Raw genomic sequence first — 72089 nt, 5'->3', positions numbered from 1 at the left:
TGTGATTGATACTGCACGCAAGTCTATTGGTGATCAGTAACCTGTGCCTTGTAATTCCTTTAATTTCATTTATATTCAGCTGGGAAAGGAGCCAGATTTCTCCTGGCTTCCACACACTCGCTGATGGTTAGACAATAAATAAGATTTTTATTTTCCTTCCTGTACTTGTAGGCTTGTCGGCTATAACACTTTCTTCTTTTTGCAGCATTTTCTGTCACTATCTTTATTTTTAAATTAAGTGTATTTTATTTTGTGCAAAGTACCCCTTCAGCTTCAACAGAGAAGTTTCACTCTGCAGTATTTTTGTTACTATTCAGTCATATGATTTTAAACTTTATTATTTCTTCTTTCATCTAAGGGTTACTTACAAGAGTAAGTTTATTTCTCCCTAACTTCAGATGTGGTTGTTCCTTAGTAATCCCTTTATATCAAATACCAGCTTAATTGCGTTCTGGTCAAGAATGTGTTCTTTAGGATACTGGTTCTGGGAATATAATAAAACTTGCTTTATTACCTTGTAGCTGATTAATTTTTATGGATATGCTATGTTTGCTTGAAAATGATATGCATTCTACATTTGTTAGGTGTCATGTTCTATCTATACTCATTATATCAAGATCTTGTTTAGTTTAAATCTTCTATATCTTTATCAATTCTTAACATCTTGTTAATATTCCTGGCTTGGATTTAAGTTTTTTTTTCTTCTTAGCATTTCTACATTGCTACATGTGTATATATGTGGTGCTATTATTAGATGCATACATATTTATAATTTATACTCAGTATGATTTTTATCATCCTGATGACTTTAATACTACTATTTAACGTATTGTTTGTTTGACATGAACACAAATACATCATTGATATTTTAAATATTTGGTTTGCTTATAAATTTATGCTCTTTTAATTTCAAATTCTAAGTTTTTTGGGTTTTTTTAAATTTACTTAGGGCCTAAAACTTATCCCCTTGCAAAAAAGCATATAACTTTATTTTTAAATTGACTTATTGATTTTTTTTAACCTGGATTATTTCTTTGGCACATTTAATTTCATATATATTGATTCATTCTTACAATCTTATTTTACTTATTTAATGTTTTCTATTTATCTGATTTTCAACATTTGTTTTGTTGGTTAGCATGTAGGTACATATACTTGGGTGTGTGTGTGTGTGTGTGTGTGTGTGTGTGTTTTAGTGTAACTTTTCAATTTTGGATTGATTTCACTTATATACTACTCTAATTGCATTTCACACAACTATTTTATTTTTTTTGATTGAAGTATAGTTGATTTATAATGTGTTATTTTCTGACAATGTGATTTGGTTATATATATATATATATATATATATATATATATATATATATATGTATATATTCTTTTTAATATTCTTTTCCATTATCGTTTATTACAAGATATTGAATACAGTTCCCTGTGGTACACAATGTGTCCTTGTTGATTATCTATTTTATATATAGTAGTGTGTATATGTTAATCTCAAATTCCTCATTTATCCCTCCACTCCTCTCCCTGTTATCCCTTATGGTAACCATAAGTTTGTTTTCTAGGTCTGTGGGTCTATTTGTTTTGTAGATAAGTTAGTTTGTATCATTTTTTTTTCAGACTTCACAAATAAGCGATATCATATGATATTTGTCTTTTTCTGTCTGGCTTACTTCACTTAGTATGATAATCTCTAGGTCCACCCATGTTGCTGCAAATGGAATTATTTCATTCTTTTTTGTGGCTGAGTAGTATTTTATTGTATATATGTACATCTTCTTTATCCATTCATCTGTCGATGGACATTTAGGTTGCTTCCATGTCTTGGCTATTGTGAATAGTGCTGCTATGAACACAGAAGTGCATGTATCTTTTCAAATAGAGTTTCCTCCAGCTACATGCCCAGGAGTGGGATTGCTGGTCATATGATAGTTCTATTGTTTATTTTTTTAAGGAAACTCCATACAAGTTTCCATAGTGGCTGCACCAATTTATATTCTCACCAACAGTGTAGGAGGGTGCCCTTTTCTTCATACCCTCTCTAACATTTATTATTTGTAGAATTTTTTGATGATGGCCATTCTGACTGGTGTGAGGTGATATCTCATTGTAGTTTTGATTTGCATTTCTCTGATAATTGGTGAAGCTGAGCATCTTTTCATGTGCCTTTTGGCTATCTGTATGTCTTCTTTGGAGAAATGTCTATTTAGGTCTTCTGCCCATTTTTGGATTTGTTGTTGTTGTTGTTGTTGTTATGCATTGTACGAGCTGTTTGTATATTTTGGAAAGTAATCCCTTGTCAGCCGAATTGTTGGCAAATATGTCCTCCCATTCCATAGGTTGTCTTTTCATTTTGTTTATGTTTTCCTTTGCTGAGCAAAACTTATAAGTTTGATTGTGTTCTGTTTGTTTGTTTGTGCTTTTATTTCTATTGCCTTGGGAGACTGACCTAAGAAAACATTGGTATAATTTATGTCAGAAAATATTTTGCCTAAGTTCTCTTCAAGGAGTTTTATTCTGTGATGTCTTATATTTAAGTCTTTAAACCATTTTGAATTTATTTTGGTGTAGGGTGTGAGGGTGTGTTCTAACTTTATTGATTTACATGCAGCTGTCAAACTTCCCCAACACCACTTGCAGAGAGACTGTCCTTTTCCCATTTTATATTCTCGCCTCCTTTGTCAGAGATTAATTGACTATAGGTGTGTGGGTTTATTTCTGGGCTCTCTATTCTGTTCCACTGACCCATATGTCTGTTTTTGTGCCAACACCACACCGTTTTGTTTACTGTAGCTTTGTAGTATTGTCTGAAGTCTGGGAGAGTTACGCCTCCCGCTTTGTTGTTTTTCCTTAGGATTGCTTTGGCAATTCTGGGTCTTTCATGGTTCCATATAAATTTTAGCATTATTTGTTCTGGTTCTGTGAAAAATGCCATTGGTAATTTGATAGGGGCTGCATCAAATCTGTAGATTGCTTTGGGCAGTATGGCCATTTTAACAATATTAGTTCTTCCAATCCAAGAACATGGCATATCTTTTCATTTCTTTGAATGATCTTCAAATTCCTTTACAGTTCTCAGAATATAGGTCTTTCACCTCCTTGGTCAGCTTTATTCCTAAGTATTTTTCTTTTTATATGATTTTCAAAGAGATTTTTTTTAACTTTCCCTTTCTGATATTTCATTATTAGTGTAAAGAAATGCAACAGATTTCTGTATGTTAATCCTGTATCATGCTACCTTGCTAAATTAATTTATCAGTTCTTGCAGTTTTGGTCACACTATTTTAGATATTATATACTGTTTTTATCTTACAATGGCTACTTTCTAAAATAGTACATGTTAAAATGTTAATTATTACTTTCCAAATTATATAATAAATCCAGAATTCTTTAATTCCAATATTTTATCCTGACATAGTTTTTACTTTACTTCTGCAATACAGTAAGCCCCCTACATATGAACCTTCAAGTTGCAAACTTTCAAAGATGCAAACGTGTGTTCACATGTCCAATCATGTAAGTTACTTCATGTGTCTGGCTTCCATTGTCACGTGCATGCGTCCTCTACAAGTGGTTGTGCTTTTGTGTATTTTACTGTACAGTACTGTATACAGTATAATAATACAGTATCTTTATTTCAAGCCCAGGATGTTTGGAAGCAAGTGTAAAAGCAATGGTATATAGCTGTTGTATTAGTTGGGTACCTAGGCTAACTTTGATGGACTTAACGAGCAAATTGGACTTATGAATGAGCTCTCAGAATGGAACTCATTCATATGTAGGGGACTTACTATAATTTATAAGTATAAGCATTAGATGTAAATGTTATATTTTCATATACTCACAAATAGCTTTGACCAACATGATTACATTTTCAATATTAATTCTTGTGTTAAAAAACATTATTTGATGGAGTAAATTTGAAGATGTAATTGGCTTTATTCAATGATTCATGAATTGGGCAGCATCCCATCTAGCAAGCAGAAAGGAGCTCTGAGGATCTGTACAAAATGGAAGGCTTTTATACACAGAAGGGGGCAAAAAGAAGTTTCTAACAAAGTATTATTTCAAGCAAGGTCACCTTTTTGGGGGGGATGTCACCTGTCTATGAGGCAGATTTTCTCACTGGAACTAACCAGGTAATTCCAGAGTAACTGGTTAAAGTCACATCCCTGGAAGAGGCTGCAACTGTTAGTTATTAAGTCTATGATTAAGACCTATGATTCTTTGGATCTTCTTGTGGGTAACCTACGTCTCTCCCATGCCTTCAAACACCTGTCCTCCCAAAAAGCCCAGATCTGTACCTTGGGTCCAGACCCGTCTACCAGGCCCCTCTAAAGCACTGAAGATGAAGTAAGATCCTCTCGCCACCCCCAATCCCTTTCTACTGTGCTCTGTATCTCTCAAAAAGATGCAGCTGTAAACTGTCACCCACGCTTGCTGCCCTCTCTTTTCTAACTGGTCACCAGGCCTCACCCATTCTCTCTCAGATCTGCAAAATCCAGTCCCACCTTTTATAACTTAAGTGGGACCCTCAGATTACAACTCAGCCTGCACCAAATCAACTGCCTTCCACATGGAGGTCCGAGTGAGCCTCTGAACCACAAGTCCATCTCAGTCTTCTTTGGTGTTTCCCACAGCCTTCAGGATAAACACCCAAACTTCTGACAGGACAAACAAGGCCCCCTTCTCTTGGGCCCCACTAACTTTCCAGTATCAACTCTCATTTCTTTCCCAAACCCTGAGTTCCAGTCCTGTACATTAGTTTTGCCATATTTTCTTATATTTCTCAAACATCAACACACACTGCTCTCTCCTGCCACCCCAGGAGCTTCTACATATCCTTAGAAAGGATGGCACCTCCTCCAAGAAGCCTACCCTGAACTTTCCCTTCCAAGATTCTGTGCTCTGCAAAGGGGAAAGATCGGGGGGAGGGATACATTAGGAGTTTGGCATTAACATAGACACACGACTCTATATAAAACAGATCATCAACAAGGACCTACTGCATAGCACAGGGAACTCTACTCTATATCCTGTAACAAACTTTACAGGAAAAGAATCTGAAAAAGAATGGATACATGAATAACTAAATCACTTTGCTGTACACCTGAAACTAACACAATATTGTACATCAACTAACCTCCAATATAAAATAATAATTAAATTTAAAAAAAGATTCTATGCTCTATAGCACCAGAACTCACTTCTTCCAGAGCACTGACTACTGTGCTTGTGTTTACCTGCCGCCCAGTAGAAGGGGAGATTACCTAGGGCAGAAGCATCGTCTCCAGCAGCCCTTGGTTCTGACAACTCATTCAAGTGCCAGGCTACTTTACACACATAACCTGCTTAATTCATTCTAAGAACCCACAGAAAGAGTGGTTATTAATGTCATTTTACAAGTGTGGGGATTGTAGTCCATAAGAAACCTGCCCAGGCCACAGACAGCATAAGCCCTGGAATTCAAACCCTAAGCTGCCTTCACACCAGTGAGCTTTGCACTATCTGATACGACTATTGAAAAAAAATTTTTTTCCTGAACCCTGTTTTAATGGAAAGGAAATGAAGCTGGGATATATCCATTTCCTAATCGCTTTGGTGTGTACCAGGCAAAGTCATTCAACAGACCAGGAAACATCTGTGCAACAATTAACGATGCTCCAAACTGTGCTAAGTGTTCTACTTTGTAGAGTCTAGAAGCATTAATACAGTGCATCCTTGTAACCACCACAGAGACTGGGACCTGTTAAGCCCACGCTACAGATGAGAACACTGAGACCAGGAAGCCTTAAGGCACTCGGCCGGGGTCACCGAGCTGGCAGGAGTCCTAGGCCACACGCCCCGTCTAGTGCACGCACACCCGGGCACTGGGCACTGGTTCTAGTGCCCACCCTCCACCTTGCACCATCAAAAACCCCGCTTCTCAGCGCCAACACGAGGGGCCCTGGAAGCGGGAAGTACAAACCTGTCTCGACAAGCCATGGATGGAAGAAGCTCTGGATACAAATCAGGGGCAGCGGGTGCTCAGGAGCAGCGCCAAGTGCACCCCGCGGAGGCGGTCGGCCTTAAGTCCGGCGGGGCATCCCGCAGGGAAGCGTGCACAGAGGGCAGAGGCACCAAGTCCTGCAGCGCGCACAGGTCCTCAGAGCGCGGAAAGAAGTCGGCCGCGCTGTCCCGGCACAGCTTCACCGAGTGATCATGGCCCAAGCACGGCCTCGGGAACGCTGGCTGCGGACACGATGGCCACACCCGCCTGGGGGCCCCGGCCCCTCGGGCGCCCACCGCCCGGCGGCTGCGGCCCCGCAGCCTGCGCAGGACCGGCGTCGCAGCCAGAAGACATAGGGCCACGGGCCCCAGCTACGCCGACTCCCCCATGCCGCGCTCCAGAGACCCCGCGCGGCCCGGTGTTGGCGCAGGCATCTAGGGCCTCCATGCCACGGAGCTGGGGTTTACGTCAGCGGGCGGGACCGTTGGGGCGGGGCTCGAGGACGTCAGCACGCTCGCCGTGCGCCCGCACGCAGCCCTGTCTCCCATGGTGACGCGGCCTGAAGAGTAGGGGCTTGAGCTCTGAGACTAAGGCAGCGCGAAACATACGAGGTGTGGAGACTTTGGGGTTTCCAAAAAGCGTTTGCTGACTCATCCAAACAAAACTGAGACCTGGTTGTATCAACGCATTTTAAAAGTAAACTCCCGTAAGTGTCTGTGCTCCCCCCACCCAGGAGAGAGCCTGCACTCCGTGAGGGACACACGAAAGGCTGAGTGAACGTCTGCCTGTGGTCCCTTACCTGGTGCACGGGTGTGTGAATTTATGCGGAGAGCTCTTAATTTCTGTAGTTTCTGCTAATTTGACACGGTAGTTGGCAAATGGTGACGTGTTCCATGCATTCAGGACATGATCGTGGTTACTAATAATCACTTTGTTTGGTACTGACAACTCCACAGAGAATTTACTACTGAATATCCACTTTCCAGAAGAGAAACTGAGGCGTAGGAAGTGAAGTGACTGAGTAAGAGTAAGGACTCAGACAACTGGTGTTAGTAAATTAACCCTGCAAGGAGGCCGTTAGCCTGCGGTGGCTCTAGTGATGCGGCCGCCTATGTAAACCAACAAAAATCTAAGTCTGTCAACGCCTCAGGGTGGCGAACACTGCTGAGGACAACGAGTCACAAATCACCAACTAGGCTTTAAAGTTATAACAAGTCAGTCATTACCTTGCTTTGCTTCTGCCCTTTTAAAATAAACATCTCTGCAGCTCCTGTGGCTGGAGTGCTCCTCACCATTTCCGCTTTGGTGGTGCCTGAATTGAATCTATTTTTGCTCACGTAAAGTCTTATTTTAAATATGCCTCAGTTTGTCTTTTAACATTGGTCGTAGAAGTTGGATTTCTGTCCAGTTTCTAGAACAGTGGTCGTTCTCTGGTCAGGCCTTAGGCGTTATGCATACAACGTTCCTCTTCTACCACCACCTTCTGGATGCCTCCACCCACTACCAGCTCCCGCGTATCAGATCCCCTAGATGTGGTCAGAAATGGCTTTCACATGCAGCATGCTCACATTATAATATCGCAGACACTCCTCCGTCCTCCAGCCAGCGTGTGAAGTGAAACATTACCATTCCTCTTGAAGAGCCTGCTGCGACCACTTTCCCAAACACAGCCACTCCCCAGCTGACCCTGGGTAACCACTCTTCTGAACTTGGTCTCCATCACTGCATGGATGTCTTTCTATTTAGGCTACATTTTTAAGTATTCTTAAACCTCATATAGTATTCTACTATGTTTTCTCTTCTTACTTGCTTTTTTTAGTGTTATCTTTGCTAGGTTCATCCATGCTGACACATAAAGATCTGTCTAGTTCATGTACTTTCCTCACAATGTAGGATTCCCATGTAGGGAAGTACAATAATTTATATGTGCATTTTCCTGTTGATGGACATTTAAATTGTTTCCAATTTTCAGTATGATTTCTGTTTTAAAATATTTTTATATACTTTCTAAAGGTCACTTTACATTTACTGTTATTACAAAATATTGCCTATATTCCCTGTGTTGTACAATACATCTTTGAGCCTATCGTACACCCAGTAGTTTACATCTCTCACTTCCCCACCCCGTATTGCCCCCTCCTCCCCCTCCACACTGGCAACCATTAGTTTGTTCTCTATATCTGTGTCTCCCCTTCTTTTTGTTATATTCGGTAGATTGCTGTATTTTTTAGATTCCATATATAGGTGATATCCTACAGTGTTTGTTTTTGTTTGACTTATTTCACTTACCACAATGTCCTCCAAGTCCATCTATGTTGCCGCAAATGACAACATTTCTTTCTTTTTTAAGGCTGAGTAGTATGCCATTGGTTATATGTACCGCATCTTCTTTATCCATTCATCAGTTGATGACACTTAGGTTGCTTCCTATCTTGGTAATTGTAAATACTGATGCTCCGTACATTGGGGTGCATGTATCTTTTCAAATACATGTCTTTGAAAACACGTGTTTTTGTTCTTTTTGGATTTATACCCAGGAGTGGAGTTGCGAGGTCATATGGTAGTTCTACTTTTAGTTTTTGAGGACCCTCCATACTGTTGTCCACAGTGGCTGCACCAGTTTACATTCCGACCAACAATGTACCAGGGTTCCCTTTTCTCTCAAAATTGTAAATTTTCTTCCTGGGGTAATTGAGATGATAGTTGAATAATAACATAAGATCAGGCGAAGTCTAAAGGAATTTTAGACAAGCTGGATCGAGTAGGAAAACTTCTGTTCGCTGGCGTCTGAGTGTTAGAGAGACACCAAGACATGTGGGCCAAGTTGTGGAGAGAAGGGAAACACAGACGCAAGCTTGACACTTGGTGCAGCTTTTCTCCTTGGGGCATTTGCTGATTCAAATGTTACAGCCTAGGAGCTGAAAAGCCAAAGAGTTCAAAAGACTCTAACGACAGAAGCCAAACGGCAAGAACCGTTTTACATTGATAAACAGCATTTTAACTATGGAGAAGCAGAAAATGAAAAGAAAGAACTTTGCATTACATTTAATAAAAGTTTAGGGAGATCTTTGTGGTATATTAGTGAACTTATTTGTGGAAATTTAGCCATGTACATTGTGTTGGAGAGGCACCAAGAGTTCAAGAATTCTCACAATTTGAGTACACAGTTGCCTTACATGTAGGCATGGTGGCATCCATTTACATAACAATGATTTGGAGGATGTTGTGTTAGTCAGCTCTTGCTGTGATAATGCTTTGGAACAAATCACACCAAAGTCAGTTACATAAACAAGAATTTATTTCTCTTGGACCTATGGGCTAGCTGCAGTGGCTCTCTTTTAGACCTCTAGATGGCTAGTTTTGCTCCGTGTTTTGGGTCAGTTTGAGGTCTGTCACACACCTCTTCGTCTGGAGCCCAACTGTGAGGCCGCAGCTCCCAGGCCCTGTCTTCTCTAAAAGTTCACTGAAACATAAGAGGTGAGCCCAACCGCACAAGCCCATTTAAGGCCTCTTCTGCTCATTTAAGGCCATCATGTCTGCTCATACTTCAGTGGCCAAAACATGTCACAGATCTAAGCTGTATTTAGAATATGTGTATTTGTTTAAAGTTGGGTGCTCTCACAGAAGAATATTGCATTTTGGACAGTGTTAGCTTAGCATTTCCCTTGGCATTTGCAAACGTGATAAACGTCGTGTGCACTTTTTCACCTTTGAGAACTTTTTGAAATTGTGGGACAATTTCTATGGGAAAAGAGGAAGGTACATTTTAGAACTCAACTCTAGTTATAGCAGTGTTGGGAGAAGAATTAATGAGATAGGGTCAATACAAATGAAAGATTTGGGATTCACATATTCATAATTAACATTAGCATTCTTCAGAACATTCCTGGAGAATTGTGATGCTTGCTTTACATGATTTTATCATAAATCATTATAATCTGACCAAGCCACTTCAATAAAACATACATCATACAGTACATCGCATTTTAGTTTTTCCTACCACTGCACAACTTATCATCAGGCAGGAAAGGCTACATATGATATGGTTCCATTTATGCGAAATGTCCAGCAGTGGCAGATCCATACACACGGCAAATATTATACATTAGTGGTTGCCAGGGGTTTGGAACAGAGGGAAATAGGGAATGTTTCCTTAAAATGGGTGTAGGTTTCCTCGTGGGGTGATGAAAATGTTTTTCAGCTGGACAGCGGTGATAGTTGCACAACATTGGGACAGTACTAAATTCCACTGAATGGTACAGTGAATTGTAAAATGATCAAAATGGTGAATTTTGTGTTCTGTTCATTTTACTACAATAAAAAGGAGAAAGAATTAGGGAAAGACTTAGAGTTTGGGAAAGTAAGGTGAACTGGTCAAGAAAAAGACAGCTCTACTGTTCAGTTTTCTCTCAGCTCTCCCAGTGCATTAATCCTCAGCAAAAAGTAGCCTGAACTTGTAGATGATAGTCATTCAACACAGTGCAGGGAAAAGTAAATAAAATAAAAGCCAACTCTTCTTCTTTAGCACATCTGTGAAAGGTTAACTTCCTGCTCAGCCACATGGACATTCATGAAGACATTTCACTTCAGGTGTCCTCTACTTCAGTACTTTACTCACAGCTCATTCACACATGTAGGCAACAGCGTTCCTTAATTCGATGGAATCTGCAGTGCTGGTTGTGACCAGTCTCATGAAAAGAAAAGGGAAAGAGGAAAAAGCCTCCACATTGACTTGGTGGTCTTGACAAAATGGATGCAGAAGACAGCTTGAGTGTCAAACTGGAAACTTATTTTCCTTTTCCTTTTCTTTTTATCTTTCCTATCAGGTCTTCTGCCCACTTCCCACCCCCTTCTTTCAAACAGGAGAGACACTAATTAGCTGCTTTTTCTTTGTTTGTGCTAAAACAACTATTGTTTTGGGTTTCTTGTTGTTCGGTGAACATTTTTGTTTTTACTGCCAAATGAGCTTCGGTGGTTGGTGTAGGGGGTCTCTTGGGAACTTAACTTTTTCCAGTTTAAGTGGGAAAGCTTTTTTGTTTGAATGGGCTTTTACTGGGTGCTTCAAGGTTTGCTCTTGGCTCTTTGATGGGGGACTGGATAGCACTGTGTTTCCTTTGAGGCTCCGATAAGTAAAGGATCCTATGTCCTCCTGGGCACTTTGTGTTGATTTTGCTGTGTGTCCTCTCTAATAGCCAGATGCAGATTCCAGGAAAATGACATATAAATGAATAGAAGTAATCTAATATTTTTAGAATTTGCTTTGGCCATACTCCTGGTCTTATTCTACTTGTAGCAGATGGCTTTAAAGAGCATTAGCTATGTATATATTAAATATAATATAAATATACCAATATTAAATATTATATTGATATATAAATTTAATATGCTAATATTTATATTAATGTATAACAATTATGTATTATATTAATATATATTTTTGCCTAGCGTATATTATATACAAAATATATGGGTAATGAAATGTATTTATATGGTTAATATGTTCATAATATTAATAAGATATATCCTGTAATATTGATTATAAAACAATTATATCATAATATATAAATTATAAATATATATTTATATATATTATAAATATATATTTATTATTATCTGATATAATACACTAGAGTTCATATATTCTATATAACACAATACGTAATGTATTAGTATAAGACAATTATATTATGTAATATAAATATAATACATCTATAAAACTATATACATTTTAATTGTACATTACACATACAAGTATGTATAGCTATTTATAATTTTATTTACATAGGAATCTGTTCATCCTAACAATTGATGTAAAAATATGCAATATTTTCAATCAAATGGGCCTTAAGCTCACTACCTACACATAACTACTTTTATAATCGTGAGCCCTGTCTAACTCATGCTTCCATATCTCTCAACCTGCTTTTCTACACATGCACATAGACGACACACATTGATACACGATATATATGTATACTACCAGTTTTCAGTTCAATGTATATAACTATATAATATATATAATTATATTCCTGTGTATGTATACAAATATAAATCAAAGGTATGTGTATAGGTATGTATTTCATACGTTTATATAACTATATCATACAAATAATGTATGTGTATATAAATACCTGACTATATACATACATACACAGAAATATACTTATTTAAACAAAAGGGACCTAAATAAACATAGTTCTCTAAGAATAAAACTAGTTATGTCTCACTGTTTCAATAAGAGTTTATAGTTTTCTACTGTATGTGCTTCTATAATTGTTATGAACAATTCCCATTTGTTGAATGTTAAGTTGTTTTAATTTTTTGCCATTATTAATGAAGCTCTAAAGAATACGGTGGGCAAGATGACTTGAAAAACTCTCCTGAAGGAAAAGGGTTAGGTATGCTAGGTTAAATGTACACAACTTATTTTTAAGTGCGTGGTTGATTTTTGAAGTATGCAGTAGAAATTTCCAGGACCCATGAAAGAAGGGTGGTACATGTGTGAGAGTTATAGCTATATTAGGAGTGGGTTGAAGATCTTGATAGCTTAGAACAGAAGCTGGAAATCCTGTTTTTATGGAGCCAAGTGGCAAATATTTTAGGCTTTGTAGACCAAAGAGCAAAATTGAGGATATTATTTAGGTACTTAGGTAACCATTTAAAATGTTACCAGTTAAAATGTGAAAATTATTCATAGCTCACAGGCCATAGCAATAGGCTTGTGTCTGGATTTGTAATACAGGCCATAGTTTAGTGACACACCTGACATAGAGACTTGTTTATAAATGGCCATAACCACGTGAGAGGCAGGAGGTAAGACTCCATCCCTACTAGATGGGAAGTTAGAACTAAACCTATCTATCCCTAGTTTCACCTTCAATGAAAGGGTGTGCCAGGAGAAAAAAATATCTGTTGGCAAAGGGAGACTAAGACCAAATTCTCTTGGCCTCTGCTCTGGGTAGGAAACAGGTAGGAAATCTTGAGAATTCTGAACCCCAGATCTGTGTTCCCAGTGTTTGGGTTGCAAATTTATGTGCGGTCTTGCAAACAGAAGCTAAGAAATTAACTTAAAATGCTCCCAAATCGGTGGTATTCCAAACACAAAACTAAACCCTTTCTGGAGAGGTAGACCTTCAACACAGGCCTATAGCATTCCCACAGATAAAGTTTAGCTAAACATGAGCTCATGATCTAAATTTACACAATAATGAAGAAATCAGCTAGAAGTGGAGAGAATCAGCAAAAAACAATCAATACCAGAATTATATTCCCAAGGCCATCCATCAGATGTTGGAATAATCAGGTGCAAGGCAGAAAATATACATAAAACTAGAACTGAAACAAGGAACAAGGATGTTTTAAAAGACTGGGTAGGATCTTTAAAACATTTTTCAAGTACATGTCATTGATAAAGCTAAAAACTCGAAGGTTGTGTAATACAGCAGATTAATCATGGAGAAGTGTGAATTTATGCTGTTTTTAAAAATATGGCAGGTCAGATTTTCTGCCTAATTATATAAGTAGATTTATCTTTAAAAAATACACATTACTTTAAAGACTTATTGGCTGTAAAATAAGTTAAGGTTATGTCAAAGGGCTTCTCTCCAAAGAAAAGTGAGAAGTAGCAAAACACAGAAAGTCGAGGGGAAAACATGTCAATATATACATTGCGGTAGGGTGAACTAAGCCTTAGGCTAGCAACAGTGTGGACGAGCTGACCCTTAGATACTTACAACTAATCTGGAATCTTCAAAAAGTTCAACTATTTATAACTAAAAAGATTTCTTAAAATTAATAACCAAGTGTTTTAATTGACATCAGAAGAGTAAAACAATAAACCCTGAGAACATAGAAAAATAGATAATAAATATATGAGCAGAACTTAATAAAACAGAAAAAAGTATAAAATTGAGGTGATTTAGTAAGTCAAAAGAATATTCTTTGAAAAGATTTAAAAAACACACTTTGATTAAGCAAAACAAAAACATAAGTAAATAATATACAGAAAGAATCAGGACAATGTTAGAGCAGAGAATATATGAAATGCCAGTAAATTTGAACATTTCTGTAAAGTGGACAATTTCCTAGCTCCTAAAGTTTACCAAAACTGACACAAGAGGAAATTTATAGCTGGAGTTCTTTCACCAGTAAAGGAATTATGTCAGTAGTTTACAATCTTTCACCAAGAAAATACCAGACCCAGCCAGATCATTTGGGAGGTGAATTCTATGAAACTTCTATTAAACAGATAACATCAATATGAACAAAGAAAAACTTCTAGAGATAGCGAAGGAAGAATTCTCCTTTATTCATCTTATGAAGTCTATAAAATCCTAATACTGAAACTAGATTAGGACTGTAAGGAAAAAGAAATTTACAGGTCAAATTTACTTGTAAATATAAAAGCAAAAATTTTAAACTATGATATTAGCTACCCAAGTTCACTAGAGTAAGAAAAAGCATGAGCAAGTTAGGTAATCCAATGAATGAAAAGGTAGTTTAATGTCAAGGATATATATCAATAGATTGAAAACACCACATTTTATTTCTTTCATCTGTCTCTTTAAAAAATGATAAGTACTTATATTGATCTCTCTTGTACTAGGCACTGTGCTAAGTCACTTACATATTTACTCCTTTAAACTTTCTATCATCCCTGCGGGAAAGTTCTATTTTGCTTCCATTTCTTAGCTAAGACTCTAACCCCCAGGAAAGTGAAGCAACATTTGTAAGTTTTTGTGGATGGTCAGTGATGGGACCAGTACAGGAACATCCAAAGTCTGTGCTTGGAAACAGTGCCCCATGTTGACACTCACATTACAGATGAAAGGAAAGGAACCATGCACTTACCATATAGATTAAGTCTCACATTACAGGTTAAAGGAAAGGAACCATGCACTTACATTATAGATTAATACCCCCATAACAGGTTAAAGGAAAAAGAAACATGTGCTTCCTCAAAAGTTGTAAAGAAAGCATATCCATTTCTTAATATATTTCCCAATTTCTTTTGCTTGTTTTCTGACCTTTGTAGTGCATTTTGCCATGAGGCAAATTTTATTTCTTATATCATTAAATGTATCCTTTTTTCTTTGTATCTGAGAAAGGTATTCCTCATGAATACTTTATTTCATGTCTCCCAGGTTTCTGATACTTTTACAGTTTCATTATTTTTTAACTTTTAACTACTTGCTGTATCTAGAATTTAGTAATGATAGCCATATTTTCCCACTTTTGTTGAATAATTTTTGCTACTGATCCAAAATGTGAATTTTATTTTAAACTCAATTCCCTTATGCTCTTGCATCTAATTTTAAGATGCTTCCTATTCCACTGGTTGTTTTGCCTATCTAAAACAAAATGCTACCTTAGTTATAATGTAATTATAATATAATAAATGTAATTAGTAAACATAATACGACATATAATAAATAGCATATATAAAATAACAAAATATAATTTACCATATAACAAGGTCCAAGGAGAGCAATACTATACAATCACTTGAAATATCCTGCAAAAGATAGTTTATAAAATTCAATATTCATTTGTAATTTAAAAGAAAGAGTAAAATAGGGATTGATGAATGCTTCCAAAATAAGAAGAAATTATATGTCTACAAGAGAAAGAGGTAAATGATAAACTTTAGTAACACTGGCAATAAATGCAGGACAAGATGAGGATGCCTGATATAATGTTAAAGAAAAAGTATTATGTAACATTGTTTTTGCAGCACTGATGAGTTCAGTGAAAAGAGAATCTCATAGAAAAGAGTATCTCGTTCTTCTTAATGTCTGTACACTTGTCCATTGCATGAACATAACAGCTTATTTAGCCACTATGTTACTGATCTGCATCTGGATTTCTAGGTTTTCATGGAGTATTTTATTATGCACAATTGTTTCAAACACTAGGACTTCCTCTTATGTTTATATCTTTTGAAAGAAACAATATCTCCACAGATGATTTATCTGTGCTGGCTGCTAGCTGACTTTGGGTACTTCTCAGTTCTTCCCTTTACCTTCCTTGTCAATATGAAAACGGAAGGCAAGAAGGTCTCCTGTTTAGAGGCTGTCAAGATAGATCTTGGTGATAAAGTCTTGGTGGTAAAGGCTAAAAGTATCAACCCAGAACAAACGTTTTTCCAGCTGTAACTATGTGTGATTCCCTTGGCTTGATTCCGTAGAGGATGTCAGACCAGACTGTAGAATCTGCCGTCAAAGTGCTTCCAGTAGGATGAGCTAAGTCAAGTATGGTGGCATATGTAATTCAAGATAAAATATAATGTCTCCTTTTCTCTCCTAGCAAAACTTGGTGGAGTGAATGTAGAAGTCACTGTATGCTTTGAATTAAAGGAACACAATAAATCTTGTTTTGGAAGGTAAGTATTCTGGTCTCTTTGTGGAGATGAATTGGAAATTGTCTAGAAGAAGGAAAATGAGGTTAACCAAAGTTAAACTCATAAATAATTGAGCATTAATTAGATATCTGTGGTCTATGTTTGTCTTTGATCATAATTTCTCCCAATTTATAGACCTCTTTGATACTTGATGAATCCTTGTCAAAGATGCACTTAACAATGGTTATCACTTGTGTATTAGGTTTTGCCTGGGCCCTGAAGAAACTATCCTAAATTACCAGCTATGATTGTCACTTGATTTCCTCACAGAGAACAATCAGAACTCCTTGTCTTAAGTGGCTTGGAATGTGAAACTAGTTAGTCTCTTAGATATTGTTAGAGGACCCTACAGAGCCCATTGGTGAAAGTTTGGAAAACATGGGGCTTCTTAAAATTGATTCTTGTAGTGCTATAGGAAAGATCACTGAACCAAAAGGATAACGGTGTTTCTGGTTCTGTTGTTAGCATTCTCCATGGAAACACTGCTGAAGCTTCTGGACTCAATTTCCTTCCCCATATGTGAATGTCACTGAAAATATCCAACTCCATTCTATCCCCATATAACTTCAGGAACTAAGCAAAATGAAGACTCAAAATTCATTTCAAATAATGAAATGAATATATAACGTAGAATGGAACTGGGAAAATACCTGGTTTAAATTCTGGAAAGTACCAACTATACAATTCTGGATAAGTTGCTTACTCTTGCTTAGTCTAATTTAATGCCCATCTCACAGGATGTTATGATTAATTTAATATCTTTGTATAACACAGAGTGTTATGTAATTTCTTCTTGTTTTTCTTGAGTAAATACATATCCTTAAGCAACTCACTGTAAACAATAGTTACTTACTTGCTTAAATTACTCTTATCTTCTATTATCACCTGAACTGTGTCCTGCTCAAGTTAATATGTGGAAGTCTTAACCCCCAATACCTCGTAATCTGACTGTATTTGGACATAAGGCCCTTAAATAAGTAACTGAGTTCAAATGAGGTCAAATGGGTGGGCTCTAATTCAATATGACTGGTGTCCTTATAAAAAGAAAATATTAGGACACAGACATGCACAGAGAGAAGACCATGTGAAGACCAAAGGAAAACATGGCATCTACAAACCAAGAAGAGATACCTCAGAAGAAATCAATCCTGTTGACACCTTATCTCAGATTTCTAGCCTCTACACCCGTGAGTGAGTAAATTTCTGTTGTTTAACCTCCTCAGTCTCTGGTACTTTGTCATGGCAGCTCTAGGAAACTAATACAACTTTTTATGGCCTCCTTGTCTCAAGTTGAAAGTTCAATATTTGGCATCATAGCTAAGAAACAAAAATATCATCTACATTCCTTGTTGTAGTCTTTCTTCCCCATTCTCATTGCTAGTAATTTCCATATTTGGGTCTGTTTTCTGTATCTTGTAAACAGAGCATTACGCTCATTTCTTGTCTTCCTGCTAATATACAATAAATGTGCAGATACGAAATAGATTTTGGAGGAGTGCAACATATAGTTGGTACACGTGTGATATGTGTGTATTCATATAATTTATACTTTTTCTCTATTTTCTTCCTTTGGTGTGAGCTAAGATTCTCTGCTTTTGTGACTAGCGCTCCTGAATACTAATCCCTGAATTTAATTCACCAAAAATTGTCAAAAATAATAATCATATGGGGAAAGAGAGAGTGATAGAGGGAGAAGAACAAACAATCAGGCAAGGGCAGTACTGTGAATTATTAGGCTCTTATTAATAAGATTATTTTAGTCTAGAGGAAATGACCGTAAGTACCATCAGTGAGCCCAGTTGGTCTTTACTGAGTGCTAGACACATCCCTGAGTTCTGTTCTTAGTCTCCAACTGTATGATGACTACTGTCTGGAAGTATTATCTGAACAACTAAAGTCACTTAATGGAAAAGGAATATGTCTTTAGAGAAGCAACAGTAATTTTTCTATCTGATTAAAAAGCAATGTTGACTGTCTGGAAACCTCAGTCATATTTGTAAGCAGAAAAGCATTGGCTATTCAAAGTGGATGATGTAAAGAGATGAGCAGCAACTTTGGCGATAGGTATACCCGGATTTAATTCTCACTTCTACCACTTGGCAGCTGGATAGCCTTAGGCAAGTTTCATACCTCCCTGAAATTCACTTAATTCAGTCTGTAAAATGGCATAATAACTTATTATAGCATCCTTTTAGGAATTTTAAATCAGTTATTGAAATAAAAGTACACACTATATAGACAAGTATGGATTCCTCAATAGGTGTTTGACCTTTCATTTCTCCAGTATCCCACCCCCATCAAATAAAGAAAAATACTTTTTTAAATTTACGAATATTTCATTATTCTAAAGTTAAAGCCATAAAAATAAAAATAATCAAATGGCCTACGATCATACCATTAGAAGAACAAAAGAATAGGTGTTCATGAGAGTTCCAAATTAGAATACAAGTTTTCATTAGGCACCTGTTTATGTATGCTATTCTGCTCTTTAAAATAAATAATTAAATTTGAAAGACTTATTTCCTCACTTTTAAGACTTTATTAGTTTACAAATTACATATCGACCTATGCTAAATATTATACCAACCCATGCTAATGAATTCAGTACAGAAAACAAAAAACACTGCACTCAAGCAAACTACATATATATGTGTGTGTGTGTGTGTGTGTATATATATATATATATATATATATATATATATATATTACTTAAATGCATTTATATCCTAGCGTGTCTCATAAAGCATTGTGGTAACTCACCGGAATACAAACAATCAAATATAATGGCAAAAGCACTTAATATAAACAGGGCCAAGGAAACATAGACAGAAGATGAAGAAAAGATGAGGGAAATGTGAACAGGAGGAAGTGTAGTTAATCGAGTTGTATGTTTTGACCTTAAGATTCTCTGTGCGGGGACTTCCCTGGTGGCACAGTGGTTGGGAATCCACCTGCCAGTGCAGGGAACATGGGTTTGAGCCCTGGTCAGGGAAGATCCCACCTGCTGCAGAGCAAATAAGCCCGTGTGCCACAACTACTGAGCCTGTGCTCTAGGGTCCATGAGCCACAACTACTGAAGCCCGTGTGCCACAACTACTGAAGTCCCAGCACCTAGCCCGTGCTCCACAACAAGAGAAGCCACAGCAATGAGGAGCCCGCACACCACAACGAAGAGTAGCCCCCACTCGCCCCAACTAGAGACAGCCTGTGTGCCACAACAAAGACCCAACACGGCCAAAAATAAATAATAAATAAATTTATTTAAAAAAAAGATTCTCTGTGGATAAAACAACATGTAAATAATTGGTTACAAAGCCACATTATTTGAAGGTGCCAGACTGCATATTAACAGTCTGACACAAAGGGACAGCACAGGAAAACGATTCAAAGATAGAGATTTTTAAATATTTGCAGTTTGAAACCTTTTAGAGCACGTGTAATGAGCTCGACACACATTTCAACACTCAACATGTTAATCACATGTTCAAAGTATGTCTCAAAGTCATTGGAAATAGCTGTTGTCTCTGTCCCTGATATCCAAAACTGATCTGTGATGTGTAAAACTCAGGAGGTATTGATATCCACTTTTTGGCATCTGAACAGGAAACAAAGTTGTTTCGCAGTGATAATAAAGAATGAAGTAAATGCAAAAGGATACAAAAGACAAAGTACTGAGGGAATGTATTAACAGAACGAGTCAAACTAAATTCTGGTGAACTGGGGCCTACGATTGTACACACTCCATGGAAATACCCCAGCCTAAATACTGGCATAGGAGGAAGGGTACTGCGAAGCCCATCACAGTATAATCCTTTAAAATGTCCCTTTCAAGGTTGGCTCCACTCAACACTGAGTATAGGAAATCTTCCCATCAGGCAGAAACACTGGCTGCCCAATGATTGACCAAGAAATTAACACACTAATGAATAAATGATGCTAATTTATTTCTATCCCTGACAATGGGAAACAGCATACACTCTGTGTCAATGGTATGTCCTCCTTCCCACTTTTCTAAGTGGTAAATTATGTTTTTCCCTTCATTGCTTTATATCATGTGTGGCAGGCATGATGGGAAATGGCTATCAATGGTTCTGTTATTGATTTCTACCTTCCTTTCACTGTGGCTAAAGAAGATACTTTGTATGATTTCAATTTCTTAAAAATGTATTGGTACTTGTATTGTGGCCTAACATATGGTCTTTCCCGGAGAGTGTTCCATGTGTACTTGAGAAAAAGGTGTATTCTGCTGTTGTTGAGTGGAGTGATCTATATACGCTGTTAGGTTTAGTTGGTTAAATGTGTTATTCAGTCCCCCTACCTCTCTACTGATCTTCTGTCTAGATGTGTTTTCCACTATTGAAAGCAAGGTATTGATCTCCAACTATTATTTTAGAACTATCTATTTCTTCCTTCAATTCTGTCAATGTTTGCTTCACATATTTGGGGGTTGTTTGGTACATATATGTTTATAGGTGTTCTATGTTCTTGATAGATTGAACTTGTTATCAACATATAGTGGCCTCCTTTTCCTCTTGTGATAGTTTTTGATTTAAAGTTTATTTTGTGTGATAGTAACATAGCCATCCCAGATCTATCTTCCTTCCTTCCTTCCTTCCTTTCTTTTTCTGTCTCTCTTTCCTTCTTTTTTGTTACTATTTGCATGGGATATTTTATTCTATGCTTTAACTTTCAAGCAACTTGTGTCTTTTGAAATCAAGTGAGATTTTTGCGGACAGCATATACTTGGATTATGGTTGTTTTTAAAGTCCATTCTGCCAATGTTTATCTTTTCATTGGAGAGCTTAATCCACTTACTTTTTCAAAAATTACTGATGAGGAAGAACTTAATTCTGTCTATTTCCTGCTTGTTTTCTGTATGTCTTATGCATTTTTTGCCCCTCATTTACTCCATTACTGACTTCTGTGCTTAGCCGATTTTCTTGTGGTGAACTCTTGATTCCCTTTTCATTTCTTTTTGCATATGGTCTATTGATATTTTCTTTGTGGTTATCAAGAAGATGACATTTACCATTCTAAAGTTAAAACAATATAATTTCAATTGAAACCAACTTCAGTAGCACACAGAAACTCTGTTCCTCTACAGTTCTGTTCCTCCTCTTTACATTATTATTGTCACAAATTACACCTTTTTACTTTGTGAGCCCAATAACATGGATTTATGATTATTTTATACATTTGTTTTTTCAATCATGTAAGAAATAAAAAGTAGAGCTACAAGCCAATAACACAATACTGGCTTTAGTACTTGCCCATGTATTTATCTTTACTGGAGATTTCTATTTCTTTCTACAGCTTCGAGATGCTGTCTAGTGTCCTTTCATTTCAACCTGAAGGTTCAATTTAGCATTTCTCATAGGGCAGTGGTAGGAAGTTGTAAAATAAATGCCCTCAGCCTTTGTTCATCTGGGAATGCGTTAATTTCTCCCTACGTTTTGAAACCAGTTTGGCCAAATATAGAATTCTTGGTGGACAATTTTTTTTCTTTCAGCACTTTAAATATGGCTGGCCTCTTGCTTCCGTGGTTTCATAGAGGAAATTAGCTCTAATCTTTTTGAGGATCCCTGCTTTGTAACAAATTTCTTTTTTCTTTCTCCTTTGGGAGAAAAGATTCTTTCTGTGTCATTTGGCTTCTGAGAGTTTGATTATACTGGTTTTTGCTGTGGGGTTCTTTGAGTTTCTCTTAGTCCTGAAATCAGCCAAAGATTTATAGCAACCAAACACATAGTGAACCAGGGAAGAGGCAATTTGAAAATGGCAGGAAAGCTTTGTGGCATTTTTACTTGCCCTTGCCCCATCCACTGTTAGTGTAGTGATGGTCTTAAAGTGGTGGAGTCTTAATGCAGTGATAGTCTTAAAGTAACAGCAGACCATTCCTAGAATGGGACCCTCAATCCTGCTTCAGGAGGGAGCAGAAGAGACTGTACTCTCAGATTATTATGTGTATCTGTTCTAACCTGTCTGGGAGCTACCTGAAGGACTGACACAAGATGCTTATCTCTGTCTTAGCTAACTTGGAACACAGTCTGGAAAAGCAGCGGTCAATGCTCAAAAAAGTGCAAGTTGAACTAACAAAGCACAGATGGCTGGGGCAGAAGACTGTGCATTGAAATACAGTAGACCACAGAAGATGCAGGAGCCAAAGTTGGGGGAGATTCTTTGGGAAATTAGAACCTACAAAAAGTACACATGTGTCCAGAGAAATTAGGAAAGCCACATGCATACTCGAGATAAGATGCATGTTCTGAAAACACCAGAGGAGTCTCTAAGCTTTTACCATGGGCTGAGCCCTGAACTCAATGCAGGTCAGCTAAATGTTGAAGGAGTGATCCAGCAATCTGCACAATGGGCAGAGGTGTGTGGTTTTGGGTGTGCATGTGGATGTGCTTGTGTGTATTTATTTTTGTTTGTTTTAGGTGCAGGAATTCAAGGAAATCTCTGTCAAAACATTAGCTAAACATGAACTAAAGGAACAGAGACTTCGGTGCATACATACGATAAGGAAAACAGTCATTGCAAAAATAGTTTGGAAAGGTCCCTAAACAAACAGACTACTACAGCCTCCAACAATCAAAAGCCCAGGAAACCCTGGGAAAGTGGGAGAATCTGATTTCCATAGATACCACATTATAATATTTGAAAGACAAATTTTCAACCAAAAAAATCACAAGGTATACAAAGACATGGAAAAGTATGGTCCATTTAAGAAAACAAATTAATTGATGAAACCATCCCTAATGAAGCCCAGACATTTCTCCACTGCATATTCTTGCCTCCTTTGTCATAGATTCATTGACCATAAGTGCATGGGTTTCTTTCTGGGCTCTCTATTCTGTTCCAGTGATCGATGTTTTTGTGCCAGTACCATGCTGTTTTGATTACTGTAGGTTTGTAGCATAGTCTGAAGCCAGGGAGCATGATTCCTCCAGTTGTGTTCTTCTTTCTCAAGACTGTTTTAGCTATTCAGGACCTTTTGTGTTTCCATACAAACTTTAAAATTATTTGTTCTAGGTCTGTGGAAAATGCCCTTGATATGTTGATACAGACTGCATTGAATCCATTGATTTCCTTGGGTATGATAGTCACTTTAACAATATTAATTCTTCCAATCCGTGACCATGGTATATCTTTCCAGCTGTTTGTGTCATCTTTAATTTCTTGTATCAGTGTCATATAGTTCCCTGGGTACAGGTCTTTTACCTCCTTAGGCAGATTTATTCTTCTGTATTTTATTCTTTTTTACGCGATTGTAAATGGGATTGTTTCCTTAATTTCTCTTTCTGATAGTTCACTGTTAGTGTATAGAAATACAGTAGATTTCTAGATATAAATTCTGTATCCTACAAATTTACCAAGTTCATTTTTGAGCTCTAATAATTTTTGGATGGTGTCTTTCAGATTTTCTATGGATCATGCCATCTGCAAACAGTGACAGTTTTACTTTTTCCTCTCCATTTTGGAGTCCTTTTATTTATTGACTTTTCTTGTCTGATTGCTGTGGCTAGGACTTCCAAAAGTACCTTCAATAAAAGTGGTGAGAGTGGGCATCCTTGTCTTGTTCCTGATCTTAGGGGAAATGCTTTCAGCTTTTCACCATTGAGTATGTTAGCTATGAGCTTGTCGTATATGGCCTTTATTATGTTGAGGTATGTGTTCCCTCTATGCCCACTTTCTGGAGAGTTTTTACCATGAATGGATATTGAATTTTTTTCAAAAGCTTTTTTTTCATCTATTGAGATAATCATATGGTTTTTAGTCTTCAATTTGTTACTGTGATGATAAGAGACCTAAGAGAGCTACAGAGGCTAAGTGACCTATCCTTCCCTGAATGGGTAGGTATCCTTGTTCTGCCTTCTAATTGAGTTAGTATCTGAGTAAAGAACTGCCAGGTGTCATTTAGTTCACAATACACTGTTGTGGCAATATAGAAATGAATTTGTCTAAATCATTTGGCTTTTCTAAATTATAGTAAATGAATATACTGAATGAATACTTCAACTTAAGGAAATGCTCTTAAAGATATATTAATGTAGGCACTTCAGCGGAGAATTGAAAACAAAACAAATAATTCAGGTAAAATTAAAGTACACTCAGTTGTATCCAGTTTCCTCTTGTAAATCTCTCTTTTTCATTTGAGTGGACAGTCACTGGAGAATATCTGACTTGGGGCTAAGGAAATCTAAGCCTTCTTGGCCACACTGTATTCTCTTATGTCGTTTAATAAAGACACCAGTTGGGTTGCTGAAAAAATAGTGGGAAAAATCAATGCCTCACATCCAAAGGGCAGCTCTTGAAAATATGTGGATTGTTGTAGTCATTTTGCTCTTCTGGCCTCAGAAGTTCTAATCTTAACCTTAGCCCCTCATGCAGAGAGACTTTTTAAACCAATTCACACATTACTCATTATGTGACTGTTGAATAAGAGAAACCCAGCTCTTTTCCTGTGCTTTCAAGCAGTTATCTTCTTCAAAACTTTGTTTGGATTGTTATACCTTAACCTTGCCTGGCAAGGGACTTATGGGAAGGTTGTTATTGTTTGAAAGTTTGGTGCCAGTATCTGCAAAGAAAGAAGAAAGTAAAGAAGGAAAGGTGTGTTTATCAAACATCCCAATAGTGAAAGTGTGTGAAAGCAACTTTTGAAAAAGTGAATCTGTCAGAGTTCAGCCGTATTATTACATTTTATTTTATTCATTGAACATAAATAATTATCAGTGAATCCTTTCTAGATTTTCTAGTTTCCCAAAGTTCCCTGTATTCACATTCTAAGGTGAAAAATGGTATTTTAAGTCACTGCTCTCCACCTTATATTATTTATAATCACTCCTCATGACCTCTTCCTTCAAAGAAACGTGATCCTGAGAAGTGTCCTTTGTTTGTCTTTGTGGAATAAGTGATGGGGATGCATCCTGGAGACCTGTGAGATGTTTAAATTGTGGCCTAATGAAACTAGGATGGAGAGTTCTGGAAAGATCTGGAAAGATGGCTGGTAGAGTGTGGTCAGATGTGGGAGAAGAGACGCGTACCGAGAGAGGGAGAGGAAATTTTCAGAGGGAGACAATTAAACAAATAATTCAATAAGTTTTGTTGTGTGGTGTGGGATGCAAGCCTTTCTCTCCCCCTTTCCTTCACAATCTCTTTGTTAAAGACTGTGTTTTTCATTAGTTTTACTAAGATAGGATTTGCCGTTTTCTTTGGATACTGAGAATGGACCCATGGAAACAGTTACATTTGGGTTATCTCTGACTATCTTTAATGAAGAACATAAATATTGGCCACACTATCTATGCACATGCTATCATCATGCCTTTTTTGTTCTCTGTTCATATATCTAAGTCCTCTTCTTTGAGGTCAATCTCAAATCTCATCTGAAATGTACATTTATTGATAGATTCAAGCCATAATGAACTGTCCCTTCTTTGTGCTCCTTAGGCTCTGATTATTTATAAAAACTCATTTTTGAACTTAGACCCTGTCCAATATGATATATTACTTATTTCATCAGCATATGTTATATCCTCAACACAGTTATAAGCTTTTGTGGGGCTGGGATCATACATTCTGTAATTTTTCTCAGTACTTACACTTACTTTGATAGAAAGCGCATTCATTCATCTAAACATCATTTATTGAGTGTTAATTAAATGTCTCAACTCAGTCAATATTGTTTGAGTGAATGCATGCATGAATGAGGGAGTATGCAATAGGTAGCCTAATGTACCGCCCGATGTGAAAAAACCAAAAGCATAAACACAAAAGCAAGCCGAAAAGTGGCCCAGGACTTTCTGTAAAATATCCTGCTTTTGTTGGATGAGGCCATGAAAATCAAGATGCTCCTGAAAGGTCTTAAGAGCTGACCAAGAATAGTAAACAATTGAAATTCTCTCAGGCTTATTCAACCCTATCACTGGACACATTTATACCTCTCAGGAATGTTATTAAAAGAAGAGATTAATAAAGCTTTTATAGATGAGTTGATAAATCTCTAAACATTTAAATCTTCATTTCCTCCTAGGTTTCTCTAGTTTGGGTTTCCAAAAGATTTCAAGAAACCACAGGATAATTAAAAAATTAGACATTATCTTTCTTACCTTCATGTTTTTTGATGGTAAACACATTTTATTTTCTCCATAGTGCTGCCCAATTTCCACCAGTACAGTTCTTAAGTGAATTTTGCTCTGGATGGTGGGATATATAAGATGTAAATGAATTGTTTGTATATGTTTTAGAATTCTTCTAAAGGGCCTGGCCATGGAAATGCATTGAATCTTACTTAAATAAGTAAAGGAACTTCCTCAGAATTATTATTTTATTCTGGTTAGGATACTCTCTGCCCTGGTTTGTTAAAATTTCCCTCTAGAGTGGTTTTAATTTTGTTTCTGATAGGGTCCTAGGATTTATTGCCACACCCATCCTGCATCTGGTTTTCTTTGAATTCCTCTCCTTGCAGTTTCTGATTCATACAGGGCCTTACAGGTTAGTGACAACCTGGCCATCACAACTCTGGGAAGGACAGGCCTACTTTTCAGAGGTGCTGATGTTTTCTGTACCTGAAGGTTTTCAAGAGATATCAATCTTCCTCACCACCTCCCTTGGCCCTCTTAATGGACTAAGCAGTTCCTCATGAAAGTTCTGTAGGATATCTGTACTAACTTCTCCATATTGTTCCATCCTGAGTCTAAATTCCTGGCCTCAAGGTAATGTTAGATTTCTAGCTCCAGCCCCTATGTACATAAGGCCTCTACTAAGGAACAGAACGCATACACATCAGTCTGCTCTTATTTCTCTGGATTTAATTTCTCTGTTACTTTCTGAAACATGCAGGTGCTCCTTTCTTTCTTTTAATCTCAGCTATGTGCTTTTAACATTTTGAAAACTGACCCAGAATTTACATGTGTCTCCAGTAAGAGTACATTAAATTGAGCTTAGTCTGCTCTTCTACTGGCATATTTGAGATCCAAATAATTTGCTACTTAACTGGATTCAGTTACCTGTATATTTCAGGCACCTAAAACTCACCATGTTCCAAATTTCCCCCTTTATAGTTAGTAATTTTCTTGGGAATCTGGATAACATTAGATGGAATAAAGTTAGTGAGTGGCCCAGGATTGCCTGAAATTTTGTTTGTCAGAGTGGCCAGGGAAAGTTAAGCAAAGAAGCAAACCAAATGAAAAACAGAATCACATTATTATGGCTGAGACAAGATTCCATGCAGAACTCTCTGTAGAGCTGGGTTGGGTCATAACTTATGCCAGAGCTCTAGGTGGGGTTGACACCATCTCATGCCAAGCTCTCAGTTCTGGGCTAATGTCATCTCTGGTCCACTCTATGGAGTGGAAACTTTGGAGGAATGGCCAATGTGTTCCACAGTGTAGGAAGAGGGAAATTGTGAACGTTACTTTCTAAATTGTGGAGGAACTAACCACTGTAAATGTGCCTTGAACTATGGTGTTTAATTTGACCAGTCAGATCAATGACTTTCCCCTTGAATGAAATGCTGCTACGTATATGAGCAGAAAAACAAAACTGGTATAAGGAATAGATAGCTAGTGGGAAGCAGCCGCATAGCCCAGGAAGATCAGCTCTGTGCTTTGTGACCACCTAGAGGGGTGACATAGGGCGGGTGGGAGGGAGGGAGTTGCAAGAGGGAAGAGATATGGGGACATATGTATATGTATAACTGATTTACTTTGTTAGAAAGTGGAAACTAACACACCATTGTAAAGCAATTATACTCCAATGAAGATGTTTAAAAAAAAACTAGTGTAAGGAGCTGGAGAGACTGGGAGTCTTATTTTCCCAGCAATTAACTTTTCCTCGACCATGACCTTCCTTTTGAGTCTCCTAGACCTTGGGGATGATAGCAACCCCTTGGGTTGGGGGATGGCAACCCCATCTTCACTAGAACCTCTATAGTTAACTTTGATTTTTCCCACACCGTCTATCCATCCCATGTATGCAGTCAGACATTTGATCTTGGACTTTTACTGACAAAATATCCTTGAATATAACCATTTCTTTTCACTGCCACTGCTACTGCTTTTGTCACTGCCTTAACTAGAGCTTTAACTTTAAGTTCTTTATATAAATATCTAAATATCTATATATAAATAAAATATACAAATAAATAAAATGTAATATTAATTTTGATGATTTAAAAGTCTTTTCTTGATAAAGACTTTTCCTGATAAATATACACAATATCTTATATAAATATTTGTGTATTATCTGTTCTTTTCTTAGAATTTTAGTCATATGATTCTATCTCTTGGTATGTCTAGAACTTTTTGATTGAATGCTGACTATTTTATTTGGCTTTTAAAATTTTTCTCAGTGGAAATGTTGTTTTGCTTCAAAATATTTTACTCTACCTGGAAGTAGCAAATCTTCAAATTACAATTTGTTAAATGCTTTGAAATATCAATACTATAGGTGTCACAAAATCTAGAAAAATGACATTTGAAAATTAACTACTGCCAGATGTGTCTCTATAAAACTTTTTCCCCACTCTTGTAGCTATATATTCTTTAACTGCCTCCTGTTTTAGAAATAAAATTGTAAGAAATAAACTTTGTAGTTTATAGACATAGATTTCTTTTCACATGGTTGATTAGAGTTTGCTTTTAGTTATTAATAGTTTAGAAAAGTTTATTTCAGCATCACAATTTATTATTGATAATGTCGCATTAATGTTCATTGTTAACTTTGAGAAAACCTCTATGGATTACTTCCTCATAAATATTTACTATTATAAATGCATTACTGATTTCAGTACTGCTATAGGTTTGTGCATTACAGGAATTCTGATAAAATACTCATTGACACCATTCCATTACACACATTATTGATGGGGTATATTCTTTTATTTCTTTCTTTATTTATTTTTGACTGTGTTGTGTCTTCGTTGCTGTGCGCAGGCTTTCTCTAGTTGCAGCGACTGGGGGATACTCTTTGTTGCGGTGTGCAGGCTTCTTATTGTGGTGGCTTCTCTTGTTGCAAAGCACAGGCTCTAGGCACACAAGCTTCAGTAGTTGTGGCTCGCAGGCTCAGTAGTTGTGGCTCACGGGCTCTAGAGCGAAGGCCCCATAGTCGTGGCACACGGTCTTAGTTGTTCCGCGGCATGTGGGATCTTCCCGGACCAGGGCTCGAACCCGTGTCCCCTGCATTGGCAGGTGACTTCCTAACCACTGTGCCATCAGGGAAGCCCCTGGAGTATATTGGGTTTTTTTTTTTTTTTGCGGTATGCTGGCCTCTCACTGTTGTGGCCTCTCCCCGTTGTGGGGCACAGGCTCCGGACATGCAGGCTCAGTGGCCATGGCTCACGGGCCTAGCTGCTACGTGGCATATGGGATCTTCCCGGACTGGGGCACGAACCCGTGTCCCCTGCATCGGCAGGCAGACTCTCAACCACTGCACCACCAGGGAAGCCCTGGGGTATATTCTTGACAGAAGGAAATTTCCGTTTTGACTAAGCATTGAAGAAAACTGAATCTTTGACTTATCCTTCACATGCCTGATGATTGAAATAATTTTCCACAGAATAACTTCTGGTTTTATACTTTTCAGTTCTTTTTTTCTTCTTCAAACGCACATGCTTTGAGAGCTGTGAAGTGCAAGACATGGCTATATTGTAAGGTGGTTTTTGTCCTTACGCTTCTGTGTCTTGTGCTAGTTAAGTCAGTAGAGTAGTCAGTAAGAGTACTGGAAGTTATTCCTGTAATGGGATATTATATAGTCAGTTACATATGGTGGTGTCTGAAAATCACATAATAGCCTCACTTAAAACATCTCCTTAGCCAGATTTCAAGAAAGCCTGTGACCAATCCAATATGATCCAACATAGCAGAATATGATAGAAGGAAAATTGACAAAGAAATAGACGCTGGACTTACCTGATGGAAATAAAAATATCTCACTTTTGACAATTTTGCAAAAACCTATAATGACATGAACTAATTTCTAGGGTTCTTCGTAGGACCTAAAAAGGAACCCATAGAGTTGTGGAACAACAATAGAAGCTACTGTGATGAGAAGCCCGGACACCGCAACAAAGAGTAGCCCCCGCTCGCCGCAACTAGAGAAAGCCTGCACGCAGCACTGAAGACCCAACGCAGCCAAGATAAAAATAAATAAATAAATAAAAATAAATTTATCTTTTAAAAAGTGATACTCAGGTTTGAGGCATGAGAAATTTGATGAGGAGAAATTAGCTAATGTTTGCAGAACTTTTAAAATATCAAACTCAGTCTCTAAGATTTTAGCATTCTATACAACATCGGTTACTTATTAGTGGTTTGGGAAGGCCAATTTAAAATTTTCTCATCTTACTGTATTGAAATTCACGGCCCTAATGTTCTCCACGTTGACTATATGAATGATGAAGAAAAGTCAATCATGTATTTCATTTCCAACTGGACAGAAAACAATATTTTGAAAAGTGTTTGGCCTACTGACTTTTGATTTCTTCTAAGGCAAATGGATAGGTAATTTTTATTCCCTGATTAGGAGAAAAATGGAGGAAGAGGGCAGGGTTAAGAATTAAGATTTCAAGAGCATGAGAGGTAGATGGCCAACCATAGTTCCTAAGGTTCGGTGCCTGTAACTGTTGCCGCTGCTTAAGCGTGCCAAAGCAGTGGTACGGCTGCTGCGCTCGTGTTTGCTACCACTAGAAACATTCTTGCCAGTAGTGGCGGCAGCGGGACTCAATTACTCCCTTTTTTCACTCTCTCCAGAAGCTCCAGATGGCGTCTTCCGTGGGCAACGTGGCCGACAGCACAGAACCAACGAAACGTATGCTTTCCTTCCAAGGGTTAGCTGAGCTGGCACATCGAGAATATCAGGCAGGAGATTTTGAGACAGCTGAGAGACACTGCATGCAGCTCTGGAGACAAGAGCCAGGCAATACTGGTGTACTTTTATTACTTTCATCTATACACTTCCAGTGTCGAAGGCTGGACAGATCTGCCCACTTTAGTACTCTGGCAATTAAACAGAACCCTCTTCTGGCAGAAGCCTATTCGAATTTGGGGAATGTGTACAAGGAAAGAGGGCAGTTGCAGGAAGCAACTGAGCATTACCGGCATGCATTGCGTCTCAAACCAGATTTCATCGATGGTTATATTAACCTGGCAGCCGCTTTGGTAGCAGCAGGCGACATGGAAGGAGCAGTACAAGCTTACGTCTCTGCTCTTCAGTACAATCCTTCTTTGTACTGTGTTCGCAGTGACCTGGGGAACCTGCTCAAAGCCCTGGGTGGCTTAGAAGAAGCCAAGGCATGTTATTTGAAAGCAATTGAGATGCAACCGAACTTTGCAGTAGCTTGGAGTAATCTTGGCTGTGTTTTCAATGCACAAGGGGAGATTTGGCTTGCAATTCATCACTTTGAAAAGGCTGTCACCCTTGACCCCAATTTTCTGGATGCTTATATCAATTTAGGAAATGTCTTCAATGAGGCACGGATTTTTGACAGAGCTGTGGCAGCTTACCTTCGTGCCCTAAGCTTGAGTCCAAATCATGCAGTGGTACATGGCAACCTGGCTTGTGTATACTATGAGCAAGGCCTGATGGATCTGGCAATAGACACCTACAGGCGAGCTATTGAATTGCAACCACATTTCCCTGATGCTTACTGCAACCTAGCCAACGCTCTCAAAGAGAAGGGCAGTGTTGCTGAAGCAGAAGATTGTTATCATACAGCTCTCCGGCTGTGTCCCCGCCATGCAGACTCTCTGAATAACCTAGCCAATATCAAAGGAGAACAGGGAAACAGTGAAGAGGCAGTTCGCTTGTATCGTAAAGCATTAGAGCTCTGCCCAGACTTTGCTGATGCCCATTCAAATTTAGCAAGTGTATTGAAGCAGCAGGGAAAACTGCACGAAGCTCTGATGCATTATAAGGAGGCTATTCGAATCAGTCCTACCTTTGCTGATGCGTACTGTAATATGGGAAACACTCTATGGGATATGCAGGATGTTCAGGGAGCCTTAGAGTGTTATACTCGTGCCGTGCAGATCAACCCTGCATTTGCGGATGCCCACAGCAATCTGGCTTCCATTCACCAGGATTCAGGGAATATTCCAGAAGCAATTGCTTCTTATCGCACTGTTCTGAAGCTTCAACCTGATTTTCCTGACGCTTATTGTAATTTGGCTCATTGCCTGCAGGTTGTCTGTGATTGGACAGACTATGATGAGCGAATGAAGAAGTTGGTCAGCATTGTGGCTGACCAGTTGGAGAAGAATAGGTTGCCTTCTGTGCAGCCTCATCATAGTATGCTCTATCCTCTTCCTCATGGCTTCAGGAAGGCTATTGCTGAGAGGCATGGGAACCTCTGCTTGGCTAATATAAGTGCCCTTCATAAACCACCGTATGAACATCCAAAAGACTTGAAGCTCAGTGACGGTCGACTGCATGTAGGATACGTGAGTTCTGACTTTGGGAACCATCCTACTTCTCACCTTATGCAGTCTATTCCAGGCATTCACAATTCTGATAAATTTGAGATATTCTGTCATGCCCTGAGCCCACATGATGGCACAAACTTCCGAGCGAAGGTGATGGCAGAAGCCAATCATTTCACTGATCTTTCTCAGATTCCATGCAATGGGAAAGCAGCTGATCGCATCCATCAAGATGGTATACACATCCTTGTAAATATGAATGGTTATACCAGGGGTGCTCGAAATGAACTCTTTGCTCTCAGGCCAGCTCCTATTCAGGCAATGTGGCTGGGGTACCCTGGGACTAGTGGCGTGCTTTTCATGGATTATATCATCACTGATCAGGAAACGTCACCTGCTGAAGTTGCTGAGCAGTATTCTGAGAAACTGGCTTATATGCCCCATACGTTCTTTATTGGTGATCATGCTAATATGTTCCCGCACCTGAAGAAAAAAGCCGTCATCGATTTTAAGTCCAATGGGCACATTTATGACAATCGGATTGTGCTGAATGGCATCGGCCTCCAAGCATTTCTTGATAGTCTATCAGATGTGCAAATAGTCAAGATGAAATGTCCTGATGGAGAAGACAACACAGACAGCAGTAATACAGCTCTTAATATGCCTGTCATTCCTATGAATACTGTTGCAGAAGCAGTTATTGAAATGATTAACAGAGGACAAATTCAGATTACAATAAATGGATTCAGTATTAGCAATGGCCTGGCAACTACCCTGATCAACAATAAGGCTGCCACTGGAGAGGAGGTTCCCCGTACCATTATTGTAACCACACGTTCTCAGTATGGGTTACCAGAAGATGCCATTGTGTACTGTAACTTTAATCAGTTATACAAAATTGACCCATCTACTTTGCAGATGTGGGCAAATATTCTGAAGCGTGTTCCCAATAGTGTACTGTGGCTGTTGCGTTTTCCAGCAGCAGGAGAAGCTAATATTCAACAGTACGCACAAAATATGGGCCTTCCCCCGAACCGTATCATTTTTTCCCCTGTTGCTCCTAAAGAGGAACATGTTCGGAGAGGCCAGCTGGCTGATGTCTGCTTGGACACTCCACTCTGTAATGGCCACACCACAGGGATGGATGTCCTTTGGGCAGGGACCCCCATGGTGACTATGCCAGGAGAGACTCTTGCTTCCCGAGTTGCAGGTTCCCAGCTCACTTGTTTAGGCTGTCTTGAGCTGATTGCTAAAAATCGGCAAGAATATGAAGAGATAGCTGTGAAACTGGGAACTGATCTCGAATACCTGAAGAAAATTCGTGGCAAAGTCTGGAAGCAGAGAACATCTAGCCCTCTGTTCAACACCAAACAATACACAATGGAACTAGAGCGGCTCTATCTACACATGTGGGAGCATTATGCAGCTGGCAACAAACCTGATCACATGATTAAGCCTGTTGAAGTCACTGAGTCGGCCTAAATAATGACTGTGTGCCCAGGAGAATTACCCCTGTAGCTGAGCCTCAACCTTCTGGGGGAAAGGAAACTACTTTTTCAATAGCATGGTGCAGATGGGTGACAGACAATGATAAGGAATAGCACAGCCAGACTTGATTCCTGCATGATCACGATAGGGAGAGACCCAAGAGATGCGAAACTGCTGTTCCACAAGGAGTCTCCATCGAATTTTGCAGCAGCCAGGTGTCTGGAAGGTCTGGAAGGTAAGTCTGGAAGGTCTGATCTCCCTTGGTCTTCCAGGGGATGGATGGTTAGTGTGGAAGGGAGATAGAGATTGCCCGGCCGTTTTGTGATTATCACGGATTGATTGAGTCTTCTGAATTAATTTTTTTCTTTCTATTTTGGGTATTGGAGCTTTTAAAAATGTTTGGTTTCAGGTATTTTTATTCATGTGAAGTGTATATGATTCTCTTGAGATAAGGTTTTAGGCTAAAATATTCCTTGTTTTAGTTTCTGAACTCTACCGATAAATGGGGACTTTGCTGGTGTAGTCTTTTTATAGGTTTTATAAACCACTTGAGCCTCTATCAGTCACTTTAGTGTCTGACATAACGTTTGGAACTCTCAGTGCTTTGTTGGTCTGTAGATGATGGCTTCAATTCTTTTTCTGGTCCGTTTCCTTCTTCCCTTCCCCCCACTTTAAAAATTCTCCTGTAACTTGGCTAACAAAATACCAAGTGTGATTCAAAACCTCCCAGAGTGTTTCTCTTCAACACATCATCTGGTGCCAAATGAAGATTGTTAGGAGTGCTTATTAATTATGAAGGGCACAGTTGTGGTACTGTCACTGACGATAATAATAATGGATTTTTGGCCTAGAGTTTTGACCTATTTCACCAGTGTTTTACCATTGACTGCCCCTCTATGCTGCTTCCAAAAGTGAGAGTGTGTGATAAGATTTTTACTTTCATTTCTAAAGTTTGTTTTTTTTAGGTGAGTCCTGTTCTTCCTTTTTCTTTCAGCAGAAATGAAATCCCAGGTAAGTATAAGTATTCAAATATTTGATCAGTAAGTCACAGTTATCTCCAGTACATTAAATAACTTTCATCAAAAAACATGTTATAGGTGAAAAGCTCTGAAGGACCAGCTATGTATATGATAATTATGTTTCAGGCCTTCTAGGGTATTATATATAATAACTTGTCTTCTGGTCGTGGTCTTGAAGTCTTTATGGATTCAGCCTCAGTAGTAGCGAACTGCACTGCTACTTGGTTTGGAGTACAAATTAGACTTTAGCCTTCCTGGAGGTTGAGTTTTTGGTATTGAAAACCATAGGAATGAAATTATTGTATTTCATCAAAGGATCGAGGGCTTGAGGCTTAAACAAGCCAACATATGTGTGGGAAGCAGTCAGCCTTGAGAGCAGGCTACGGACATGCCAGGCATGCCGCCGCTGCTCGAAGGGACTGTCCCTACTTGTTCCCCTCCTTGTTCCATTCCACGGGAGATAAATCACCAGGGCCCAGAAATCAGAAAGAATGTAAAATGAGACAAGCCAATCTGTCTCCACCCTGCACGTGCAGGTTATTTTGGATGATTCTGGGTTTATGGGTTTTCTCCCAGGGAAGTTAACCTTGAGCCGAGACAGTCATTAGATAATGTAAACCACCGTCTGGCAACCTTCCCTTTTCTAGTCGATATAATCTGCAACTGTAACATAATAAAACTTGCCTTGCAACCATCAGTTGTCTTGGTCCTTCTGACCCCATTCGTCGGTGCTACTTCAGTTCCTTACCCCGTCCCTTCTGACCCTGGGCGGTGAAATCCTCTTTCTGAGGCTGGTCCGTGACACATATGAATATGTTTTTGTCTTGCTGTACTACACATATTCTGTCTAGTAACAGATATTTTGTCTGCTATTAGTGTTTTAGATTATGTCTTTCCAAAGCGCTGAGGCAGTGCACCTATTTTGAAGTTGTAGCTGATGCCTGAACGTATCCTAGCTGACAAATTATTGATTAATAAAAACATGAATTTCTGAAAGATTTGTACTGTTAACCAAAATCTGGGCAAGGAGTCTCAAATGTAATTCTTAGCCAGAGTTACATGTTAATGAACCATTTAACAGTGTAAATCAAGGAACATCAATGTAGGGATTTCTTTTCATTTATTTCTTACCTGCTTGAAATATCAGTTAAAGGTTGCCAGCTTGGTTGCAGATGAACAGACATTTGAAGTTCCCCGAACTACTTAATGTGGAATAGGATACTAGACTTCCAACGCCCTCAAGGCTGTGACCTTGCAGCCATTTTACATAGCACATCATCCTCCTATAGGGATGAACCTTTCCCTGGCCCGAAAGGTAGCCACTCCGTTGAAGCTTTGCTTATTGTAACAGGCTTTTGTTTCCAGGTTACATGTCTGTGGAAGACTTAATTCTGAATAGAGATATAGATATTACTGGAAACTAATTGTTTTTGCTATTATACTCTGCTTTATCAAAAAAGTAAAACATTTAAATTGTGCTACAAAAATTCAGATGTTGTCTTGCAATATTTAAACAATAAATGAATGAATTGCCCTTTAAAAAAGAATTAAGCAGTTAGTTAAGCTGTTGGTCCCACATCAGACAAATTATCCTTATATCTTCTGTCAATTTTGTTAACAGAGGCTGTTATTTTATTAATCCTTATGATCCCGTGATTCTTTCTTTCATGTTTCGGGGCACAGCAGGTGAGAGAGTGGGTTTGTTAAGCTGGGTGGGTTTATCCTTCTTTTATGCGTTTATTCAATTTTATGTTCATTTACTTATTGTATACATATGGCAATAGAAGCTGCTAAGGCAATCATTGCTATTCTGCAAAACAACAAGGCACAGAAGCAGATGTCTTATTTCCGAGATTTCTCCCCCCGGGATTATTATGATTAAAGATCCTTTCCCCCCACTCCCTGGAGAGAACAAGGGGCTGCTTGCTGGAGGATTTTTAATGACTTGGGGAAAGGCTCAAATATCCCCCCATTATGGTAATCCACCCCAGGGGCAAACCCCACAAGAATATTATGAATTTATTTTATTTTTCTATCCTTGCAAAGGTAATACTCAGCTCATTAGAATATGAAAACTATACTGTCAAATTTCAGAATTACATGGATGAAGAAAATCACCAAAGTGGCATCATATCATGTGTGTTATAGTTGTATTTACTATATTGACTATATTAAATATGTTGTGTTAACAATGTATTGTATAACTATATATTGAAAAGGCAAAATGCTGTAACGTATTTCAGAGAAAATAATTATGTTGGCCAACCCCAAATTGTACATTGTAGACGGGTCCTAGGAAAAGAAGATTTAATTCATAGTGAACAAGAGGTTAGCTTCTGTTTTCAGCCATGTGCTATTTCAAGAATTAAACATCATGAATAATACAGGATATAAGAGGAATAGTCTAAAGATGGAAAAGCACATTTTGATTAGGAAAGAGAATTTAAGGCTTAAGTCTTTTTTTTTAAGGAAAACTGCCTTATTACTATGAGATAAGAAAATTGTTTCCTTCTTTTCTTCCTTGCTTTCTTCTTCTTTTTTTAACCTTTTTAATTTTGGATATTTGACCTCTAAGCTGAGATGACTGAAAATGCCTCCTCTGGGCATTAACCTTTTTGAAAGACCTTTTCCCCCTCCCTGAGGGCTATTTGTCTCTTGGAGGCTTTGTCTACATTACTCCTCAAGAGGCAAGCATTTGTCCTTGCACTAAATGCTGACATCTCCTGATAAGAGGGAAGCTGCAGAGTAGAAGAATTGAAGGTCAGTATGTTGATATTGGTCTCAAGTGCACTGATGTACATTTGTGTATTGGGGAAGGGGAGTGAAGCTTGAGAGTGGGCCAGTGGGGAGGGGTAAATATTTTGTGATGCTGTCTACCTATGGGCTTATAAAGTTTACGGCTGCATTAGGAGGACAAGCATTACCATTAGCATGAAAAGTAGGGCAGACCTCAGTTGCAAAAGCTTCTAGCCATACACATAGGGCAATACGTAAATGATACACCTTATTGCATTCACCCATTCACCCTCCCCTGTTCACGCTAATTGGAAATTTCCATCCATTTCAGAGAAGTAACACAACTATCAATCATTTTCCCTGGCACGAATCTTCCAGGAGAAAGAAAATGGAATACACCTAGCGACAGAGCTCACGCACTAGTAGTCCATGTGTCTTAGATTTAATATCTGATGACTAGCTGCATTGAAGCCAAGAGGTGGTTCACAAAGTTGCTGCACATTAGAATCACCTGGGGAACTCTGAGACCTTCCCATGCCCAGGCTCCTCCCTAGACCTACTGAATCAAAATCTCTGGGGCTGGGACCCAGACACCAATGTTTTTCTTCAAAGCTCTTTAGGTAATTCAAACGAGCAGCAAAGCTTGAGAACCAGCCCAATAATGGGAACAAACTTATTTCACACAGATAAAGTGGGGCAATTCATATGTTAAAAGAACGTGAATATATGTATATATTTCTTTTTTTCACTTTATTCTGTTTGTATTTCAAATAGGCTTTTTTTTTTCCTTCTGCAAAAAGCATTATTGTTTCCATTTGGTCCAAGGCTTGGGAGAGGGCTCCAGGGCGGTTACAAAGCTGCCTAGTGGCTGCAGAGCGGGGCTTCAGGCAGAAGCTCTGACGCCAGAGGGTCTCCTCAGACGCGGCTGGACTTCAGAGACTCCTGTTTGGCTCGAGGGTGAGCCTTTCAAAGAGATACTCGCCCAGCACAGCCTGCGGACCAGCCAGCCTGCGGAGGTTGGTCAGGTGGTCTCCCATCTTCTGGATGAGTTTTACCTGCTCCTCCAGGAAGCGGCTCTCCAGGAAATCACAGAACTGGGAGTCTGCACGGGCAGGACCCAGGGCGCGCAGATCCGTTAGTGCCTGGTTCAGATTCTTCTCCCTAAGAATGGCGGCTTCCACAGCATCCTGGGTTTTACCCCACTCATCCTGAGAAGGCTTCTGCGCATCCTGGAAGAGGGCGCGGCCGCAGCACTGGTTTTGCATTTTCAAGAGGCGCTGGGCGCCCTCACACTTCTCCTCAGCCAGTTGGCGAAAAATGTGGCCCATACTGTCCAGAGTCCCATTGTTGCTGTCGAAATAGATGCTCAGAGAGAGGTAAGTGTCCACAGATGCATGTTGAACAGGCGGTGGACGGCGGCCTCCACCTCGGTGGAATAATTCTGACGAACCTGTGAACTCGTGGTTGATCAGTGATAAGGAGCTAAGCTCAAAAACTGGTGTTGGCCTGTCCTGGAGGCTGAGGATAGCTGAGTGTCTGATTCCAAAGGTTGCGAAAGGAAGAAAGGTTGGAAGGTGGTCGGGGGCTGGAGCAAGGAGCGTCCCTGGGTCTGTTCATTCCAAACACTGTTGAAGCAAAAGACAGATCTGCAGGACTGCCGAACGCACTGCCTCAAATAGGCTTTGATATAAATGAACAAGAAGTCCAAGCAAGGACAAAACTTACCCTTCCTCCCACCAAAATAGCTGGTGATACTAGAATCTAGATCTGGGAAAGGATTCTTCCATTGCTTTCTTAACATTCCAAGCCACTAGAGCAGTGGTTCTCAAAGTATGGTCACCTTGTAACTAAGCAGTACCCTATGGGGCCTTCCTAGGACAGACCCATCCCCCATATCCTCTATTGTAGTTTCTCTCTGAAGTACTCAGATAATAGTATCTCAGGCATATTTCTTGAGTTTTCAGATGCTAAAAACCACCACCCAATGGAAGAAATGAACTCCTTGATGATCATGAGCACGTAGCCCCCAGACCCTCTGGCACCTAAGGATGGATAATGTTACCTGCCTTGTGGCCTCAACATCAGCCAATCAGAGGATTGTGCACGAGCTGATCACATGCCCTGGGATGTCCCTCCCTCACCTGGCCTTTAAAAATGCTTTGCTGAAATCCTTTGGAGATTTCAGGGGTTTTGGAACACGGACCACCCCTCTCCTTGCTCGATCCTGCAATAAACCTTTCTCTTCTCCAGACTCCAACCTTTAGGTTTGTTTGGCCTCACTGTGCTTCAGACACACGAACCTGCATTCGGTAACAACCTGACCAGCTTTACCAGCGTCCCCTGATAATGTGTCAGATATTCAAGTTTTAGGGCCCTATCCCAGCCCTATGGAATCAGCAACTCTAGTGGGGCTCAGTGATCTCTGTTATAACTGGCCCTCCAGATGATTTTTATTCACCTTAAAGTTTGAAAATATCTGCATTGTCAGCTGCCAAAGCGTCCACCAGCAGGTGAAGGGGAGTGACGCCTGGAAAAGATAGGGAGTAGCCAAGGCAAGTACAGCAGCATTTGCCGTGGTAGTAATGGAGAATGCCTTTTCTCCACTGGTTGGCACAGACTAGTATCTGGGAGCAGTGGCAGGGTTATTTAGGATACTTTACAATTCAATGTAGAGTGACCGCTGTCCTGGTTTGCCAGGGACTTCCCCTGTGTGAACACTTAAAATCTCATCCTGGCAAACCCCTTAGCCCTGGATTTGAAAAACTTAGGGAATAACATGAAATTTAGGGGAAACATGATCTAGGATTTGGGCAAGTCACAAGTGCTAATTAAAGCTAAGCAAGTATGGACAACATCTAGCCTTCTTTACCCCTTTGTGGGAAGGTAAATCTGATTGGGTGAAAGGACTTATTGTTAAGAAATCTTTGTAGAAACATCCCCTTCTGCTTAGTCCGCTGGTTCTCAGTTCTGGCTAGACACTGGCATCGTCTGAGGAGATTTAAAGTTATTTTATTGGTCTAGGATGACCAACAGTCAGTGTGAGGGTTTTTAAAAAGTGCTTCAGATGATTCTAATATGCAGCCAAATTTAGGTGCCACTGCTTAAGCTTTTGAACCACTGCTCCTTTTTTCACCTCATCTTCCTATGAGTTGAGGTGTGTTGTTTTTTCTTTTTCTTTTTTTAACTCTCTTATTATAAGATTTCCTGTCTTAAATAAGATTGAATGTACAGAAAATCCTGCTAGTCCATCTGGTATAGCTAGATACTTAGGATAATATCGTTAAGATATATACCATTTAAGTACTGTGACTGGCCTTTTTAACATTAACATATGCATTGAATTAGTACAATCTCTTTTGAAGTTGTCATGTTGGGGAGCTATACCTGTAATCTGCTGCCATTGCTAATTATCTGGACACCTCTTATTAGGAATTGTTTTAAAAAATCTTTAGGGATTAAAACCAAGAGTGCTGTATTATTTGTACTGGGACCACAAAAACCTCACAAAGTTTCCCCACTGTACCTTCTACCCCCATCTCTAACCCTTGGCAACTTCTAATCTGTTCTCCATCTCCACAGTTTTGTTATTTTAAGAATAATATGTAAACATAATCATGAATTACTTAATCTTCGGAGATTGGCTTTTAAAAATTTTTTCTTCAGCATCATTCCCTTGAAGTTCATTTTAATGTTTGCATATATTAATAATTTGTTCCTTATCATTGCTCGGTAGTTTTCTATCATAAGATTTTATCTCAATTTGTTTCAACATTCATCCATTGAAAGACATTTGGGTAGTTGCCAGTTATTGGCTATTATAAATAAAACTGCTATGAACATTTATGTGTAAGTTTCTGTGGGAACTTAATTAAGTTTTTGTTTCTTTTGGATAAATGCTCAAGAGTACAATTACTGCATTGTAGGGTGAATCTACTTTTAGGATTAAAAGAGACTGTCAAGCTGTTTCTCAGAGTGGCTAAACCATTTTATTTTCCCACCAGTGACGTGATATAACTTTTCTACGTACTCACCAGCATTTGATGTTGTCACTATAATTTTAGTTATTCTCTGATATCTCATTATGGTCTTAATTTGCATTTCCCTAATGCTAATGATGTTGAGCATCTTTTCATGTGCTTCTTTGCCATGCGTATATTCTCTTCCATGAAATGTCTGTTCCTGTCTTCTGCCTATTTTCTAGTTGGATTTTTTTAAGTTGTTTGGAGAGTTCTTTGTATATTATAGATACAAGTCATCTGTCTCATATGGGATTTTCAAATATGTTTTCCCACTGTGTAATTTGAGTTTTCATCCACTTAAAAGGATCTTCTATGAAGCATTTTTAACTCATTTTGATGAGATCCAATTTATCAGTTTTTGCTTTTATTGATCATACTTTTGGTGTCAAGTCTAAGAATTATTCACCTAGTTCTAGATGCCAAAGATTTTCTCCTATTTTTTTTTCTAAAAATGTCCTGCTTTTACATTTAAGATTATGATCCACTTTGATTTAATTTTTGTGTAAGGTGTGGAGGTTTAGGTTAAGGTTCATTTTTTGTTTGTTTTTGTCGAGGGATGTCCAACTGTTTCAGTACCATTTTTTGAAATGTCTATTCTTCCTTGATAGCTTTTGCACTGCTGTCAAAAACAGGTTAAATGTATTTATGTCAGTCTATTTCTGGGTTCTCTATTCCATTCCATTGATCTATGTATCTACCCTCCAAAATTACTGCAAAGTCTTGAAATTGGGTGGATTAATTCCTCCCATTTTAATCTTCCTTTACAAATTGTTTTAGCTATTCTTCAGCCTCTTCTTACCATATAAATCTTAGAAAAAGCTTGTCTATATCCGCAAAAACCTTGAGGGCATTTTAAGAGTAATTGTGTTAAGCCTCTTAACTTGGGGAGAATTGACATCTTTATTATGTTGTGTTTTCTAATCCATGAACAAGGTATGTCTCCCTATTTGTTTGGGACTTTAAATTTTTTCTTCATCAGCATTTTGTAATTTTCAGTATAGAGGTCCTATAAATGTCTTATTGGGCTTGTATTTAAGTATTTATTTAGGTCAGTTGTAAATGGCATCACATATTTTAATTTAAGCTTCTACACATTAGTTATTAATATATAATGTGATAAAATTGTGTTGATCTTGTACTCTAAAACATTTACAAACTAATATTATTTCTCAAGCTTTTTGTGGATTCCTTGGTATTTTCTCCATTTAGATTATCATGTCCTCTTCAGACACAGACAGTTTTACTTTTCCTTAGGCAATATAATAGGATATATTACTCTTCAACATTCAGTAGGATATATTCCTTCCTATTCAACATAGTAGGAATAGTCCTTTTATCTTTTAAATGAACTTTTTAAAAATTTAACTTTTAAATGTATGTATTTATTTATTTTTGCTTTATTTTCTTACTAGAACCTCCAGTAATATATTTAATAAAAGTCGTGGGAGCAGATATCCGTGCCTTGTTTCTGATCTTACAGAGAATGCATTCAGTCTTTCACAGTTAAATATAATGTCGGTATAGGTTGTTTGTAGATCATCTTTATGAGTTTCAGTATGTTCCTTTTCTATTCCTAGTTTGCTTGGAGTTCTTTCTTCTTCTTTTTTTACAATCATGAATGAGATTGGATTTTGTCAAGTGCTTTCTCTGCATTATTGGATAGGATCACATGACTTTTCCCTTTAATCTATTGGATATGGTGGATAATATTGTTTGATTTTCAAATATTTAACCAACTTTGCATAACTAGAATAAATGCCACTTGGTCATGGTATATTATTCTTTTTATATATTTCTGGATTTAATTTGCTAATATTTGGCAGAGGATTTTTACAGCCAATTTCATAAAAAATATTGGTCTGTAGTTTTCTTCTTTCTATCATATCCCTGTCCGGTTTTGGTATCAAGGTAATACTGGCTTCATAAATTTAATTAGGAACTGTTCCTTCTACTTCTATTTCTTATCAAATCATGTAAAATTGGTGTTAATTCTTTATGTCTTGGGCAAAAGTGAAACATCTAAACCTGAATATTCCTTTTGGGAGTTTTTAAATGAAAAACCAGTGTTTCTAATGGTTACAGGAAAATTGAGATTATCTATTCCATCTTGGCTGAGTTTTGGTAGTTTTGAGTGTAGAAGCATTGGCCCATTTCACCTACATTTTTCAATTTATAGTGTAGACTTGTTCATAACAACTTGTCCCTTATTAACCTGCAGGATATGCCATGGTATCCCTGGTTGCATTTCTGATATCTGTGGTTTGTGCCATCCATCTTTTTATCTTTATCAGTCTTGCTAGATCTTTATTGATTAGATTGTTTATTTCCAAGAACCAGCCTTTTGTTTCATTGATTTTCCCCCCCTATTTTCCTGTTTTCAGTTTCATGGATTTCTATTTCATCTTTATTATTTCCTTCCTTCTGCTTGTTTAGTGTTTTTTCCTCTTCCCTTTTTACTGTTGTAATATAGAAAATTAGATTATTGCTTTGAAACACTTTCTTTCCCAATTTAGTGCTATAGACTTCCCTTTCAGCATTGCTTTCACTTCATTCTGCAAACTTTGATCTGTTATATCTCCATTTCCTTTTATTCTATGCATTAAAAAATATTTCCTTGCTGCTGTCTTTTTTACCCATGAGTTATTTGGAATTGTGATGTTTAGTTTTCACGTGATTGAAGACTTTCCTGTTGTCTTTCTGTTATTGATTTCTAGTCTGATTCCATTATGGCTAGAGAACATACTCTATGATTTTAATTCTTTTAAATCTGCTAATTTTTTATGAATATATAAATGAAAGAAATAAGAAAACCTCTGAGGCTTAGCATCCAACACTTAGGCACATTACAATTTAAATCTGCTAAGGTTCTTTTTATTGCCCAGTATATAGTATATGAGTGAATATTCCATGGACACTTGAATATGTATTCTGCTGTTACTGAGTGTGTTCTTTAAATGTCAGTTATATCCTATTGATTGATGATGTTTTCATTTCTTCCATATTCTTGCTGATTTTTCTCTCTGGTAGTTCTATAAATTGCTGTGCTGAAGTCTCAAATAATAATTGTGGATTTAAAATTTTCTCCTTTTACTACTTTTTTTCAGTGTTTGCTTCATGTATTTTGAAGTTCTGTTGTTTGGTGCACACACATTTTGTATCATTGGGTCATCTAGGTGGATTATTCCTGTTATCTTTATGTAATGACCCTGTTTGCCCCTAATAATTTCCTTTGCTCTGAAGTCTACTTTATCTGATATTAATATAGCCATTCCTACTTTTTCTGATTAACATTCACATGATATATCATTATCTTCCTTTTACTTTGAACTCCCTATATCATGATGTTTAAAGTAAACTTCTTATAGACAGTATATAGTTGGATCATGCTTGTGAATTTTTAATCTACTCTTCCAATCTCTGTCTTTGACTTGGTTATTTAGATCATTTACAGTTAATGTAATTATTGCTATGTTAAAGATTAGGTCTACCATTTTATTTTTTGTTTTGTCTTTTACCTTAGTTTCTCAATCCTGTGTTTCTCTTATTTTGCCTGGTGGGTTACTTAAACATTTTTTAATAAGTCCATTTTAATTTAATTTATTTATAATCATTTGTGTATACTGTTTGTATAGTTTTCTTAGTGGTTACTTTTGGCATCACAGTATACATATGTAACTTACCATAGCCTACTGGAATCAGTGTTTTATTACTTCAAGTGAAGTTCCAAAATTTTACTTCCATTTAGTCTCTTAATATTCCCCAGTTTTAAAGTATGATTTTCTGTAGTATTTCCTTTCTCTACATTGAGAACCACATCAGATGGTGTCATAATATTTGCTTTGACCATTATATAGTATTTAAGAAACTCATGAGGCTAATGATATTCTCTTATATATACCCCATTTGTTTTCACCCATTCCATTGTTCCCCTTTTCTTTCTGAAGTTCCCAGTCTTCTGTTATTGTTTTTTTTTATGTTTTCATAACATTAGGTGATATCTGGGCTTTCCAGTGCCATTGGATATGAGTTTCAGGAAACCCTGAGTCTGGCTCACTTAATGCTGCTGAGTTGGAGGGTTTGTATATGTTGGGCCTGTTGGCGCAGCAGGTGCTAGCAGATTAGACTAATGTTAATGGGACTAGTGCCACAGGAGGATGGGTTCCCATTCAGGCTATGCTGCTGCTACAGTAGATCAAGTCCCCCTCTACCCCAAGTGTGGGGCAGTGACCTGCTGCTGTCACTGCTTTGTATTAGGCTGCTTTTGCCTCAGGTGTGTGGTGGGATCCCTTGGAAGCTGTTGCTGCTGTCAATCACAAGGTTAAATTCATTTCAGAAATACTTAAGTATAAATATATAGCCTGGCTCCTGTAGGACCCCTGTAATAGTTTTTTATTGCTTTCATACAAATTACCACAAATATAGTGACTCAAAACAATGTAAATTGATTACCTTACAAGTCTGACATTGGTCTCAATTGAGTAAAGTAAAAGTGTTGGCAGGATCTACAGATGAATGGATAAAGATGTGGCACATATATACAATGGAATATTACTTAGCCATAAAAAGAAATGAAATTGAGTTATTTGTAGTGAGGTGGATTGACCTAGAGACTGTCCTACAGAGTGAAGTAAGTCAGAAAGAGAAAAACAAATACCGTATGCTAACACATATATATGGAATCTAAAAAAAAGAAAAAATGGTTATGAAGAACCTAGGGGGCAGGGCAGGAATAAAGACACAGCCATAGAGAGTGGACTTGTGGACACAGGGAGGGGGAAGGGTAATCTGGGATGAAGTGAGAGAGTGGCATGGACATATATACACTACCAAATGTAAAATAGATAGCTAGTGGGAAGCAGCCGCAAAGCACAGGGAGATCAGCTCTGTGCTTTGTGTCCACATACAGGGGTGCGATCGGGAATGGAGGGTGGTAGGGAGATGCAAGAGGGAGGAGATATGGGGATATATGTATACGTATAGCTGATTCACTTTGTTATGAAGCAGAAACTAACACACCATTGTAAATCAGTTATACTCCAGTATAGATGGTTAAAAAAGAAAAAAAAAGTGTTGGCAGAGCTACATTCTTTTCTGGAGGCTCTTAGGGGTGTTTCTGTTCCCTGGACTTTATCCGCTTCCAGCGGTCACTTGTAGTCCTTGACTCAGAGTCCCCTTTCTCCACCTACAAAACCCAAAATGTTGAATCTCTCTGATTCTGCTTCTATTAGGACATCTCTCTCTTTCTCTTTCTACAGTTGGGAATGGTTTTCTACTTTTAAGGACTCATGCAATTAGATTTGTTCCATGAGGTAATCCAGGATAATCTTTCTATCTCAAGGTCTATAACTTCAGTCATATCTGCAAAGTCCTCTTCACCATGTAAGGTAACATATTAATAGGTTCTAGAGATTAGAGTGAGGGCATTTTTAGGAGACATTATGCTCCCTACCACACCCTTAACAAGTGACCTTGAGAAAATGACTGAGATTTTTAAAGCCTTACTTTCCTCAAACATAAAATGGAAAGAAAGCTAACTAGTTAACATCATGAAAGTGAAACAGTATATATGAAATCAACTAATTCAAAAAATAAGATTTCTTCTTTTTCTTTATGATTTACATGATTCTCAGAGTTCAGTTACTTGAAGAGTTACTTTTTTTTAAACAGAACTAAGGAATTTCAGGGTTCAGGTGCTGTAAGATTGTCTGAATTATCTGAGTAACAATTAGCTAAGCACAGGTGTAAAGCATTTGATTTACTCCCTGGTTTTCTTTATCTTCTCATCCCAGTAAATGCATATCCCTTTTCTAGCTCCAGCCAGTAGAGTCAGAGCTCGTTTTACTGTTTAACTAAAGTTCAATTTAAATTCTCTCTACATCTCCAGATTCTCGGCCCTGGTTGCATATTATAATCACCTGGGGAGATTTCAAGGACTACTGATGCCAAATTTCTACCTATCATGGATATTTGAGGAGGGACCTGGAATGAAATGCTCTAGCTTATGGTTTTTGGAACCAAATCATAGTCTACACTGAGCCAAATTATTTGCAAGATCACCTCTAAAAAGGAATTTATCTGTGGTGACTAATGCTCTTCCTTTGTCAGTATGCTTGATTTGTCCCTCTTTGGGGGAAAAAAAGAGGGGGAAAAAAACCCCAGCAGTTGTGCTCCCTGAATTATAACCTGATGCTGTGGAATTAGTGTTGGCTTAGAGCGCACATCTTCGGATACCCATTCTCTCTCCTGCTTCCTTGCATGAACTTATATCCTTGGGCAGTGTTTCATCCACCACCCTCTTTTGCTTCTAATCTTAGCAAGTAAAGTCTCCCCTTAATGAAATAGCATTTCATGAGGCTTACTGGGAGCATAGGTCTGTTCCAGACCTATCCTATGTTAGCTAAAGCAGATATAAGTGATGTATTTTTGGCATTCATCCTTGTGGGTTGGAAAGAGAAGACAGAATTTTATCTTTAGGTGTCATCTGACTGGACAAATGGGCTCTTTCCCTCTGCTGCCTACCATGTAAAAACCTGAGGGTGTTACCTCTAGACGGTATCTTCTAGTTATCAAAATAGTTCAGATAAGTCAAATTTCTCAGTAAAAGATGACAAAACTATGGCTTAGGTGGTTAATTTTCTATGTCAATTTGTCTGGGCCACCATGCCCAGTTATTTGGTCAGATATTATTCTGGATATTTCTGTGATGGTGTTTTCGTGTTTTTTACAATTTTATTTATTTATTTATTTATTTATTTATTTATTTATTTATTTATATTTTTGGCTGCGTTGGGTCTTCATTGTCACACGTGGGCTTTCTCTATTTGCAGCAAGCGAGGGCTACTCTTTGTTGTGGTGTGCAGGCTTCTCATTGCGGTGGCTTCTCTTGTTGCAGAGCATGGGCTCTAGGTGCACGGGCTCAGTAGCTATGGTGCACGGGCTTATTTGCTCCACGGCACATGGGATCTTCCCAGACCAGGGCTCAAACCTGTGTCCCCTGCATTTGCAGGCGGATTCTTAACCACTGCGCCACCAGGGTAGTCTCTGTGATGGTGTTTTTGGATGAAATTCATATTTAAATTGGTGTTGGACTTTGAGTACAGCAGATTATCCTCCATAGTATGGGTGCGCCTCATCCAATCAGTTGAAGCTCTTAATAAAACAAAGACTGACCTCCCTGTCGCAAAAAGGAATTCTACCAGAAGACTTACAGAAATTGAACTGCAACTCTTCCTAGAGTCTCTAGACAGCCTAACCTGCAGATTTTGAATTGACCAAGCCTCTATTATTGTGTGAACCAATTCTTTAAAGTCTCTCTCTCTCTCTTTCTATCTTTATATAGATATGGATATAGATCTAGGTATCAATATTGATATCTATATCTATCAATATATATGGGCACATTGTATACACATGCTGTTGGTTCTGTTTTTCTGGAGAAGCTTGACTAATATAGTGGCCCATATAAATAAAAGGATGAACCCAAGTTCACCCAGGTAGAAAGTAGTACAATGAGAACTGGAACTTAAGGCCTCATGACTCATTCAGCTGTGAACACTGACCCAGAACTGGGGTCCGCAAACTCTGGCCCACTGATCAGATCTCGCTTGACTCCTGGTTTTGTACATAACATTTTGCTTGAACACACCCACACCCATTCATTAACGTATGGTGCATGGCTGTTTCTGTGCTACAGCAGCAGATAGGCAGTTGCAACGGAGAGGTATGGTACACAAAATCCAAAATATTTACTATCTGACCCTTTACAGAAAAGATCTGCTGACCCTTGCTCTAGGATGCCATCTGATTTCTGATAACACAGAGGAGAATAATTCATGCACATTGGGGTTGATTGTTAATCTCCTGTCCTCCTTAGGTCAAAGATCTCTTAAATGCTCACCCTTGCAATAGCCAGCTTGGGGAGCATTGTCTGAGGATGCAGAAATATTTCTTGCCAGGTCTTTCCAATCCACACTGCTCCCTGACTATGGTTCTTAAAACCTATTTTAAAAAAAAATTTTATTGGAATATAGTTGATTTACAGTGTTGTGTTAATTTCACGTGTACAGCAAAGTGAATCCGTTATACATATACATATATCCACTTTTATTTTTTTTTAGAGTCATTTCCAAATAGCCCGTTACAGAGTATTGAGTGGAGTTCCCTGTGCTAATAAGAAGAGCAGGTTCTTATTAGTTATCTATTTTATGTATAGCAATGTGTATATTTCAGCCCCAATCTCCCAATTTAGCCTCCCCACCACAATCCCCTGGTAACCCTAAGTTTGTTTTCTACATCCCTGCCTCTACTTCTAAAACCTGTCTATTTTAACCAACTACCACTCATTGCTTACTGTCTCTGGCTTCATGTACTTCATAATAAATCTACCTCTTGTTCAATCCTGGATGACATGTTCCAAAGACTGAGATCATATCTTATTCTACATAACTTGTGCTTGATATTGTCTAACTTGGGGTCTTTATCTATGTCCCAAAGAAGACAGTCACACTCTGTCTTCTAGTACTACTAATAATACCACATTTTATGTCATGAATTTGACCCAATGCACTGAACTATCCCTTTAGAAACTGTATGCAACCTGTCACTGGGTTTTAGCACCGGGATAGAGCTGAAATTAGTGTTCATATTTAAACAAATCTACTTGACCAGAAACTTTTTGTCTCACCATTTATTTTATTACACAAGTAACTTCTCTCTTTGCATCTATGATGTAAATATTTTTAATTTCCTAAATTATCTGAAAAATTATTTAGAGCTTCCATTTCAGTAGGCATTGGAATTGCTGTGTTATGACTATTTCATTATTTTATTTCCAAATGTTAAATTAGGCTTCAAGCTTTGGCCAAGAGTAGACAGGAAAGGGTTTTAAAAGAAATGAAGAATGGGAAAGACTTCTGATGCAACGGAGACTTAATAAAGATTTGCTTTTGAATCAAGAATTTATAATAAAGGTTTGATTTTGAATCAATAAGTTATGTCATTGCAAAATAGCTCCCTGGTAAAATTCCATTCTTTTGTAATCATTAAGTACAGAAATTAACCATCAAAACATGCAGTGATCTTTTTCATTTTCTAAAAACAAACCTATATCTAGATGAGAGGAGAATTCATTTCATAACTCAGGCTCTGGACTTACGACTCCAAGTCCTGTTTTCTTTCAACCATGCCTGCTAAGTTTCTGTCTAACTTCTTGAGCATGAGGTAATGGCTTCAGCTTTCATCTCCTTACTCAGTATATAGCTTGGTGACTAAGAGTAAGGGATCTAAACCTTGAGAACTTGGGTTCCAATCTTGACTCTAAAATTTACTTGTTGAGTACTCTTGAGCATGTTATCTGTTTTTGCCTCAGTTTTCTCATCTATAATATAGAGATAACATTACTTCTCTCAGCGAGTTGCTATGAGGGTTAAAAGAGAAAATTCATACAATGCAAGAATTTATCAGTTCTTGGAACACAATAAATACCGAAAAGAAATGTTAGCCATTATCAAGGGCCCCTCATTTTATGGATAATATAGATTAGTTTATATAGGTCTAATATTTACATATACATAACTATTTTGTACCTATATGTGTGTATACGTTCTTCTTAGAAATTGAGCAGTCAACATTCACATCTAAAAGTATGTGCTCTGTGAAATGTAGATCTCCTGTGTACAGACACAGTGCTGTAGTTATCTATTGCTACATAATAAAGAAGTCCAAACTTAGTGGTGAAATAAACAAAAATTTTAATATGTGCCCAGATTCTGTGGGTCAGCAATTCAAACAGCACGCAGAGGAGATGGCTTGTCTCTACTCTGTGACTGATGTCTGAAACCTCAGCTCATGGGGATTCAAATGGCTGGGGCTGCAATCATCTAGATAATTTTAATTCACATGTCTGGCCCTTGAGATGGGATGACTTGAAGACTGGGCCCAACAAAGACTGTTGCCTGGAGTGCCTATAGATGGCTGCCCATGTGGCTTGGACTTCTCATAACGTGGTAGTTAGGATTCAAGATAGAGTATCCCAAGAATGAGCGTTCAGGGTTGAAGCATTCCAGGAGAATCATGCAAAAGCTGCATGACCTTTTATGACCTAGTCTTAGATGTTACATAGCATCACTTTATACTATTGCAGGCGTTGGAGACGTTTTTCCATAAAGTGTCAGACGGTCAATATTTTAGGCTTTACACGCCATACAGTCTCTTTTGCAACTACTTAGCTCCGCTGCTGTGATGTGAAAACAGACACAAACAATACATATACTAAGGAACATGGCTGTGTTCCAATAAAGCTTCATTTATAAAAGCCGGTAGCGGCCTAGATTTGGCCCAGCAGCCATAATTTACTGACCCCTGCTCTACTGTTTGAAGCCATGGAAAGCCTGCCCAAATTCAAGGGGAAATGCCCACATCTGGATGTGAAGAATGGCAACGAATCTGAGACCCTGTATTAAAACCACTACATATGGGATACTTAGAAGAAGATCTGTCTGCATACCTTGTTTCTCCCATGTATGGTGGATATGAGGTATTGGCACATGTTACATCTCTGTAAGCCTGGGTCAAGGTCAAAGTTGGAATCTGAACTCAATGACCTTGATTTCTGGAAGAATTGGTAACTCTACTTATGATATCCTTACACTCCTTACCCATATAAATACACCACAAAAGATAGATTTCAAGTAAACAGTTGCTTTATGGCAGCTTTTTATTATGTCTCCATTGACTGAATTATTCCATTTTGGTTAGAAACATGAGTTTTGTTTCTTTCCTAAAGAGATCTGCAACTTTTCAGATGTGGCATTTCGTTCTAATGAGAGGATGATGTAGGTTTTTATAAACGGAAAAAGCAGGGCAGGCTGAGTTCACTCAGATCATACCAATGCTTACAGGAATAACCAAAACTGGAGCACAGGCTTCCAGGTTTTCCCGTCCTGTGCTCTTTCCGGTAGGTGCCATTGTCTGCTGGGCCTGGCAGTAATAAATTTTGACCTTTACCTCTCTACACTCTTGTGAAGTGGTTTTGGGCTTTGTTAGCTTTCTTATGAGTTTGTACTAAATTGTGTCCATAAAGTAGGCTGAATTCCTCAGGGAAGGATGATAGCTGTTACTGTGTTATTACTGCAAGTGTTGTGTTGGTTACTTCTTTTTCTTTTCTTTTGTCCAGTTGTATCCTGAACTTAAAAGTTATATTATCTGAAATGAACGATGTGCATCTGGTGGAAAACATTAATTTAAGGGATGAAAATTCCTGATGATTGCTTCAGTCAACCCTTAATACACACTGAGCTTCATTAGTAAATAGACAACTCTCAGACCTTTCCCTTGGAAGAGGTCGCATAATCAGGCTTTGTGTTGATTTCGCATTCTGTTCGTTAGAGACAGAACAAAGTAGAATAATTGGCTGGTACAGGGAAAGCAGAAAGAACTTTCTTCTATTTTGGTGATGCATCCCGTAATAAGGGTTGAAAATGAGACTGGAGGTAAAAACGTGAAACTCAGAAGAGCAAAGGAGAGAGGATATTGTTTCTTTGAAAATATTCTTTCAGTGTTGGCCCAGATGAAATATGAAGCTGAGGAAATTTTTTTTTAAATGATGATTTTTGTGTTAACAATGTGAGTGTGGAATTAGTAAGAATCAGAAAGCAAGCATCCTTTCCCACCAAGGACTTGGGAGCAAGTGAAACCATAAATACTCCCGGTTCTTGGAAACCCTTTTGGAGCAGTAATCAGAGAAGGGTAAAGGCAAAGCCTCAGAGCAGAGGTGTTCAGAGCAAAGGGATAGGAGGAGAACAAAAGGAGAGTGGATATTTTTAGAGCTGTCATTTTGAAATTTACCTGCTTCTGATTCAGTGCTGCTTTGCTACTGTGTTGATCCCGTGGAAATCCTCAAAGCAGGAGCAGCCCTATTTTAAAATAATAAGGTTAGAGCAAGTGACTTGAATCCAGGTCTCTTTAGCTCAAGAGCACAGAGGAGAGTGTGAGGAAGGAGTGAGGCCACAAGGAATTGTTCACTGGGTACATTTTCCCCAAACCTCACTAACTGGGAGAAACTGACCACTGGATTATGTGGCTTGAAGGAAAGCAAAAATGTTGAAAGCAAAGAGTGTGGAGCTTGTTTAGAAAGCAGGCTCTATCATTTGGTCACCTGCTGATGATAATAGCATTGGCTGAGTCCTGACCATTTACAATGAAGGCACTTCTGTAGGTCATAAGTTCCAGGAGAGCCAGAACTGAGTATGTCTGTTTCAGCATTTAGCATGGTTTAGCATCTTAGAGCCCGGTACATTATTGGCATATAGTAGACTTAAAAATGAATATTTGTGGATTGTCTGAATGAGTGGATGGATGTGTGTGATTCATATCCTATTTGCAGGTCCTATGCCCTACAGTGGATTTTCAGTGTCAGATTGGGACCGTATTTATGATGGGGATTGACATTGTTCCCTATCTAATGGATAAAGATTACACATCAAAGGACTTTACACTGACATCCCAAAAACCTCATAGGAATTACTTAACAAAAAATTAAATTGGATTCTGTATAATTTCTAATTTATAAGCTGGCTAGACCACTGGTATTTCTGCCAGTCCTCTGGTAGTTCCGATGATGTCCCCATGATGACCCAGGCATAATCAGAATGGCTTTAGGATTTGGGAGCCAAAATGTTCCTCAGTATTTACTGCTTTGCTAGTCCATTTAAGAAAATGGACTATTGAAAAAATAGCTTCAGACACAATATGGCATTTTATGATTTAGCATAAAATCTGAGAAATATAGAGGTTATCTGAAGCCTGCAGTGGTAAAGTTCCCTCTGCTATTGAAGTTATTGTCTTTAAATAAAGATTCTACATCAGTAATGCTATATATATATATTTTTTTCTGATATTCAGGTTAATTTCTTATTCTCTATAAGGAAGTAATTAGTTGGTTGGTATGAGAGATAGTGTGGCTTCCAAAAGTGAAAAGTATTATTTTGTTGTAATTTCCAGCTACCTAAGGATGGGAGAGGCCCAGGACACTGCAATCAGTATATTATGTGGAGCAGGTTATATTGTGGTTTATTTATGACCTTTTACATGTTTATTTTCTATGCAATTTTGTGTGCTCCTTTTTGAGTTTTGGTAGATAAGTGTTTTGTAACTTCAGAATACTTGAAGTTTTATATATATATATATATGACTTATATATATATATATATATATATATATATATTTATCATAGTAGTTAAAGCCGTGGACAGTGTACTAGTCTACCTAGGTTCAAATTCTGGCTTTACCCTATGACTTCCCTGTGGCTTCCTCTGCTCACCGATTTAAAAGGAGTATAATAAGACTGCTGTGGTGAGTTATATACTAAGTGCTATTTAAGCATTTGCTATAATGATTATGTTACTCGAAAGCAAGGAACTTGCCCCTTGATTCTCTCTGTATTCCTAGTGCTTAAGAATTCCTAGTGCTTTCCTAGTGCATTGTCTTAGGATAGAGATAGCTCAGTATAGTTCTTCTCACTATAAAGTACTGTTACATTGAAAGTCTTTGCTTGTGTACTAATAATCTATGACATATCTGCTGAGGACAAGGAAAGGAATAGTTTTAAAACTGCAATGGATAACAAAAGATTGTATGATGTAATGCCTTTATTATGTAATTATAAAACTAACAAATGATCATGGTAGAAAATTTGAAAAACTCCTAGACAAAATAGAGATCAATAAAATTTGGAGTAGCGTTCAGAGTGTAGAGTTGTCCATGAATATTAGTGCTTTCACATTTTCCAGGACTTTAAGTAGACTCTGCTTCTTAAGAGTCTATTCATGATATTTTATTTTAATGATGTTTTCATCATGGGGACACACACACACACACACACAGAAATCTGTTAAAAAAAAAAGAAAGACATGTAAATCACTGATGTTTCAGATAGCCACATGAAATAAAGTGAGAAAGGTCAACAAGCTGAAAGAATGTGGAGTAGCATCTCCTTAATTGCTTACATAATTCTGATAATTACCTCTCTGTGGATAATGTAATTAATGGGGAATCTAATTCAAGGAAAATGTATGAACTTCAAGCCTTCTCGAAGCCAAGTATTTCTTTCCACAAAAGTTTAATTTCCACGGCCGTGCTTCCTTATTACCTGACAGGGAAAGTGTATTGTATGGCAAAGGATCTTCCCGAAGGAGGGTGCTTCCCACACTGATCGTCATAAATGACTTCGGAATTATTGTTGCTATATTACCAAAATCTTAAACTAGGGTATTTTTGACAAATGTGGTCCTTAGTTAATTTTTAGAGCTACAAACTCTCAGATGGCTCTGCAATAACAATTGACTGGCTGTTCTTCAGGTTGATCACAATATGTTAATGACCTTGAGGTACCACTAAAAAGCAGGAAGGTGTGAGTCTTCCTTTGGTTCCAGAGTGAAATGCGAGTTGGAGTTGGAGTTGGAAAAGAGGCCGACAACCAAGTGATAGAGAAGGAAATGTGAGGTCATTAGTGAAAAACCAGGTTTAAGTTAAGGTGAAGAGGCATGAGGAAATGGTCAGCTGTTACAGTATTACAAAGATCATGAAGAAGCATATCTATCCATGAATGTGGTTTGTATTGCAATCTGCTGAAAAAGAGACAAATATCCTGGCCTGGCCTTCATGGAGATTATTTTTATTGATTCTGATAATAGATTATTGTTGAAAAGGGCCTCCTATAAATTATAACCATGCAAAGGCAGCAAGATAACTTGTTTTTTCTTTATGTATGTGTTTCTCATTCCTACTCACTTCTCTCTTAGGGGAAGAGAAAATCACAAAACACAAAAATGTCAAATCTCAGCTATTCATTTTCAAAATAATTTTTTTTCCAAATTCCAAAGGAGGCAATAGGTTAACTGTTAAGATTTGTAAGGCTCAAAAAACTAGATTTTTACAAAGTGTAGCCAAATTTTGTTCCATAAGTAGTAGCTTTGGAAAGAATATGTGATGATGCAAAGTTGGAAAAAGCTGGTTTTTCTTCCGTAAATGACTTCACCGTGTGGGAGAAGAGGCAGAGAAGAAATCAAAGTAATTAAACATGGGGTGAGTTTTTCTGATAGGGGACTCTAGTGCTTTCAAATAGACTAGATAATCCTCGGGATAATCTGAGGGTAGAACAGACCAGTGCCTCATTTCCAATCTGGTACCCTGGAAGAAAACAGTGTATTTCCTTTGAGGTCTTGAGAGGTTTTTCTTCTTCTTTGTTTTGTTTTTGGTTCATTTTGTAATCAACTTTATTAAGGTATCATTTACACACAATAAAATGCAGACATGTTTAGTCAACGGTTCAATGACTTTTAATTAATGTACACATTTGTATAACTACCACCCCCATAAGATCGATAACAATTCTAAAACCCTAGAAAGTTTCCTCCTAGGCTTTTGCAAAAGTATCCCCATCTCCCACCCCAAGGCAACCACGGATCTGATTTTTATCTTTAGAGATGAATTTTGCCCAGTTTAGAATTTCATGTAAGTTGAATAATATGGTAGGTGCCCTTTTGATCTGGCTTCACTTGCTCAGCATATGGTTTTTGAGATTCATTCATGTTGGGATGTTTTAAAACCAGGACTTTAGCCTGGGTGGCTGATGTTGTCTGAAGGCACCTATAGGTACATCTGAGTCTCTGGCATTGTCACTGTCTGTTCTTGGCTCAGTATTTTCAACTTTACTAAGAAGCACAAGGTTGAAGTAAGGAAGATCATTGTCAGTATAATGGAGGTGAAGTGGGTTCTGTTATATAATATTCTCAGCATAAATTGACCTGCTTGGAATCATTGTGTTGATAATCGACAAGGATACTCTTCCTCCAAAAAACTTGATACTATAAAACTTCTAAAGGATGCTGTCCTAGGACTCTTTTAGTTTTTAATTTTTGGGAAACATTTCTGGAAAATTGAAATGCTCACAACCTGAAAGAAGCAATTATTCACCTGAAGGCTAACTCTGCTAAAGTTGAGTTGTCCGACCTTTACATGCTGATAGAACCCAAATAGCCTTGCAAAACAATGCTCTCTTATTGGATATAAGCATATAGATTATTTAAGACGGACGTGTATATGCAGTAAAGTGAAAAAACAAAGAATCTTTGAGTTTTCCTTGCTGTTTTTTTTTATTTTTTCATTTACGCTTCTATATCATATGCTAATAGTTTAGGGTAACCTCAGGTTAGTTTTAGGTCCACTCTTTACGTAAATGTTGATGTACTCCATACGCAACTTTTTTCTACCTTCCTTCTTTTCTTCCATCTTTCCTTTCTAACTTCTTATAATCCATTCTACTTAATCCTGCATTTGTTGAGGTGGCAAGTACTGTAGGAAAATTGAAAGCAGTGTGAAATTTTGCTGTTCAGAATGCATGTTGACCAAATTCTATATTGAGAAAAGGTCTGAATTTACCCACAGTAACCGTTTCTCAGCGTCTCTGAATAAAGGCCATAGAAACTGGGCTCTATATAATATCCTGACAGGTATGTAGAATTCATAGCAATTGCCCTCAAAGAGCTTACCTAGCATAGATGCATATGAATGCATTTAATGATTGCTTTATTGGCAGCAGTGCCAACATACACAGTCTATTTTGTTTTATATCATTATCATTACCTGCTGTTTACCACTGTATACATTGCTAATGGTGTGGTTTCTATAGCTTGTGAATTTCACGGCCCAATATTATGTAATTTATTGCACACTTTAGTGTAGAAGATGGAGACTCCATAAATTTTCGTGTGCTCTTTGCCCCTTTGGAATGTATTACACTGAGATCAGGCAAAGTAATAAATTTATTTCAAATGTGCGTGATAGCTAAACATCAATTAGGACTTGATGGGAAATATTTCTTCTTCCAGCAACATAACAGTTTTTAAAGACTAAGCCATTGAACGTGGAGTTCCTGAACATGGGATTCAGTTCACTGGGATCCCTCCTTAGAAAAATAAAGGAAAACTTGAATTGGATATGTGTGGCTTATTCAAGTAGTAACTAATCAGCTACATCTTTGATAACTTAATTTGTCACAATGGTTTGGTATTTTATTAACTCCCTTCCCCTTCTTCCCCTGACTCTCACGAGAATGGATCATGAGTATCTTAAAACATACTAAGTCGTCTTCCATCCCTGTTAATCTAACTACAAAAACACACTTCCCTTATCCAATGTAACATACCGTCTTTTAGAGTAGCTGTGGTTTTAATTCACTACAAAATTAAAACCAGCAAAGAGAAACATTTTCAAGGAGCCACCACATTGTAGAGCTTTAGAAAGAAGACTTTAGAATTAAGGGCAACTATATCATTTTATAGCTAAAGCACCTGAGACCTAAAGTAGGAAGGTAACCATCGAGGTCAGGGAAAGGGGTTGAAGAGCAGGTTTCAAGCTGAGAAAGAGTCTACAGGGACTCAATCTGAGCAGGTCAAAAACTGAAATGAGACCACGAATGTTCTGGGAAGGGTGGCACCTGGCCTCAAGTGTGGGATTCAGACAGGGAATGGGCCCCAGGGGAACTGAGCTTCTGCAGTAGGCAGAGAAGTCCACCTCATCTCTGGAAAGTGCCACTGACATCAGGGAGTTGAGGGGAAAGAGCAATGAATTCCAGTCCACCTGAGAAAGCAGGCCAATCTGATTAACTCTGAATTTAGGCTTATTTCAGATACTCCTTGAGAAAGAACTTGGACAAGAGCAAGTCCCACACAGCCTCTTTAAATCCATGTCCAGTATGTTCTGGTGGAGCTGCTTAAACCCTCCAAGTGACTCCAGTATTTTAATTTCACGTTATATTTAATTCCGACCGTTCTATGATTGATTATTTAATGGGCAAATAGGTAGGGTCACAAAAGAGTGTGAATGTATTTTACAGGATGAGGATGGGCGGAGTGGAGCAGTCTGGAATAGGACACCAATAAAAAGGGATCTTGGTAAATAAGAACGTCTATTAGAAATGGAGAGGAATTTGCAAGGAAATTAGTGCCTGACACCACGCCCTTCTCTCTGCATGTTTAGAAGCTAGTTTCTCATTTTATTTTCATGGGAGATGTCCCTGTGATGAATTGTCTTTTACCTCCACACTATTTATCACGTGACATATTGTGAAGTTTGTGTGAGAGAAAGTAAGTATTAGCATTTGTCTTGGAAGCAGCTATAAACATTTCCTGGAACAATCTAGGGTAGAAGGAAAAGGAAAGGAAGGTGGAAACAAAGGAGAAAGACAGCTAATGCTGCTGGAGTCTCTCGCTGGGATTTGTGGTGTCTCTTTTTGAAACTAAGTACAGAAAGTCAGAACTTGACCGATTGTTTCTTGATCACGGTTTGTTTTCATTTTTGTTTTTTTCTTGCTCTCTCATCAGTTATTCCAGCCAGTGCTATGTCATTTTCAGTTTCATTAAGCATGCCTGTCTTGTTTCCATTTGCATTATTCATGCAAACGTTGATTGAACTGATGACCCCGAGTTATCACGGAAACATTAGATACACCAGTGGATACATTTCTTAATTTTAGAAAAAAATTACCAAGTGAAGGTTAAAATAACTCCTCTTAAATTTGTCATTTAAAAAAAACTTCTCCTAACATACAATACCTCATTGCCTAATAATGCCAGATAAGTGAAGAATACCTATGTATTCATGAATGCAGGCTAGTCTGTATATTTTTTGGCAGGTATGACCATTACCGAGGGTAACGGCCTGGTTTGCTAGCCATGTCCTGTCTCCTAGAAAGTTGTAGTTTCTGTTGTCTTTCAGTTGGTCCATTGGATATCAGAGGTGAATTTATAAAACTATACTTCCCTTTACACTTACTTTGTTTTGTTTTGTTTTTTACTTGAAGTATAGTTGATTGACAGTGTTGTGTTTCAGGTGTACAGCCAAGTGATTCAGATATATATATATATATATATATATATATATATATATATATATATATATATATATATATTCTTTTTCAGATCCTTTTCCACTATAGGTTATTACAAGGTATTGAATATAGTTGCCTGTGCTATAGAGTAGGACCTCGTAGTTTATCTACTTTATATACAGTGTACACTTACTTTGTGTGATCCAGGCTGGTCAGACCACATAATTATTTTCACTTCTGATATAATTTTTTCAGGTTCAACCTCAAATCTTTGATAAGAAGATATTTTAAACTAAGTTTAGCATGTGTGTGCTCTAAATCCAACAGTAGTTATTAGAGATATGGTTTTGCACTAGGTATTCCTCTCTTTTTTGTTCTTGGCCAACCAATTGAAAATTAGCTTTTATTTTCTGGTTGGTTTGCTAGATGTTTATGACTATAATAAAAGTCTTAAATTTTGTCTCATATCTTAAAACACAATCTGAATTAGCAATGGATATTGTGCTATACATAGGGGCTGTGATATAAATATAGTTTCTAACTTCAAAAACATATAACCTAGAAGGGAACACAGACACATATGCAGCAATTATGGCAACTGCATTTGTTTACTAAGTGAAGTAGTACTGAGATGGATAAAGTGCTAGCAAGCCTTGAACAGACAAATCAGCTTCAAAAATAGATGTGCAGTTCTTTAAAAATATTTTTAACATTTTTCCAGCTACATGTAGAATATAACAGCATAAAAACGGTATGGGTTTTATTTTAAGTAATTAAGCATTTTGACATCCTCATAATGAAATTAAATCCAGAAGGAGGTTTCTCTCCATGATCTCTTGAAATGGTCCTTGATCATCCACAATATTTCCCATCATCACAAAGATGATACCAAGGGCAGGGAGCTCCAACATTATTAAAGTTTCATAAAGCAAAGTCAATTTTAAAAATATAATGTCCCCAAACTGATAAAGGTCGTGTCAGATAATTTCAAGGGAAGCATAAATTATTTTCTGTTTGTCAGAGGGCAAAAATATTTAGATTGAGTTAATGAATGGTAGAGTTTTTGAGTGGAGAGTGTCCTTAAAATATTTTGTAGATCTGTACTGTCAACAGATGCTAGCTATGTGGCATTATTTATATGTAAACAAAATTTAAAATAAGATTAAAAGTTCAGTTCCTCAGTTGCATTTGCCATATTTCAAAGATGTTTATTAGCTCCATGTAGCTATTGAATACTGCTTTGCATAGTACAGATATAGAACATTTCCATTATCACCAAAAATTCTATTGAGCAATACTAAAATTATACCCAGATATTCACAGAGAAGGCAACCAAGTCTCAAGGAAATAATATAACTTCCCCAAGGTCACACAGCTATGTTTTTAAAGAAAAACAAAATGACACAAAGGAAGTAGTAATAGAGGCATTAAAGAAACCCAGTAAGTTTCTGGAGCAGTCAAAGCAGGGCTTAAAAGTGCATACTTAGCTGTTAGCAGGGTTGAAGCTCTTGATGGTTGGTAAGATCTACCTGCCTGAATTTGGACATTAGCATTTTATTGCAATGAATTAAAAGCAAAAAATCATTTCAACGTGTGGCTGCCAGCTCCATAGTTTTAGCCACTGCCATGCTTCCAGATTATGTTTATCACTTTCATATACAGGGCACCACTGTGAAATGTGATGGTTTATCTGACCCCAGAGAAATCAAGAAATCTTGTGGGGGCTATGGCTCTATTTGAAAAGGTTGATTTTTAAATGCATCATGCAGACTGGCCCTGTTTTAAAGGGGATTCCTGCCATCAATAATCACAATGTAAACTCTCTTCTCACCTTGAAAAAGTCAAAGATAGTCCCTGCATCTTTATTATTTCATTGAAATCCAAATATTATTTTTCCATTCTCTAACTTGTTTTCCTCACAGTGTGATCAACTATTGCCAAGGAAGGAAAGGTTAGATTTATCAATCAAAGTTTGCTGAAGGTCCCCTAGGTGATTGAACGCTCAGGAAAAACAATCCTCATGTATTCTTTTTCTGTTGTTTCAATAGCTTTGTTTCAGTATGTTTTGTTCTGTAGCAGAGGTTCTGTGACGTGCTTATCTTCCTCAGAGGTCCAGAAAGCCTGCGAGTCTGTGGGTAAAGAAGGGTAAGGAGAGAGAGGGAAGGAGGATAGAGAGAGGCTCAGGGCTGAGATAAGGACAGTGATCTACAGCCTCCTGGGGGTGAGGCTGGGGTGCACAGACACCCACGACTAATCTAGACAGAAACTGAGTAATCAAGGGGACGGCCACTGTGAGGTCATGTGGTCACCTCTCCCTCTAGAAATAAACATTGCCCTTAGTAAGTCTCCTCCCACCCCAGAAGAGAATTAGGAAGGTCTGGAGAGGGGGATTATTGGCAGAAATGGAAAAAGCAGGTTGAAGGGATTAGCCAGGAGCAGAGAGACCAAGAAACCCAAGCCAGTAGGTGGAAGGCAGACTTTCCATGGAAGTCTCCAAGCCCAAGTCAAGTTCTGGGACCACCAAGTACAAGTCAAAGAGTGCTCATTTAGCCCCTTTGGGCCCCCATGGGAGTGGAGGAAGACTGGACAGAGACGGAGAATTGGGGGTACGGTATTTACTAAGGGATTTAACTCCTGAAAGTTCTCCCAGTAGCTTCAGATCTGCTCAAGAATCCTTCATGTCCTGCTGGTTTGCAGTGAGTGGCTCACAGCTTCAAGGCCTCCTCTGCCAGATGGAGAACTATTTCAACCATCCTGCCTCTATTTTGGACTGTAGCAATGCAGACAGGAAACCTGACCCCATTTTCAGGTTCTAAAGAGAAATTCTAAGTACCTGAAAGACTGAGGAACATGGTGGCTTTTATTTAAGATGGGGAGCTAGAGAGCACATACCTGGACTTGGGCCTGCAGCAGCACCAAATTGCACCAAGAGTTCCCTTTATTTTCTCTCGCATCTCTGTTTCTCCTTTTCTCTCTGCTGGATTAGCCACGGGGACTCCAAGTTCTTCATTATGTGGTCCTGGTACCAAGATTCTCCTGGGAATTGTAAAGCTATTCACCTTCTACATGGAGCACTTCTTGTTTTTTCCCCAGCAAAGTTAAGTCATCCTTAAGAGGAGTCAGGGTGCTAGCTCTTAAATATATTTTAGTCATCCCTTTGTACATTAAATGCTCTTTCTTGGAGACTGCTCCTGACGTGGCGTTCACCGTGCTCTCAGCTGGCCTCCTGAAGTTCTGCCCTGCCTTCCCCACCAGGTACAGTTCAGGAGCTGCCTACCTCAGGTTGATAGGTTATCTTCTAGTTGCTTTATTCCTTTCCCTTTTACATTTAGAAAATATAATTTGAATACATAAACTTCTCTGTGGCCACAGCTTTATTTGCAACCCACAGGTTTTGTTATGGCATATTTTCATTATCATTCAATTAATAAAATTCTAATTCCCATTGTGACTTTATCTTTGACTTACATAATGATCAGAAGTATGTTTTTAATATCCAACTATTTGGTAAAATATTGGTTATATATTTTTAAATTTCTTGCTTATTCGGAGTCTTGTTTTATAACCAGAATATAGTCAATTTTATAAATGTGCCATGTGCACCTAAAATTTTCTGCATAATATATATATTCCATCATTGTTGTTGCAGTGTTTTATGTAAATTTAGGCCAAAGTTTTTAATGTTGGTATTCAGATCTTCTCTAATCTGCTGATTTGTTGTTGTGGTTCTATGTTACTGATCTAGGTAATTTAGATTTTTCTATTTCTACTTAGTTTTTTGGAATTTCCCTTCATCTATTGCATTGAAGTTTAGATTTATAATATATTCCTTGTAAAGTAACAGTGGGTTTTATTATCCTGCCTTATCGCCAGTGATACTTTTTGCTTTCAAATTTATGTTAACATTAAAAAATCTTCTTCAATTTTACTTATTGTTGTTAGGACATAATTTTTGAATCCTTTAATTTTCAATCTGACTCTTGTCTCTTGTAGGTGGCATAGAATTACGTTTTTTGTTTGAATAATCCTTGTCCTTTAATTTGAGTATTTACAGTTAAGGTATTTTCTTGTAGACCGTTTACTCCTCGTTTACTATCTGTCCCACCTTGATATGTTCCTTTTGCTCTTCTTTCTTCCTTTTAGATTTCTTCAAATTCCATTTTCCCTTGTATTAGCTTGTTATTTGTACATAAGTAGCAGTTACACATGTACCATGACTTATTAGCTCTTTTACTGCTTCTCAAGCAATGCTGAGATCTTAAATATCTTTTACTACTTTTTCTCTTCCATTTGTTTTAATGCATTTTAATTTTTGATATATTTTATTATTACTTTTTTGTGCTGTTAGATTTTATTTAGGTTTATCCACTTATTTATTCCTTCTGTTATACATAATTCTTTATAAAGTCCTTATTTTCGTCTATGATAATCTTCCTTCAGCCTGCGGGTCTCCCTTTATAATTTAATTCAGTCAGTTCTGATGAGAACATATTTTCTAAATTTTGTGTGTCTGCAAATTTCCTTATTTCATCTTTCCTTCCAAACAACATTTTCTCTGCCTCTAGAATTCCCAATGGGCAGTTCTTTTCTTTAGCACTTAAAAATGTTACTCCATTATTTTCTAGTATCCAGTCAGTTTCCTTGAGAAGAAAGCTGTAATCTTAATCCTATTGTTCCTTTGAAAGTAATCTCTCTCTTTTTCGTCGGGCAGCTTTTAAGATGTCATGTTTTTCTTTGCTATTCATGAATTGTACTGTGGTGATCTCAGGTGTGGTTTTCTTTGGATTTGTTCTTGTTGCATTTTTTAATGCTTATTGAATTTATGGCTCCATATATTCTTTTTAGTTTTAGAGAACTCTCAGCTGTTAATATTTCTGAAATATTGTTTTCATCCCAATCTCTCTCTCCTTTTTTCCTTGGACTCCAGTTTACACATATGATAAAAAATATTTACTGTGGCCCATGTGTCTCAAATGCGCTTTTGTCTACTTTTTATTCTTTTCGTTTCCCATGCCTTAGTCTTAATATTGTTACTACTCTATCTTCCAGTTCACTTACCTCTCTTTACCTGTGTCCAATCCAGTACCGAGTTTTAAATTTCGTATAGTTTTTAATTCTATCAGTTCAACTTCAATCAGTTTATAGTTTCTAGTCGTCAAGTTAAGTTCTCCACCTTGTCATCTATTTTCTTGAACTTGATAATATTTACCAAAATATGTATGAACTTTAATGTTTAGGTCATCTATGATTCTGATTCTGTTTTGTTTTTTATTCTAATTCTCCTTTTCTTGGTAGTCTTGGTGGCTCTTCAGCGAATACCAGACTTGGGATATGACAAGTTGTATAGAATCTGAATGACATTACAGTTGCCCTTTGAACAACCTGGGTTTGAACTGCACAGATGCACTTATACATGGATTTTTTTTTTCAATAAGTAATACAGTACTGCATGATGTGTGGTTGGTTGAATCCTCAGATTCAGAACCACAGATAAGAAGGGCCGACCATAAAGTTATATGTGGATTTTTGACTGCACAGGGAGTCAGTGTCTCTAACCCCTACATTGTTCAAGGGTCAACTGTATTTTCTTGAGGAGAGAATTTCCTATTCTTAGGTAGGGAGCAGAGGGGAAGATCACCTCAGTCACTGGACCAACTTCATACTCATTTTCCTTCTTTATAAGGTTCAATGTAGATGTTGCCTGAACCTTCCTAACACACACACACACACACACAAGCACAGACACACACACACACACACACATGTAGAGATTTCAATGTCCTAATTCATATCATTAGTTTACCATTGGGCCACAAATCTTTCATAGGTTCTGAACCCCAATTTTGTCTCTTCAGCATTATGAACCAACTAAGTCTTTGCTTTGACTTCAGTTAGCTTTTGTTTGACTTCTTAGCATCTTGCCTTGTCTACCTATTATACATGGAAAATACTGCAAGGGAACACTGTTGCTGAATCCAGCTCCGTTCTCTGAATCTTTACTCTCTCTGTGATTTTGGTCCTTAAAATTCTAGCTGCCTTGTTATTTCTCAATTCCAGTTCTGGTTTCCTTAGTCCTATGACACTGTCCTAAGATCTACTGGCTTTTCTACCTCTTAGGAGCCACATTTGGTTTCTCAGCCTTTTGCTCTTCATCAGTAGTTTCTAAATGACTGGGCTAGAAAAGCATGTGCAGAATATTGTTCTCACTTCAGTGAGTTTCTTTCTCTATTTTACTTTTCTAGGTCATGGCTACCTCAGTAGCTTTCTAACGCTCACAGTCCAATGTTGCTTATGATTTATCTGGCCTTTCTAGTATGTTTTCCTAAGGTAAACTGATATAGTTGGAAAGAGGAGTTCGTACCCACCATTTAAAAAATGCTGTTTTGTCTTTCTATGAACTCTCTTTTCGTCCCATCTTCTGTCACTTTTTCCCACCAAAAATTCCCATTCTCACAGATAGATTATTTTAAGATTAAAAATTATTATTAAGCTAATAAGTTAATTTTGAAAGGAATTAATTTTGCTTTGAACAAGAACACAGATTGGTGAATGGAATATGGAAGATTCCTTAAGACCTTTTTCATCTCTAAGAGTAGTATCCAACCATCGGTACCATAATAAGTTTGTCAACAATGGAAGAAAGCAGTCTTTATAAAATCAGCATTATTCAGTAATCTCAAAAACTGCTTCACTTTCCTGCTCATGCCACCAATTTCCAAATGTTCAATAGGAGCAGAGAATCATGGGATGGGATGTGGAGAAATGGCCTGTCATAGTAACTATAAATATTGGAAGAATGGAATTATAAATAAAGAGGGTTTTCTATGAATATATTTGAAGTGTTTGTTCCTAAAGAACTTCTAGAATAAGACTCAAAAGTTTAACATAGAAACACCTCTTAATAAGTATAAAAATCACTAAAATTTATCTCATAATACTTTTTTCTTTTGTGTTATGTGATTGTCAGAGTCACACGAAACTATTTTTATCTGGACTTCACAGATCTTCTTATTTTTACTATGGGATCAGTTACCCTACATTTTTGAAATTTGGCAAAATAGTTAAAGTTGGAACATTTCCCCAAAATCCAGGGCATATGACTTACATTTCTGTAGAAGGCAATATTATATTTCTGTCTAGTTCTGGGGTAAACATTTTCATACCTGCCAATCCAATTTGACGAATGTATCATTTTTCCAGTGCACTAGTGTAAAGTAAATGGTAAATTCAGTCAAACAGTCATTTCATACATCAAAAAGGAAAATCAGTCAACACAACTGTCTGACTGAAATGAATGAAGAAAACAAATCAAGGCAAACAACTGTCCCAGTAGACTTGTATAAATACAGTAGTGGTGTCATGTGCAGGATTAATCTTCCCTCACCCTTAACTGGAGAACACTGGGCCAGCCAATTCAGTCACTCAAATGATACTGAATTATAATATTCCAGTTTCATTTACTCTCAGTTACTGCTGACTGCCCTTCCTTCTCCTTCATCTGTCCATCAGTGGAGAATGTCAGAGCAGGAGAATAGTAATATTGGCATAAGTTGTAATGTACTGTCGTGAATTCTACAGCTTCAAAATTCTTAGGATAACTCAATGATCTTAAAGAATCTGGTGCAGAAAGGATATGTGAATTAAATCGCAGACCACTGTCTGACCCTTCCAGCACTAACACCCCTTATTCCTGGTTCTAATATATCACAGAATACTCAAGAGGAAGGTTTTGAGTGGTCAGCAGAAATATGGCTCCAAAGCAGCCACATGGAAAAGAAATGTTGTCATCTCTGATCCACTTTAAAGTTGACTTGTCTTTTACTCATAAACCAGATTCAGTGTGAACTCTGTTCTGCTAAATGTTAGAGAATCTATTGGAGGAGTGTGGCCAATTCTTTTGAATTTTTTTACTCTCTAACTTTTTGTTTTTTTAACATCTTTATTGGAGTAGAATTGCTTTACAATGCTGTGTTAGTTTCTGCTTTATAACAAAGTGAATCAGCTATACATGTACATATATCCCCATATCTCCTCCCTCTTGTGTCTCCCTCCCACCCTCCCTACCCCACCCCTCTAGGTGGTCACAAAGCACCGAGCTGATCTCCCTGTGCGATGTGGCTGCCTCCCACTAGTGTGTGTTTTACATTTGGGAGTGTATATATGTCCAAGCCACTCTGTCACTTCATCCCACCTTACCCTTCCCCCTCCCCGTGTCCTCAAGTCCATTCTCTACGTCTGCGTCTTTATTCCTGTCCTGGCCCTAGGTTCTTCAGAAGAATTTTTTTTTCAGATTCCATATATCTGTGTTAGCATACGGTATTTGTTTTTCTCTTTCTGACTTACTTCACTCTGTATGACAGTCTCTAGGTCCATCCACCTCACTGCAAATAACTCAATTTCATTTCTTTTTATGGCTGAGTAATATTCTACTGGATATATGTGCCACATCTTCTTTGTAATTCATCTGTCGATGGACACTTAGGTTGTTTCCATGTCCTGGTGATTGTAAATACTGCCACAATGAACATGGTGGTACATGTCTCTTTTCGAATTATGGTTTTATTAGGGTATATGCCCAGTAGTGGGATTGCTGGGTCATACGGTAGTTCTATTTTTAGTTTTTTAGGGAACCTCCATACTGTACTCAATAGTGGCTGTATCAATGTACATTCCCACCAACAGTGCAAGAGGGTTCCCTTTTCTCCACACCCTCTCCAGCATTTATTGTTTGTAGATTTTTTGATGATGGCCATTCTGACTGGTCACAGAAAGAACTTTGGCATGGTGTTCATCATCTAACTTATCCTAACATGCAGACATTTATGAGAGTAAAGTCATGTCTTTGCCAGAGTGGGTTGCTTATCTGGGCAACTGGGTCAAATCAAGAAGGGCAAATGTAGGCTGCCAGAGTAAATAAGGAGAGGAAAAACAAAAAGAACGAGCCATATCATTAATCAGTGATTTTCCCCCCAATATTCTTAGACTCCACCTATCTCCATCTTACTGGTAACACAGGAACTAGACTGAACTATCAGGTAAAAGGTCTCTACAGAAACTGAGGTAATACAGAAAATTAAAAAAAAAACATAAAATTGTAAATTTTCTTCCTAGGGCTAATTGAGATGATACTTCAATAATAACATAAGATCAGGTGAGGTCTAAAGAAATTTTAGAAAACCTGGATACAGTAAGAAAACATCTGTTCGCCAGCATCCGAATGTTAGAGAGACACCAAGACATGTGGGCCAAGTTCTGGAGAGAAGGGAAACACAGATGCAAGCTTGACATTTGGTGCAGCTTTTCTCCTTGGGGCATTTGCTGATTCAACTCATACAGCCTAGGAGCTGAAAAGCCAAGGAGTTCAAAAGACTGTAACCATAGAAGCCAAACGGCAAGAGCTCAAGCTAAAGGCAACAACTAATGGAATGACAAGCTACACGTATCCTTAGTCTCACAGGGCTGCGGGAAGCATTACATTTAAAGCCTAACAAATACAAGGGTAGTTGGGAATAGGGAGAATCCAAACTTTCGCATGGTTAATCCCAAAGGGCAACACCCGTAGAGGAAGGACAAGACAGAAATAGAGCACCCTTCACACAGACGGAAAAAAAGGCTTTGAATGAGCTCAAACTGAGAATGGACTAAGGTTTCCAGTCCCTATAGTAACTGTCTGCCATGGGCAAAAGGAAATCTTTTCAAGAGAACAATAACAACATCCAGAAAGTGGAGGTATCTTTATAGTTTCCTAAAATAAGTTAAGCCCAATTTTAATATAAAAAATAATTGGACATACCAGGAAAAAGACTCAATGATCAAAAGCTCAAAAAAGAAAGAAAGAAAAAAGACAATATAAATAGACACAGGAGGACAAGGGTTAGTAGGCATTGGTTAAAAAACAAAACAAAACAACTATGATTAAACAAAGAAAATAGACACATGGCAAATAAGCATATGAAAAGATGCTACACATTCCATGTCATCAGGGAATTTTAAATTAGAATAACGAGATACCACTACACACCTATTCAAATAGCTAAAATCCAAATAATGAAATACCAAAGTTGTTGATGATGCAGAACAACTGAAATTCTCATTTGCTGCTAGCAGGGTACTTGGCAGTTTCTTACAAAACTAAACATACTTTTACCATACAGTGATCTAGTAATCATGCTCTTTGGTATTTACCCATAGGAACTGAAAAGTTATGTCCGCATAAAAACCTGCACATGGATGTTTATAACAGTTTCTTTCATAATTGCCAAAACTTGAAATCAACCAAGATGTTTTTCAATAGGTGAATGGATAAACAAACTATGGTATATCGGTACAAAGGAATAGCATTGAGCAATAAAGAGAAAATGCTATGAAGCCATGAAAAGACATGGAAGAAGCTTAAATGCATATTGCTAAGTGAAAAAAAGCCAATCTGCAAAGGCTACATGCATATTATATGATTGCAGCTATATGAAATTTAGGAAAAGGCCAAAGTGTGGAGACAGTCAAAAGATCAATGGTTGCCAGAGGTTGCGGAGAGGGAGAAAAGGATGGGTGAAGTGCGGAATTTTAAAGGCAAAGAGACTTCCTGTGTATGGTTCTGTAATGGTGGATACAGGTTATTGCACATTTATCAAAAATCATATAATGTACAAAACAAAGAGTGAAGTCTAATGTAAACCATGGACATTAGTTAGTAATAATGTATCAATATGGGTTCATTAACTATAACAAACATCCTACGCTAATGTAAGATGTTAATAATAGGGGAAACTGGGTACAGAGCTAAGGAGGTACGAGAACTCTGTCCTTTCTGCTTAATTTTTCTGTAAACCAGAAACTGCTCCGAAATAGTCTGTTAATTTAAAAAACAAATCTAGACCTGCATACATAACTTGCACGTAAATCCAACCACAGCAGCATTATTCATAAGAGCCCCAAAGTGGAAATAACCAAATGGCCATTTACTGTGAATGGATAAATGAAACATAGTAATATCCACACCATGGAATATTATTCAGCCATAAAAAGACATCAAGTACTGATGCATGCTACAACATGGATGAACCTTGAAAACATGCTAAGTAATTGTATGATTCCATTTGTATGCAATGTCCAGTCTAGACAAATCTGTAGAGACA

General features: G+C 37.8%; 1 protein-coding gene and 1 pseudogene across 2 annotated transcripts; one reads left to right on the top strand and one right to left on the bottom strand.

The window, feature by feature from the left end:
- Window positions 1-31029: 31029 nt before the first annotated feature.
- Window positions 31030-34336, top strand: LOC308610559 (UDP-N-acetylglucosamine--peptide N-acetylglucosaminyltransferase 110 kDa subunit-like). The gene has a single exon (XM_081259649.1). It carries the CDS (start codon window positions 31148-31150, stop codon window positions 34286-34288), a length of 3141 nt encoding a protein of 1046 aa, XP_081115775.1. The 5' UTR covers window positions 31030-31147; the 3' UTR covers window positions 34289-34336.
- Window positions 34337-38815: 4479 nt separating this feature from the next.
- Window positions 38816-60801, bottom strand: LOC308610558 (ferritin light chain-like; annotated as a pseudogene). Its single transcript has 2 exons — window positions 60773-60801; window positions 38816-39506 (listed from the first exon to the last, which is right to left on the bottom strand). The product of its transcript is annotated as a ferritin light chain-like (transcript).
- Between the last annotated feature and the right edge of the window lie 11288 nt (window positions 60802-72089).

Source organism: Mesoplodon bidens (genome assembly GCF_964165515.1).
Source record: "Mesoplodon bidens genome assembly, contig: HAP1_SCAFFOLD_925, whole genome shotgun sequence".
Classification (NCBI taxonomy): domain Eukaryota; kingdom Metazoa; phylum Chordata; class Mammalia; order Artiodactyla; family Ziphiidae; genus Mesoplodon; species Mesoplodon bidens.
The sequence above is the reverse complement of the archived record's forward strand: the minus strand, read 5'-3'. Positions and strand labels throughout refer to the sequence as shown.

What these genes read in the sequence shown, in the direction of transcription:
- LOC308610559 (XM_081259649.1), top strand. Translation starts at nt 31,148, where the DNA reads ATGGCGTCTTCCGTGGGCAACGTGGCCGACAGCACAGAACCAACGAAA.